Source organism: Carassius carassius, chromosome 37 (genome assembly GCF_963082965.1).
Source record: "Carassius carassius chromosome 37, fCarCar2.1, whole genome shotgun sequence".
Taxonomy (NCBI): Eukaryota; Metazoa; Chordata; class Actinopteri; order Cypriniformes; family Cyprinidae; genus Carassius; species Carassius carassius.
In genome coordinates this window covers 5,647,929-5,720,017 of record NC_081791.1, presented here as the reverse complement: position 1 = coordinate 5,720,017, position 72,089 = coordinate 5,647,929, and positions in this window count along the sequence as shown.

Here is a 72,089-nt window from a genome sequence, read left to right as displayed (position 1 = left end):
AACCAGACCAAAGGTCACCCCAGTCCCACCTGGTGAGCCACAGGCACTGGCGCTAATGCAAATTCTAGTATAATCACTTTATCTGGCTTGCCTATGTTTTCCTCCACATTGTAATTGGAGCAGAGTGTGTTTTGCTATCATGTGTCTCTTTCTGATTGGATGCCTGTGGTGAGGTCGCTGCCACTGATCCCTCTGTAAAAATGAACCTGGGAAGAGAGTGAGATGGAGAAACTGAGACTCATAGAGCTGTCTGTCACTGCTGTCTGAGTGCAGGAAATTAGACAAAAAAGAAGAAATGAAAAAAGGAGGAATTCATAACATGGGCTTCATCCCCTTGTAGGCTAATTGGCGGTGCTACATGAAGGAGATTTCAATCCAAATAAACACAGTGTCCCCAAGGCCTTTCAGAGAGAGCTTAACCTACAGATATTAACCTTAAAAAGTGCTCATCCTCTCACTTACCTCTCACTTCCTTTTCTGTAGCTGCCATTTGGTCGTGGAATATTGACAAAAAGTTTTGAGCCGTGTTTCCATTGAGAAAAACAAAGTAGAGTAGTTGTTTAATTAAAATCTTATGGTTTTATGTTACAGTCATAATTTTAAACGATCACATATGGAATATACTGTACCATGTCATAATGTTATGTATTAGTTTAGGAAGTGCTTTCATTGTTCCCTGGAATGTTTCAGGTTAGTTGTCAAACAAAAGCAGAAGGTGCTTTATAGTGACTCAAGAATCAAGAATTTGCTACCTCAAAATATGAAGTAGTTTGATCTTATGAGTCATGCAAATTAATTTTTAGTTTGTGGCCATGATATTCTGTGATATCCTTCGGTGGCTGGAAGCTATCTGGATGCCTGAAACTAATGAAAAATATTGCACTAGAAGTGCAACAAATATTCTTATAGTTGTTGACTGAAATGCTTCAGGACTAGACATGCACAGTGGCATTGCAGTTCTATTGTTAAGATTTTAGCATCCTTCAGATGGTCATCTCGTCTGATACTTTCATACTGTTTAGCAAGCCAGTGTTTTAATGCACTGTGTCCAAAAGGCCTAGATCCACAGAGAACCTGAACTCCAGACACAATCTTTTAATCTCTCTCTCACTGTATGACAGGATTAGGATTAGGAGCCACAATCATGTCACCCACCGTTCACTGTTTAGAAGTCGCGATCATTTCACAATGGAAATCTTTCATTGACTTTGAAAATCGTGCTGTGTGTTCCCAGCAATACTAGTTGTTGAATGACTAATAGACCAATCAGCCATTGAGACCTACAGTAATTGAAACACATGATTCATTTATTTAGACTACTGTTGTCTTTTTTTGTTACAAAATGGTGGAAAAAAAATAACAGATCTGTCTGTTTGGTCACTATTTACTGATTTAGCAGTGAAACTCAGTGTTTCCCAACCCTGTTCCTAGAGGGGCACCAACAGTACACATTTAGGATGTTTCACTTATCTGTCCCATTTATTTCAAACCTTAGTCTGAATATGCATACCTCGCTTATACACAGTGCATATCTTGGAGTCTCTGCTAATGACCTGATGAGTTGAATCAGGTGTGTTTGACTAGAAAGAGTTTGGATATGTGTACTGTTCATGTGCCTTCAGGAACAGGTTTTTAAAACATTGCTGTAACATACAAGAAGGAGTCATTAAGCAAATATTTTGTTTATTTTTTAAAAGATTCAAAAGAATCACTGGTATGACTCAAGTCTATTACTTTTCTCCATGTAAAAAAAACATGAACCCACCCCTTTCTGTCTTTGATGCTGTTTTCCATCTCAACATATCTCTATAATTATGTCTTTTCATTTTAATCCCCCCCTCACATCTGTTTCAGAATTTCTCTCTTCACTAAGCCTGTCTTTGACACTCATTCTCACCCCTTTGCTCAATCTAAATGGGCAGCTATGAGGGGTAATTGGCAGCATTTGGTCACCTTGAAGCACATTGGGCTTAATTCATGAGTACCCCTCAACACACCCTCTGTTACTTTCTATTATGCCTTTTTCTTCAAAGATACCCCCCATCAACCAGCCCTGCTGGTCTGTGACTCTTCATGTCCCGCAGTTCAGTGGAGTCCTAACCAAAACTGTGCTGGACAAATTAAATAGGATTTCTCTGTTTCTCTGGTTTACATCACAGAACTATATACATGAAATGCTTTGGTCATTTAAGAACCAAATACCAGCAAACCAACTGCTGATTATCTCTGCTTTTTAAACTCATACATCAGACTTAGATTCACTCTCCAAGGGCAAACAAGAACTTTAAAATGTCACTTTTAACTTTAAAATGTGTGTGTCAGAGTCTAGGGGAGAAAATGCAGTTGATCCTAAATATCCATTTTGGATAAAGAGCACTCACTCAGAAGATCTCTTCAAACCTTTCCCAAGGATTTATGGTGGGGTTTCTCTCTCTGCTATGTATGTTGGTATACTTGTCTTTACAATTTGATATCTAAGATAAAATCATACTTTTAAAAGTCTTGGACATAACATTAGGCATCATAGAAATCAGAGTAATAGAGACAGATAAATATTAGATTACAATGGTTAGTTTTCTTGTAATTCGATTACATTACATTTTAAAATATTCATTATCAGATTATAGTTACTTTTTTGGATTACATGATTATATATAATTTACACAGTGGCAGTAAATGATTCATAATTTATATATTCACCCCAATCCTTTTTTTTTCTGTCAGTTGTTCCTTTCTAAATTAACCTACCATTTATATACAGTACAGTTTGGGAAACCCTGCTGTAATGTAATGTTTAATGCATTTCATAATGTTGATAAGAAAGAATGCAATATATATTCTATGTTTCTCTCTCTCTCTTAATTCAACATAGTATACAATAATCCAGTTTAAGTCTTGTAAGAAATTTGTTTGCTCAAAAATAATCTACTATTAATCAAAAAGTAGTCAGACTACATTACCTAATATGTGTAATCCAGATTATCTAAAACGTTCACAAGTATAAATGTTATTGCAAAATAAACCTGACAGGTTGAAGTAAGCATGAAAAATTGATTTGGGTTCAAATTGAATTATGTGAAACAAAAGAAACCTGAAGCCACTAAACATTTTTGCCTTAAATTTCCACGTGTCAGTGTCCTGATAACCATCTAAGTAATTTTAAAAAACAAAGCTACTCACTTTTGGAAATCTGACAAAGCATTCCCATTGCCAGTCATCTTAAAAACATTAGAAGGAGAAATATTAAGATGACTTCAGGCCAGCAAAGCTTTTGCTTGGATGGATTTCCATATCAACATGAGGTTTGGGTCATAATTTGTCCAAAGATCAAATGTACCTTAGCCCCTTTCAATAATAATAATAAAAATGTTAATTTAATCTCCTTTTAGTTCTATACAAAATTTGTCAGTTACATCCATCAGGCTTGGGTCACCCCATTGCTCAACATGAAGCGTGAACTCCAGGCTACATTTTTAACTTGTCTTGATGTTTTGTCATGGTTATTTGGTCACCTTAATCACATGGCAGTTATGATGTTAATCAAGTGCTTGGACATCATATGTGTCAATCATATATGTTTAAAAAAATTGGATGGTTGTTTTGTTTGAAACCATACCAAGGTTTAAACTTGTTTTAGCAAAATGCTAGCACATTGGTTGAGTGGGTGAATTTTTGTTGCTTTGTAAACAGCCATTCAAGGTCATGATAAGTACAGGCACAGAGTTTAAACTCTGAGTAGAGTTCGGTGTGATGCTGGACTGTTTTGAATTTAAAGTGGGCCTGAATGCAGCTGCTCAGGACACCTGGCTCATGTAAAGTTAAATTGAAACAAACAGGCTTATCATATGGTGGCTCTGACTTCAAAAGCACAACCTGGTAATAAGACTAAATGCTAACTCGCTAATGGCTAATTACCAACCAATCAACTGTCAGGGTTAAACTCAGGGTTAAGATCTGAGGTTTTGAAACAAAACCTACCGAATGAACAGACAGGGATTTCATCTGACTTGAGGAGAATGGAGTTTTTTTTTTTTATGGAGTAGGTAAAAAATATCTCCTGGAAAGAAAGTAGCTGTAGGGATATATAGATTAAAAATGAGGAAAATGCACAAGGGCAAAAGTTTTTACTTTTTACAAAAAAAAAGAAAAAAGAAAAAAAAGATTCATCACCACATTTTTTGGGTGGCTGCTTGGAAGGTACTAAATGTTTGCTAGTGTCCTTTTGATGTTTTTTTTTTTTTTTTTAGCAGTGCTGGGTAGTAACTGATAAAATATAACCTGGATTATATGTAAAAATTAGTTAAGTACTTGTAGTTGGATTATATATTACATTTTTAAAGTGTTCATAAACAGACTATGGTTAATTTTTTCTAGATTACTTGTTTACACAATAGCAGTAAAATATTCATTTTTTCAAATATTCAACTTTTTAAGCCTAATTCTTTTCTCTCTCAGATTTTCCTTTATAAAAAAAATCCTACCGCTTATATTCAGTGGGAATAGCTTCCAGTTTTATGGAGCTGTTCACACAAGCCACTGATCAGGTGACCATAATTTTAAAGAAAATTGAAAGTTTGTATTTTAGCATGTTGCTAGAATGTTTGTAAGGCCAAATCTAATGGTGTATGCACAACAAAAGTGAATCAAATTATTTGTGCTAGTATATTACATATAAAGTCAATGCAAAGATGCGAATAGATGGGAATTTGTGCCGGGCATTGCAAATGATGCGAATTAGGTCACGCATTTGCTGCGAACATGTAATATTTACCTTAATCATATTCACATCTACCTTGGGTTTTGACACTGGGTGAGTCTGATTATTTAAAATATGACAGCACAAACTACAATTCTCAGGTTTAGTTAATGAAAAATGTCAGGCTCTTTTGCATACCTAAAAAATGCAATTGCAGTTATTTCATGACTACATTGCCACTCACTTTAGATTATCCTGACTTCCTTGCATGCTGAAAATTATCAGCTTAAGTGGAAAATTTGCATTACACCTTGTTGCGCAAGTCAGTCAGATGCAAGCTTATTGACACTTCCAGTCTGTATCAGAAAACTGTTTTTATTGTTTTTATGTTAATCGCAAGAGTGATGCGAAAAAAATCCCTCTAGCTATCTAGAGCGAACATGATGCAAGTATTCACTTTTGATGTGCACACATAAAAGTCGACTCCAAGCTTCTTTGATTCTTGCCTTTAGATATGACTCCTTTAAGATTTATTTACCTTTTTTTGTCCACCAGGTCCTCTTGATCCTACTGCATATAAAAATAATAGCATTATTATGTCAGTGCCACATAAGAGTCATACAATAAAATTTACTACTTAGTTTTTGAGGAATTTTCAGACCTCCAATTGTTAAATACAGTATAAGTAATAATAGCAATGCTTGCCTTAAACGTGACTTATGTTTTTTATATTTAAGATAAATATTATTATTGAGAAATATGGCTTGGATAAAAGTGAGACCGATTCTTCTATACTGGCAGTAGATAGCTGCCCATGATGCTGAGACAGAAACTGACTCTTTTTGGGATAAACCATGTCTAAACCATGGTTATGTTTTTAAATGGATCACATTCTGAATGCCACAGTCGCCTTCAGCATTATAGGACACTTGATGTAGACATGATGTACTAGCTTTGCTCACCAAGGCCATTGCCTCTGTCTACGCATCTATCCTTCCCCCAATCCATCTTGATCTGTTGCTTCCATCCATTTGTCTTTTCAAACGAGAGCACAGTCTCAGGGTTCCTGTTGGTGGATCCTTAAATTTGATTTATAACTGCGCAGCTTCTGAGATGTTCTCAGAAAGATGTATTCTATCTTGTCCTTGTCTTTCCTCATCTTTCTTCCCATGTGATAGGTGTTTAAATGGATCTGATTGGATATTACCGGGAGTCACCAGCCAACTTATACAAATCTACTTTCTTACTAGTTTAACAGTTAAAAATCCACGTAAAAAAGTGCACAGAAAAAGGATAATGTTTTTTTTTCTGATTTCCTCGTGTTGAATTATATTCATTCTTCTTTATTATGCGCTCATTCATCATTTTATTGAATACATTGAGTGAACCCTTGAATTTAGTAACTTGTAGATCCCTTTAAATGTTTTCCTGTAGTTGCTTATACGACTTCTGACCAATTTTGGATCATCCTGCTCCAAAAATCAGTTTATCAGTATTTCTGGATTTTCTTGATGGATTTTCTTGTTGCTTCACCCAACCATGCTAAATCTCTTAAGTCATGAAATGTTGTAATGACATTTCCTTTCAAATGTTTTGATACATGTTTGCATTCATAGTTCCTTCAGAAGAAGTTTTGTCTCAACTGTACACAGAATAGTTCCCCAGAAGTGTTGTGGGACATCCAGACATAGGCAAACATGAGACGTGTCTCAAAATGTTTGGCAGCAGTGGTTTCCTACAGTATGTGTTGAGTTTTCCAGATTTGTAGTACTTTACTGTAGTCTGATGAGCACCCAAATCTTTAGCAGTGCTTAGGTAGCTTTTATCAACTTTTACGCTTTTTGTCTCTCATCATTCCAGGAGAATGACAGCATATTGGTTAGATTACAGTAGACATTTCATCTGCTTTAAATGCAGAATTGAAGCACTCTACAGGGCAAGAATGTTAATCACAGAAGGAATTAGAATGTGAACTAGACAGATCTAGAACTCCCATAATTATCAAGCTGTCTACACTCCAATCACTCTCCAACATAGTGAGAGATATCTAGTTTTCACCACTTGCTTGCAGTGCAGACAGTGTGTTAAACTTGTTGAAATTACATATTTTAATTCACAAAGATTTTGCAATTCATGAAGTAATTTACAGCCATGTTTTGTATGGAGGCAAGGTAATTGTGACTTTTTTTCTCTCACAATCTTATTTTCTCATAATTGCAATATAAACTCGCAATTGCAAGTTATAAAGTCCAAATCTGTGGAAAAAAGACTGACTTTTTTCACAATTATGACTTATAACTTGAGATATTATCTCACGACTCAGAGAAAAACAACAAACAAATCAATAATCAATCAATAATTATGAGATACAAATTTCATACAAATGTATTTCTCATAATTGTTTATATCTAACAATTCTTATTTTTTTCACTCTGAATTATGACTTTAAATCTTGCAATTGTGACTTTATTTCTCAGAATTGTGAGTTTATATTTTGCAATTCATGACTTTATTCCTCTTAATTAGTTTAAATCTCACAATTAATTTTTTTTTCTCCCTTGCAAACTGTGAGTTTATAAGTCAGAATTGTGAGATAAAAAGTCACAACTTTTTGTTTTTTATTCAGTGGTAGAAGTGTTGTCAAAAGTATAGACCGTAATACCATATGGAACATACATTTTTAAAAAAGCTAATTTCATGGCATTTAATTTCAAACTATCCAGTGCATTATGGTTTGTGCTCTGGGGGATCAGTTTATATTTATTTTGCAGTCACAGACATTATTTCTTGAACGCAACAGCAGATCAGTTAGAATTGAAGTTAGAAGTTGGAATCCCCACACATTGTGCAGTGTAGAGAATTTAATTATGTAACTTCGTGAGATGACACTTTTTACTGATGATATATATGAAGCGTTATAGCAATATATATATATATATATATATATATATATATATATATATATATATATATATATATATATATATATATATATATATATATATACATATGTACACACACACACACACACAACCACACACTAGGTACACCTGTTCAATTGTTTAGTAACACAAACTGTTAATCAGCCAATCACATGGCAGCAACTCAGTGTATTTAGGCATCTAGATGTGGTGAAGATACTTGCTGAAGTTCAAACCAAGCATCAGAAAGGGGAAGAAAGTGGATTTAAGTGACTTTGAATGTGGCATGGTTGGTGCCAGACGGACTGTTCAGAGTATTTCAAAAACTGCTGGTCTACTGGGATTTTCACACACAACCATCTCTAGGGTTTACAGAGAATGGTCCGAAAAAGAGAAAATATCCAGTGAGCGGCAGTTGTGTGGACGAAAATGCCTTGTTGATGTCAGAGGTCAGAGGAGAATGGGCTGACTTGATAGAGATGATAGAAAGGCAACAGTAACTCAAATAATATGGAATTACATTTAGTTCAATAATAATGAATGTAACTTTATAAAACTGAACGTAACTTTTTCAGAAACTATCAAATATATGCCATTACAAAAGAAAAAAAAAAACACAATGAAAATGAAAAAAATTAACTCAGTCGCACAAATGTAACAGGCTCTTCAAATATGCTTCATTTTTGTTAATGTTTTTCAAAGATTCGTTTTCGCTGATCATGGATTCTGAATGCATTGCAACAGACTTCGCTTTTGCTTCGCAGTTTTTCGTTTGGTGTTTTGACACAAACCTCTCGTGGGGGCAGGGTTAACGGTGATCTACTCTGATTGGATAGTGAGCTTTTGATGGACATGTGCTCTCTGACCGGGAAGTACAGACGCCACTCAGTGGCGTGCGCCGTGCATATTGAAAGCTCTCGTGGTGATTAAATCTGGTCTCAACCGCAACAATTATTTTTTACAGACAAAGTGAAAGAAATTTCTTTTAAGCTCATACACAGGTTCTACCCTGTAAAGAAGTTTATACAAAGATTTAAATCTGACATTAATCTTACATGCTCTTTTTGTTCGAGTTCTGAAGAAACTGTACACTATTTTGGTCATGCCACTACACTCAGAAACTTTGGGATGGGATATTTGGGTATTATGACCCCACAAACGAAAATATCAGTTTTGTTATTATTTTACATTTTTTCCTAAACAAATTTCACATTCACAAATGCAAATTCTCCAACTGTAAACCTGTCTTTTTCTGTTTTTCTAAAAGAAATGGAAAACTGTTTGAATGTAATCTCAGTATCTACTAATAAGAAAGCTATAAGGACTGTTAGAATTTGCTCTGCCTTTGATCATGTGTAATTTTGTTTAGATTTTGGCCGTCTTTTCTTTAGTTCTATTTTATTTTTTTATAGTTTTTTTTGTGGTTGATATTATGTGATGTATGTTTATACTTTTGTATGTTTTTGTTCTCTGCATTAATAAAAAAAGAAAAAGAAAAAAAAGCTCTCACGGTGATTTGTATGCAATAGGTCGTGCCTTGTATTACTAAATATATAAATAATATTTGACCTTCGATCATCTCAGTCTGTAAAGATGAGCTTTCAGGAGACAGAGACATGGAGCGGCGTCATCTTCCTCCTCCGCTTGTCCTTCAAGGCAAGGCAAGTTTGTCATGTTAAAGTGTGCTACAGTTTGTTGCGGGTAATTATTGTCATTCAGTAACACAAGCTTACTTCAAGCTGCCTTGAAGGACAAGAGCTCATCTTTACAGACTGAGACGATCGAAGGTCAAATATTATTTACATATTTAGTAATACAAATCACCGCGAGAGCTTTCCAATATGCGCGCCACTCTCTGGCGCCACTGAGTGGCGTCTGTACTTCCCGGTCAGAGAGCACCTTTCCATCAAAAGCTCATTATCCAATCAGAGTAGATCACTGTTAACCCCGCCCCCATGAGAAGTTTGTGTCAAAACTCCAAACGAAAAACTGCGAAGCAAAAGCGAAGTCTGTTGCAATGCATTCAGAATCCACGATCAGCGAAAACAAATCTTTGAAAAACATTAACAAAGATAAAGCATATTTGAAGAGCCTGTTACATTTGTGCAACTGTGTTAATTTTTTTCATTTTCATTGTGTTTTTTTTTCTTTTGTAATGGCATATTTTTGATAGTTTCTGAAAAAGTTACGTTCAGTTTAATAACGTTTCTTTCATTTTTATTGAAGCAAATGTAATTCCATAAAATAACCAGTCGTTACAACCAAGATATGCAGAATACCATCTCTGAACACACAACACATCGAACCCTGAAGCAGATGGGTTACAGCAGCAGAAGACCACACCGGGTGCTGCTCCTGTCAGCTAAGAACAGGGAATGGAGGCTAAAATACCCACAAGCTCACCAAAATTGGACAATAGAAGATTGGAAAAACGGATTGGAACGGGAGCTTCGCATCATGAATGAGCAGCCGACAAATCTGCAGAAACTGTGTGATGCTATCATGTAAATATGGACCAATCTCTGAGGAATATATATATATATATATATATATATATATATACAGGTCCTTCTCAAACAATTTGCATATTGTGATAAAGTTCATTATTTTCCATAATGTAATGATAAAAATTAAACTTTCATATATTTTAGATTCATTGCACACCAACTGAAATATTTCAGGTCTTTTATTGTTTTAATACTGATGATTTTGGCATACAGCTCATGAAAACCGGGGGGTAGGTCTCTCACTGTCGTTTGTGTCTACGGGCCGAACGGCAGTGCAGAGTACCCGGCCTTCTTGGAGTCTCTGGGAGGGGTGCTGGAAGTGCTCCGACTGGGGACTCCGTCGTTTTACTGGGGGACTTCAATGCCCACGTGGGCAACGACAGTGACACCTGGAGGGGCGTGATTGGGAGGAACGGCCCCCCTGATCTGAACCCGAGGTGTTCAGTTATTGGACTTCTGTGCTAGTTACAGCTTGTCCATAACGAACACCATGTTCAAGCATAAGGGTGTCCATCAGTACACGTGGCACCAGGACACCCTAGGCCGTAGGTCGATGATCGACTTTGTGGTCGTTTCATCCGACCTCCGGCCGTATGTCTTGGATACTCGGGTGAAGAGAGGGGCGGAGCTGTCAACTGATCACCACCTGGTGGTGAGTTGGATCCGATGGCGGGGGAGGAAGCTGGACAGACTCGGCAGGCCCAAACGTACTGTGAGGGTCTGCTGGGAACGTTTGGCCGAGTCTCCTGTCAGAGAGATCTTCAACTCCCACCTCCGGCAGAGCTTCGACCGGATCCCGAGGGAGGCTGGAGATATTGAGTCCGAGTGGACCATGTTCTCCACCTCCATTGTTGAAGCGGCCGCGCGGAGCTGTGGTTGTAAGGTCTCCGGTGCCTGTCGAGGCGGACACCGAAAGTAAGGGATGCCGTCAAGCTGAAGAAGGAGTCCTATCGGGCCTGGTTGGCTTGTGGGACTCCTGAGGCAGCTGACAGGTACCGGCAGGCCAAGCGGACTGCAGCCCGGGTGGTTGTAGAGGCAAAAACTCGGGCCTGGGAGGAGTTCGGTGAGGCCATGGAGAAGGACTATCGGTCGGCCTCGAAGAGATTCTGGCAAACCATCCGGCGCCTCAGGAGAGGGAAGCAGTGCCCTACCAACGCTGTTTACAGTAGAGGTGGGGAGCTGTTGACCTCAACTGGGGATGTCGTTGGACGGTGGAAGGAATACTTCGAGGATCTCCTCAATCCCACTGTCACGTCTTCCATTGAGGAAGCAGAGGCTGAGGGCTCAGATGTGGACTCGTCCATCACCCAAGCTAAAGTCACCGAGGTAGTCAAGAAACTCCTCGGTGGCAATGCAGCGGGGGTGGATGAGATCCGCCCTGAGTACCTCAAGTCTCTGGATGTTGTGGGGCTGTCTTGGCTGACACGCCTCTGCAGCATCGCGTGGCAGTCAGGGACGGTGCCTCTGGGATGGCAGACCGGGGTGGTGGTCCCTCTTTTTAAGAAGGGGGACCGGAGGGTGTGTTCCAACTACAGGGGGATCACACTTCTCAGCCTCCCTGGGAAAGTCTATGCCAGGGTACTGGAGAGAAGAATCCGGCCGATAGTAGAACCTCAGATTCAGGAGGAACAGTGTGGTTTTCGTCCAGGCCGTGGAACACTGGACCAGCTCTATACCCTCTACAGGGTGCTGGAGGGTTCATGGGAGTTTGCCCAACCAGTCCACATGTGCTTTGTGGATTTGGAGAAGGCATTCGACTGTGTCCCTCGCGGCGGCCTGTGGAGGGTGCTCCGGGAGTATGGGGTCCGGGGCCCTTTGCTAAGGGCTATCCGGTCCCTGTACGACCGGAGCAGGAGCTTGGTTCGTATTGCCAGCAGTAAGTCAGACTTGTTCCCAGTGCGTGTTGGACTCCAGCAGGGCTGCCCTTTGTCGCCGGTTCTGTTCATGATTTTTATGGACAGAATTTCTAGGCGCAGCCAGGGGCCGGAGGGGGTCAGGTTTGGTGACAACACGATTTCGTCTCTGCTCTTTTGCGGATGATGTTGTCGTGTTGGCCTCATCAAGCCAGGACCTTCAGCATGCACTGGGACGGTTTGCAGCCGAGTGTGAAGCGGCTGGGATGAGAATCAGCACCTCCAAATCCGAGGCCATGGTCCTCAGTCGGAAAAGGGTGGCTTGCCCACTTCAGGTTGGTGGAGAGTTCCTGCCTCAAGTGGAGGAGTTTAAGTATCTTGGGGTCTTGTTCACGAGTGAGGGAAGGATGGAACGGGAGATTGACGGACGGATCGGTGCAGCTTCTGCAGTAATGCGGTCGATGTACCGGTCTGTCATGGTGAAGAAAGAGCTGAGCCACAAGGCGAAGCTCTCGATTTACCGGTCAATCTACGTTCCTACTCTCACCTATGGTCATGAGCTTTCGGTCATGACCGAAAGGACAAGATCCCGGATACAGGCGGCCGAAATGAGCTTTCTCCGCAGGGTGGCTGGGCGATCCCTTAGAGATAGGGTGAGAAGCTCAGTCACCCGGGAGGAGCTCAGAGTAGAGCCGCTGCTCCTCCACATCGAGAGGGGTCAGCTGAGGTGGCTCGGGCATCTGTTCCGGATGCCTCCTGGACACCTTCCCGGGAATGTGTTCCGGGCGCGTCCCACTGGAAGGAGACCCCGGGGAAGACCTAGGACACGCTGGAGAGACTATGTCTCCCGGCTGGCCTGGGAACGCCGCGGTGTCCCCCCAGAAGAGCTGGAGGAAGTGTCTAGGGAGAGGGAAGTCTGGGGTTCTCTGCTTAGACTGCTGCCCCCGCGACCCGGCCCCGGATAAGCGGAAGAAGATGGATGGATGGATGGTAACTGCACATATTAAAAACTAAAATTCGTTAAAATATTACCAGATGATTTTATTCCCATTGCTCTTGCATTTTCTAAAGATGCCTGCAATGCTGTAATATGCCTTTCAAAGCATGTGACTAATGCTGTAGATGTAGATGTATTGTCATTGATATTGTATAGCATTTTTAATTAAAACTCAAGGTATGTCACTTTAGCTACCTGCTCAGACAGAGGTCATAAACACAATGCGCCTCATTCATAAAACAAGCTGAACAAATATCTGTGTAAATCGTTTCTTATGTCATTTGTTGCACACAGTTAAATGAAGTGGTTTACCCAAGAACAGTATTATGAACGATTTGCACGCAGATTTGTTCTGCTCGTGTTTCATGACCGACGCCCAGTATATACTTTGTTGTTGAGTAGCTTTGGTAAGACAGTGCCAAGATCAAAATGCAAATGCAGATGTGTGTGAGTTTTATTACCATCACTACAGTCTCTGACACCCAAACCCAGCCAACAAAAACTCACTCTAAATATTTGGAAAGCAAAATGCAGTTTTTATTAATGATTGTGTGGAGAATACTAAAGCATCACCATGTATACAGTAAATCAGCACCTGACTAAACATGGCCTCGGCCAGCTATGTGTGGGATTGTGGGTAATAATGTCAGTTTGTGCGGGTAACGCTGTATTTGGTTCTGTGTGTGAGTGAAAAGTAAAAGTGTGTGAAAACGTTTACATTTTAATACATCTGTCAAGCTCCGAGCACATGGTCCTAATTATTACCACATTTCTGCATTGTTACTGTGAATGTGAGTGTGAGTGAGACAGTTTGTTTATAACTTTCATTAGTTGATTTTAGATGGCCGTCTGAGTGTTAAATGCTATACTATACGTGTGTGTGTATGTGCACGTCTGCTCAGGATGTTTGTTTCTTCGGCTGCATGTGTTCTTCTCATAATGGGACCATTGAGCCCCTCCATCTCACCTCACACTTTCCTCTGACACCTGCAGCACCCTGCAAATTGGCAGGCAGGACAGATTTAATAAACTGCAGCAGAAGGACAGTGTAAATCACTTCCGCACAGCACTAATACCACCACATTACGCCCCCAGAGCGCAGAGGGCAGCCCGCTTCCCCTCACGTCCATGACTCATATAATCACTTCACCAGAGACACAAACGCTTGCTACCAATGCTTCAGCACTGGGGAACTCTGAAAGTACTGTACATAATGATTGCTGAACTGTACATTTTGCTAGTTTCCTTGAAAACCTATTTATGTAAAGCATTGCATAATATATTTATGTGTTTACAGAATTATATTGTGTCATAATGACTCAATAAATCATAATTATATTCTTTTTTAAATTCTACTGTCTATCATCTTCATTATTACTCTAATATTTCATTTTATTTCCTTCATTTATATGTACTGTACTGTCTGAATTTTTCCTGCACTGGACATTCTTGTCACCAAGACAAATTTGTTGGCAAATAAAGCTCTTTCGGATTCTGATTCAATGGGTTTGACGTTGTCCTTGGAAATGCCACTGAACTGAGATTTTGTTTGTGTCAATGATATTTGTGTGGCTTGAGTGTTCAAATATTTTTAGTAGTCATTTTACATGCCATAGATAGTTTTGAGAGAGTTTATAGGGATCATAGGTCAGTGAAAATAACATATAAATCATAGTTCTGGTGTGTGCATCTGATGTTAAATCTGTCAAACGTGCAGCTAAATACACTTGTATATTTGTAGTTGAAGGTCAGCCTACATAAACATAGTAACTTATTCAAAAATACACATTTGTGCTGAACCAGCAGCTGCTGGGCTTCAGATTCACCAGGCAGAATCCTCACAATGAATTCACTGCGATTTTACAGACACGACCTGCTCTGCACTTCATATGAGCTTATACTCGCAAAAGGTTTGTGGTCAATAAGATAAAAAAAAAAAAACAGACAGTTTTGGAGTTTCACTTGGCATCACAGTTAGGCCTACAATATATTTATGCAAAATAGAATTTAATGTTAATATGTCCGTAAATACGCATGTTTAATTATCATTTACTATACAAATCATGGTAATGCTGTTGACATATTTAAAAATCTCCCAGAGCTGACAAAACATATTAAAGCATTTTACTTTGATGAGAGCATTTTAATTTAAGATGAGACTTAAATTTGTCTTTGAAACCCCGAACACTGATGGGAAAAAATGTGATCATAACAAAGCTGATGCATAACCTGGGGATAATATAATATAATATAATATAATATAATATAATATAATATAATATAATATAATATAATATAATATAATATAATATAATATAATATAATATAATATTTTTTATTATTTGCTAATACAGCAAGGAGGGATTAAAAACTGGGTGGAGACTGTAAAAATAAAAGGCATCATTATAATCAAAGATTTTTACATTTATTTTTTAAGACTTTTAAAAAAATGTGTATATGTATTAACCCCATAGTAAAAGTTGGCATCAGCAAGTCATGGTTAAGGTTTTTTTTTTTTTTTACACATGTATATGAAGGACGTGAATGGAACATCCATTTCTTAGAATGATTTCTTTTTTGTACCTTTGAGAACAAAGTCCATCTCAGGTTTCAGTTTATTTATATACTCTATCTTTGAGTGGCCCAGTGTCAGCAGGGTCATGAGTGTGTGGTGCTCTTGATTTCTGAAATACTGTAGGCCCTGTGTGTGTGTGTGTGTGTGTGTGTGTTTCTTTGAACCATGTGCTAGTGATTTCAGTGTGTATTCAACACTCGAAGAGGATCAAATGTTTTGGTTGTCTGGTTCCCGGGACCACTCGTGTCAAACAGAGCCTCGTGAGGTGATTGGTTGTGATATAAATCTATGTTGAGGAAAAGGAGAAATGCCAGGCTCTGGTTGGCTGATCAGCATCCTGTGCTCTCACCAAAACGCCTGCTTCATTGTCATCAGAGTCGGACGAGGTTATCCAGCGAACAGTCCCTCAGGGGCGGATACTCAGCCCCTTCTCATTTCATAATTGGATCTGGACCATCTGCAAATCTTATTTCGAAACTTTTCTTGGGTGTGAAGTTTATACAGGACATTTGCCTGCTGAGAGAGATGCGGGGCTGTCCAATTTACGATTGCCCGGAGCAGGTGCAAAATTCAGTGTTGTCTGTGTAATTGCGCAGTGTTTGTGCAGAGCCTGTCTTTTCCAGGGAAATTTCACTGCATGCCTCTGTGTTTGTACGGATGCATGGTGACGGTTCTCCCAGAGGCCTCTGATAGAAGCTATGAGGAACGACATGCCATGGACAAGGCCTTCAGTTTGTGGGAATGACAATTTTTAGATTGACATCAAATTTTCTATTTTCTTTTTTTCAAGTTTAGATTAGTATGAATCAATTCTTGTCCATCTGAGGATAAGTGTTCCAAAGCTAGTGAGATGCTTCACAGACAGCTGCCTTATAATATATTATTATTGTATACCTTGTTATTGGTTCATTTGGAATCCTATACATACAGTACATATAAATAGCAGCTTCAAGTAGTGTTTTCAGTATTGACAATGAGATAAAATCTGTCAAAAATCTGGGGGTTATATGATGCCTTCAGTGCTGCTATCAAAGATGATCATAACCGTTGTCCATTTCATATGCAGACTGATATCTAAACTTTTTATTTTTCTCCTTCTCACTAATTTCTGTATATTAAAATCAAATAAAACGGCAATAACAAAAACTTTGTAGTTTAGCTTATTGCCTTAATAATATGTAGAAATCGATGTTAGTTCATACTGTTCATACTGCTTCATACTGTTAGTTCTCTAAGCTGATGCAATAACACAAATTTTGTGGTTTGGTCATGTGACATTCAATATACACCCCAATGAATATAAAAATACATGGCTAATATGAACTTTGGGTAAAACATACAGAATTTTATATATTTTATCTTCTGAATTTCAGGTGTATGCTACCTTCCACAATTTGAGATAATAAAAAAAACAAGTCAAAGAAAATGTTTAGATTAGATTTCATTCAGGACATAGGAGTATAAACCAATATTTGCATGTACTATGTATTTTATTCTTATTTGAGAATTGTATCATTAGCTTAGCAAGGTGCTGCTAATTGATTTATAAATTGAGCCTCCAATGCAATTACGATGCTGTCTTAGCAGGCAGCTGCCTATGTTAATACCAGATAGCAGGGCAGCTCACTAGCTTTTGGAGCAGAGCTATAGGTGCACAGCAAGTTTCCAAATGTAGTCCAGTGCGTCTGGTAGTTGTTTGGCTGGTCTTCCCTTGCTCCATGTCCTTTATGACCAGCTGCTGCAGAAAGGACCCACGAGCCCATGAACTCACTTTGAAAATAATACCTGCCGACTTTTAACTGGCCAGTGAATGCGCTGGGCCTCGCTCAGTGTGATTGGCCGATGACAGGCTCGACACGTCAGCGATGAATCACCCAGCCGTGTTTTACAAGGGCGGAACCAAAACAGAAGTTTTTATATTCCAATTTATAGCCCATGGAATCTGAGAAAGATGCATCGGTAACGTTCGCATGGCAGCGCCAGACACTGCGGTCAAAATAAACCCTGTTTATTTTGCCTGTTTATCGAGGGTGTCTAAATCTTCCATTCATGCACCAACTTTGCAGTGACTGTGACAAACTCTTGTCTGATGCCTCGCTGAAGGCTGCTGTTGGATTTGGCCATCTGGGTCGGGTTGTATTGTTTACAGAGCAAATGACAGACTGCTGCTCTACTGCTTGGATGGTGTTTTTATGGTGATGCATGAGCAGTTTGGTTGTGAGCTGTTTCCAGTGTGTCTTACAGAGCTCTAAGAATTCACTGAAACAATCAGTCATACATAGAACGTTCCCTGTCACGTTTATTATCAGTTAAAGTAGCAATTAACCCTCTTAATCAATGAGGAGCATTCTGCAGTTATTTTGTAATCCATTAGATGGCAGTAGCAGGTCATTATGGAGCACATGTGCTAAATGCAGATGCAAATTTCAGAAAAGCATGCTAATATAACTAACGTTTCTGCAATGTATCAGATCTACTATACTGTGCGTGATATGCTAGATTCCTGTGTTCATAAAATATCACATTTTGCCGAAATAGCACACTGATCACAAGTTGTATCCCATCATGCAATCTTCAATCTTTACAAATGAATTGGAATTGATATCAGACATGATTTTTAGTCTCTTTTTTGACTGATTATTTACACAGCTATTTTTTCACACAGAATATTAATAATTAAATAAATAAGTAATGAAAAATGACGTTTAAAGGTTACGTTTTTTTTTAAGTATTTTTGCATGGTTTCTTGCACAGTACCACCTCAAGACATTTGTACAGTGTAAGATTTGTATTCCATAATCCTCTCCATATGTATGACGTAGTAAACTTGCTCGGTGGCGCACCCGGTGTGGTGTTGTACTTGTGATATGCAGCACTTGAGTATGAGTCTCGTGAGACGCTTGACACAACACTTGATTAAAAAAATAAAAATAAAAAGGTCTTATTTTTAGAATCAAGCTAAATACACGGTTGGTTCAGTAAATGTGTTTTCCTCTAACATTTTCTGTTCTTTACACTGTCGGTTAGTTTTAGCATGGTGGTAGATTTTTACAAGACATTTCATTTCCAACTTTGAACTTCATCAATATGTATAAAAACCAATGCAACAAAGCATTGCCACATTCACGTTCATCTCTGTCACTGCTTTAAATGCGTGAAATCCTGCGCAACATGATGGAATAAGACCCGGTTTGTTTGTGATTAAGGGTTCATTTGTGAAAAGTCTGGAAGAAGGAAATAAGTTTCTTCAGGCTAGGTCCCTCTCTTCACAGTGGCTTACCTCATACAGGCCGCAGACGTCACACAGTTTCATTAGTCTTCAAAAACACTCTCCAGTCTCATCGATGTGTTGGCTAAGTAAGTCCAGAAGGCTGACGGTCTGATGTCATCTCCCGCACTAATGAATTTGTCTTGGACAGAATCTGGTCCATGTTTGACACAGATAAACAAAGCCCTTAAACCGGGGACACACAGACGTAACTGATGCAGACACATGGACTTCAAAAGTTGGATCAGTCAAATAATATCATCAAGATCTTTATGTCTTTAGGTCACATATTAAGTCACACTGGATTTAGTGTTGTCCAGAGCAGCAAGATTTCATTAGAAATTGGTTGTTTTTTCCCAGAAATAGAAAACAAACTGACCTTGTCAAATTGCTTGAGTCGTGGGATCTTGAAGAGTTTAGACAGTTGGATCAGAATTATGAAACATCTTTGATGCAAATAATTCATGAATATGCCTTACACACATGCAAATAATTGATGAATATGCCTAGAATATGGATATTGGATATAGTATTTTTGAATCAGGATCAATGTTGTATTACCACTTGTCATCTCTTGTTTTTTTCTTGGATTTTTAAAGGAGCAGTGGTACCTCATCTAACCAGCAGAGGGAACATTATTATCACTGAATGAATCACAGCCTGAACTTGACTTTATAAGTACTGTAACTTATTTTGATAGAAAAACTTGCAAATGCCACAGTCTAAATAGAGCTATAGGTAAAATAAAGTTGCATAAGAGTTTTTCTCCTGAGTAGAATGGCCAAAATGTGGTCCCTCTGTGAGTTAACTGTGACAGGTCTATTTATTCCTATAGAACACCTCAGTTAAACATACGATCTTGAAGTGTATTGACACAGATGCAGTTTAATAGTTGTCACTGTCTGAGTAAATAGGAGAAAACATAAATTAATAAAACAGTAAATCATAGACTGTAACCCCTTAAACACTCCTGACTTTTCTGAGTCAGTAAGTCTCATGGAAAATTATACAATTTGACCTTTTTTCAACAAGGCATTGTAAGTTCAGGTAGTAAAATGTCATGGTGTGTCTCAAAAAAAAAAAAAAATATATATATATATATATATATTTTATGTTTATTTTATAAATAAATCAAATAAATAAATAATATCTTTATAATTATAAAACCTTCTTTTTACCTTAAAAATATATATTTAGATATGTTTTTGACAGTGAAATCTATGATTAAGGTATATATATATATATATATATATATATAAGGCAGCAGATCACATGAGCTCCACTGTCTCATTGGTAGTCGCCACATGGCATTGCTGCTTCTATACATTAAGTTAATTCAAATTGTCAACGCTCATTGTAAATGTTTTCCAGTTGTTTTGTCACTGCATATTGCTGTCAGTGTGAACTCAAGCTGAATTATTACAGTGTGGCATGCCCTGGACGCTTTGGAGAGTGTTAAAACGTTGTCTTCTCTCACCGTTCTCACATTTGTAACTGAATGTGACCTGAAGGTCTTTTCTTGTTTATGTCTTAGCTGTTCTGTCAGGTTTTTAACCCTAGTTCATGATCTAAAGTTGTCATTGGTCTGTGACCTCTTACCCACAATGGCCTACGAAGCAGCATATAAATGTAATTGGCTTGACTTGATGACCTCATGTCCGCTCCTCAATGTGTGGTGAAGATCAATATGGAGTTTATTGGGTACCAGAACCCAAAACCACATACTGCTCTTTCTCCCACACAGCTTTGAGAAATTACTGCGTATCCGACACAATTGTGTTTGCACAATTGGAAATCTGACCTTCGGATTTCACAGACAAGAGGTCCAAGATGGAAAAACAAGCCCAAACTCTCAGTTTTCACCATCATCTTGGATTGTTTTCCCTTCTGTTGAGGTTTAAGGAGCTTGGTTCTTTGACACGATAGATGTTCTCACCACTTACAGAGGACCGTGATGAGACATGGCCTCTCCAATGCTAGGCCTGGTTTTCATGTTCTTGTAAGCTACACCTAAATTACCCTGGATTGCTTCCAGAGGCAGATCTTTGGAGAGCGAGAGAGAGCGTTACTACACACCACTGTGGATTGAATCCAGAAACAAGTCGTTGTTGTTTTCAGTGAAATATCGTCATAAATTTGCAGGCAATTATCTTTTTGTATCTATCTGCATTCGTTTGCCGGCGTATGCGCGCACATCTGAGTAAGCCATCCCTAAATTGCCATGCAGATCTCTTCCAAAGCCTTCGTAATGAAACGCAGACTATTTCATCACTCTGTAAACTAATAAACGGGGACAACACAGCAGCCCGCGCTCCTAATCAAACCTGACGACAAGTGACAGGAGGCCATTAGCCTCCCATCCACCAAATGAACATCCTGCTCTGAGCAAGGCCATCAGGCACGCCGGCGGTGCCTCCCAGATCCTTCATGGAAGCCATTATATGCCCTGTCCGACACCCAGCCATGCTCTGACAAGAGGAGCGGGGTCAGAGGTCACCTCCAGCATTAGCAGGCAGTTACAGAGCTTCACTTCATATATCAGACTCTGCTTGAGCTGAGCTGAGGAAAGATAGCAAGTTATTCATCAAAAGTATCTAAGAATTTGTTTTGCATCGAACAAATGAAACGTGATTTTGTGTGAGTTTGTTTAACTGTTTATTTATTTATTTATTTTTTCATTTAATATTCATTCTTGATGATTCTCAATACTGCATTCTTTTACACTGTATTCAAATTTTTTTTAATGAGTATAAATTAAATGTAGTACAACAATTACTTACTTGATGTAGAATACTATAAAAAGAAATTATGTGATCACTTCTATCAATTTAACCCTCTAGTCACATTTGCTTGGTCAAAAGTGACCGGACACCTTGAATGTATTTTTTTTTCAGTAATACACACACACACACACACATACACACACACACACACACACACACACATACACATACACATACATATATATATATATATATATATATATATATATATATATACATTTGCATTTGAGAGAATTTTATGGTACTAATTAATGTGTGCAATAATTATGATAAATGTTTTCCCATTGAAAATAAAACAAAAATAATTTTTTTCTAATATTTTTTTCTGTTACTTTTCAATTATTGCAGTATTTCATGTTTAAATAGAGACAATGCCTCTAAAATCCAATTTTTGAGGTCAAATTAGTGTCAAAAGTAAAAATAAAAATAAAAAAAATAAAAATAAAAATAAAAAAGGAACAAGAATGAAAAGGAATGCTTTATCAGAGATTAATGACTCTTATTTCAACCTCTTACTTGAGTCTTCTGGCTCAAATTTGCCATATTGTTACAGCCACACCGGTTCATTTGTGTGTGTATAATATTGTGGTTTGTGTGCCTGTCTATGAGTGTGTGTGAGTGAGTGTGTGTCTTTTTTTGTACTCTTGATGTTTTAAAGTGTAACCCCTTCCTTGGTGTCTGTGTTTTTACTGCATTGTGGCTGAATTATTGATTTTATTTCATGCAATTGCAGAAACATGCTTTGTGTTACTATCACACTAGTTCATTTATGGTCTGTGGGGGGTGGTTGGAGTGAGTCTATTTTGCACTCTTGAAATTTTAGAGTTTCACACCTTCATTGCTTTGCACATTTTTTTCTGCATCATGAATGATTTTAAAATTGTACAGCCAAAAAAATTATTTGTATTTTTTCTTTCTTTCTGTATTTCCTATTAATTTCCAATGACAGTCATTTTTGACCACGAAGATCACAAGTGTGACTATTTATTTTATTTTTTATTTTTATTTATTTTAAGCTTTTTGCATAATCTATTGGCCACATAGTTTCACATTATTCCCATGAAGTAGTGATTTTAAAAATTTCTAAATTGTATTTCTAAAATGACCGATCAACACCAGAGGATTAATGGAGTAAAATATTTGTATTTATATTTTAATGTAATATTTTGCTGTACTGTACACAAACGTTTGGTTTCAATAGGATTTTCTTTTAAAGAAATTGATAATTTTATTCAACATAGACAATAAATTGCTTAGTGACAGTAAAGAGTATAAATGCATACTACAAATAAATAATGTTGTTCTATTCATCAAAGAATCCTGATAAAAAATAATAATAATAATAAAAAAAAAACACTGATGATGATGTTGAAATTTCAGCTTTGCATCACAGGAATAAGTAATTTTTTACAATAAATTTTAAAATATATTAATATTTAAAACAGTTATTTCTATACTGCATTTTTATATTGATAAACAGTATATTTTTGTAGCAAATCTTTCAAAAGTACACAAGTATTAAAAAAATAAAAATAAAAATCAGAAAAGTATAGTTTGGTTGTAAATGTATTTATCTGTATGTTTATATGTATGTGTATGTATGTATTTATTTATATATTGCCACAAAAATAATTAGCATCTCAATTACAATTAAAATGAATAAGCAATTTCAAATTTTCACAAAATTAACCAAATAAATATCAGTTAAAAATAACATCAATATAAATGCCTGTGAAGGGACTCTTTCATTTATTTTCTTTCGTTGATGCTTCCAAACAAACTGATTCACTTGCACTTTCCAACACTATCTGTATTAACACAACACCACGACTTGTTACAAAAAGTTTTTACTGGAAATCTGTTGCAAAAAGTATTTTACTTGGAAATATGATTATGGGAATATTTGTTTTCTGTGTAGCATTTCTACTTGTGGTTAGCTACTCCCTTGTTTAGGAGCAGTAAGAAAACAAAAAAATTCCAACAAAAATTTGAAACTTTTTAATGTAAGATGGAATATTTTACAACTAACATCTCTAGTCTAATTATATGTATAGTTAGCTGATTATTGCTCTGTGTTAGATATGTAAACAGACGTATCAAGCGTTGTGGAGTACATGTGGCTAGATTAAATAATAACACGTTATGTGAGCTGGTCTACTCTTCACCCCAGAACCCTTTCCCAAAACAATCTCACTGATCTCTGTAAGCATGACTTCTCATTTACAGGCTTAAAATCTCTTCAAAACTGATCTGAGATCAGCCCTAGCGGCCCTGGGAGGATTAGAGCAGCAAAAGGAAGATTTGAGAGGAATGAGAGGCTGAAATGAGCTCATAGGTGAAAAGTGATGCTCCGATCCCAGCTGTTGGGTTAAATATAGTCACATGCACTGGGCATCTCTGAGAGACTTGTGAAATACAGGCACAGTCATTGTTTGTGTAGGAAGGTGAGATCCTAACTCAATATTCATGGCTTAGGAGGGCGACTGGGAACCGGCCACACTGGACCGTGAATGCTGAGGGCAGGTCAGAGAGGTTGTTTCGGATCAGAAAGACTCATGGATGTGGGTAACTGAAATGGCAGACTTGTAAACACACTTTTATAGTGGCAGTTAATGATGCAAGTGTGATTTTACTGTGGGAATCTCATCTTCCTGACATCTTCATACACTCACAGACATATTTAAGACATTTACATTTTATAATGCAGACAACCATAAATCCTGTAGAGAAGCTCTGTTGATTCGCAGATCATTCATACCATTAATCTTTCCACGAACTGACTCAAGTTTGTGTGTGTGTATATGCACCTCCCCCATTGCTCCTTAATTATGGGGGTCATAATCTCCATGTCTAAAGTGTCACAGTGTGTAAAGGTTTATTATGGCCAACGTGGGGTTCGAGGATTGGAGGGGGAGGGTAAAAACCCTATCAATACACACACACACACACACACACACACACACACGCACGCATTCTTTTATAACTTTCTATTTTTCAACACTTTGTTGCCTCTCTTTGTGAGCCATCTCACACATGCACACCAGTGTTATTTTTGTATTATTTACATACAATTATATTTTTTGTGAGCATTTTCAGTGTCCCAAAATGCTGTTGTTGTGTATGAACAGCCAAAATGCACAAGTAGTTTTACATTTTTAGTTGAAAATGGTGTCATGTAAACACCCTTACTACCTAATTTTCGATTTGGAAAAACATTTACGTTTAATTTAAATTAACAAAATATCTATCTATCTATCTATCTATCTATCTATCTATCTATCTATCTATCTATCTATCTATCTATCTATCTATCTATCTATCTATCTATCTATCTATCTATCTATCTATCTATCTATCTATCTATCTATCTATCTATCTATCTATCTATCTATCTATTGATTTTTTTCCCCTCACACTTCTTAGATCCTATTGGATTATCTGTCCAATTTACTTTCTTTCTTAAAAGAGCAAAGGGGAACATCTTCAAAACATTTCCTTTGGTGTTCCATGAAAGACCAAATGTGAAATGGGTTCAGAACAACATGTGGGTGAGTTAATAATGACATAGTTTTTATTTTTGGATAACTTTATAAAGTCTGCTTTAAACTGTATTCAATAGAGCAACTCAACCTGAGCAGAAACGATTCCAGGTTTAATCCCACCGTGTCATAAACACCATTCTCCTCCATAAGAGCGCATTTGTCTTCTGGAGGATGTATGTGTGTGTGTTTATGGAGTGGGCCAATGACTTAATTTGCATCATGTTCTGCTACATGCACACTGACATGCCTCATCACACAACTTTGTTTCATAAAATCTGTTTCAGATTTCTCTCACCTAATAATAGACATAACATCATGCATCCCCTCGATTCCGCCCCCCCAAACACTACCCATCAAACAAGCCACAGAGAGCGTCTTGCCTTTATTTGCCTCTTTAGATCCTTGTTAGGTTCCTCTTTGTCTATGTTTGCCAGAAGTTACGTAATATTGTAATGTATAATCCCACCACTGGGTTTTCACAATTAATATATTCATATGAAAGCTGTTAAATCTAGGCGATAAATTTCTGATGAATGAGAGAGACTCCCTTCGACAAATCCCCTCGCCAGATGCACAATACGTCACGTGGTCCTGGAAAGAGCAGTTTGGCTTTGAGACAGCTCCCTAATGAACACATAATGCTGGTGTAGGCTTGGACAGAGAGGCCTGGCAGATGAGCCCTTCTCCATAAAGAAACCACATATGAGCCAGAACCATCCAAAGCTCTGTTCCTGGACCCGGCTGTACTCACAAATGCCAGGGATGTGTTTCACTCATCTTGAAGAATGCCTCTCGGCTCCTGCCGGCACTGGTGGAAGTGACTGTGTATTAAACGAGTGTTTGTCATGGCACGGTGCTTGCGGCGAGAGTTGCCGTTCAGAATGAGATGGTTTGCTGGAGTTCAAGAGTGTTTGGATTGGGAATGTTTCACGGAAAGGATTCTAGCAGGACTGAGGAAAAGGAAGACATCCTCTTAAACATGAGGCTCGCTAGAAGAACCAAGGAGGTCTGCTATGTTTCAGCATTCCCATTCATCTCAATGCAGTGGCTGAACTGCCAAGACCTCCCTGGAAATACATTGAAATCTTTTATCTTTGCTCAAGGAACAGCAAAACTTTTTGAGCCAATCATTTGAGCTGCAAGACTCGAACCCACAACCTTTGGGTTAGGAGTCAAACTCACTAACCATTAGGCCACGACTTCCCCAACATGCATTACATACCTTGCTGCATGTTTCATAGCAGTTTCAAAGTGATATATCCAGTGAGTAGTGCTAAAATGCATGTTCAGTACGAGACCGAGACACAATTATATTACGTTGATACGGACATGTATTGCTGCATTGCTTCAGAGACATATTATACAAACCACAATTAGACCCCAAAGAACTAGTTAATTACAGACCGATCTCGAGTTTTCCTTTTCTGTCCAAGATACTAGAAAAGGTAATATCCTCACAATTATATTCCTTCTTAGAGAAAAATGGTATCTGTGAGGATTTCCAGTCAGGATTTAGACCTCATAGTACTGAGGCTGCTCTCCTTAGAGTTACAAATGACCTGCTCTTATCATCTGATAGTGGTTGTATCTCTCTATTAGTGCTATTGGATCTTAGTGCTCCGTTCGACACTATTGACCACAACATTTTCTTGAATAGACTAGAAAACCTTGCTGGAATTAATGGAAGTGCATTAGCATGGTTCAAATTGTACTTATCTGACTGCCATCAATTCGTAGCAGTGAATGAAGAGGTATCATTTTGAATACAAGTGCAGTATGGAGTAACTCAAGGCTCACTTCTAGGGCCATTACTTTACACGCTTTACATGTTGCTCTTGGGAGATTTCATCAGGAAGCACGGTGTTAGCTTTCACTGTTATGCTGATGATACTCAGCTCTATACTTCTTTAAGGCCCGGAGAAAATTCACGAGTTCACCCTTACATCCAATATGAAAGCGAATAGTAAGCATATTTTGGCGTGCTGTCCTGGGGGAGGAGTCCGGGCCCGGAGCATAGCCCGAACCCAAAGAACCACCCCTATCCCTAATTTGGGATACAAATAGATTAGAAGTGAGGAATTGGGGTGGAGTAGGGATGCCGAAAAACTCGTAGGACAGGAGGTTGGAAGGCTGCATATATATACACTTGTTGTGCTAGTTAAGATGGTTAGCTAAACGAGATGCACCTGAGCCAAATTGGATGATTTTCTGATCGGGCTCCCCCCGAACCTTGTTAATAAAACCTCATATACCAATTAGAAAAATTAACAGAATGCATAGTTGATATAAAAATCCTGGATGAGGAGTAATTTCTTACTGCTAAATTCTGAAAAGAGGTGTAAATTATAGGACCTAAAAACTCATGTAAATAACCTAGAACGCTGTCTAAGACTGGATGGCTGCTCAGTTAGTTTTTCATCATCAGTTAGGAACCTTGGTGTGCTATTTGATAGCAATGTTTCATTTGAATTCATATTAAATGAATATTCATATTCACATATCTAGCATTTGTAAAACGTTTTTCCATCTCAAAAATCGATCTAAATTATGACCTATGCTTTCAATGTCAAATGCAGAAATGTTAATCCATGCGTTTATGACCTCAAGGTTAGATTATTGTAATGCTTTATTCGGTGGTTGTTCTGCATGCTTAATAAACAAACTCCAGCTAATCCAAAATGCAGCAGCTAGAGTTCTTACTAGAACCATGAAGTATGACCATATTAGCCCAGTCCTGTTAACACTGCACTGGCTCCCTATCAAACATTGTATAGATTTAAAAATCTTGCTTATTACTTATAAAGCCCTGAATGGTTTAGCACCTCAGTATTTGAACAAGCTATTATTGCACTATAGTCATCCACGTCCACTGCATTCTCAAAACTCTGGCAATTTGATAATACGCGGATATTAAAATCAACTGCAGGCAGCAGATCATTTTCCTACTTAGCTCCCAAACTCTGGAATTACCTACCTAACATTGTTCGGGAGGCAGACACTTCTTTAACGTGGCTTACACATAATACACTAACACATTTCTAATATTCAAATCCGTTAAAGTATTTTTAGGCTGCATTAATTAGGAAAACCGGAACCGGGAATACCTCCCATAACACACTATGTACTTGCAACATCGTTAGAAGAATGGCATCTACGCTAATATTAGTCTGTTAATATTAGTCTGTCGGTCACTGCAGTCACCTGGATCCAGTATGCATCCAGCCCAGTTGGTGTATCAGCACCCAGAGAGGACCTCCACAGCCCTGAATGTCAGTGGAGACCAGGACAACTAGATGAGCCCCAGAGACAGAGCTACACTCAAGACCTTGTCTCCTAGACGGCAATCGGGAAAAGACCACAGGAAACAAATGATTCTTCTGCACAATCTGACTTTGCTGCAGCCTGGAATTGAACTGCTGTTTGGTCAGAGGAGAACTGGCCCCCCGACTGAGCCTGGCTTCCCCCAAGGTTTTTTCTCCATTCTGTCACCGATGGAATTTTGGTTCCTTGCTGCTGTAGCATCTGGCTTGCTTAGTTTGGGACACTTAATTACAAGCGTTTTCGTTGACTTGATTGAACAGATACTATCTAAACTGAACTGAGCTGGATGATGACATCATTGAATTCAATGATGAACAGGCCTTTTGCTTTATTGACACACTAATTAATGTTTTTCAGTTGCTTTGTTACAATCTATATTGTTAAAAGCGCTATATTAATAAAGGTGATGACTTGACATATTGCAACTGTTCAGAATTCAAATGTGTGGTGAGTGACGCTAAAAGGTTAATTCTTGATCATGTTGGAAAATAACAAACCCCCACACCAAATCCAACCCTAAACCTACTCGATAGTGTTAATGAATACAAAATTATATATAAAAACACATTTGCTGATGCAGCCATTTTGCAGCCATTTTGTCAAACCATAGTTTGACAGGATTCATACTGGAGCACTTCAACTCACAAGTGGATTGCGTGAGCTACCCTGAAAAACCCATACATATGAAGCTGTTTATGTAACGCTAACATTTAAAAGTATCAATTTTCAGTCATCGCAGCATGTTTAAATTGTTTTGAAGTCTTAACATAATGTTGTTCAAGGAACTGTGCAAAAATTACGGCAAATTCTGGTCCTGTAAATCATATTTTGTGTGAAAAGGAATAAAAAGTTGTCAGCATTTTTCTGACCCTAGTGTTAATTTCAATGGCAAACTGCAGTGAATTGTATTTATAAGGTAAACAATTTTTTTAAATTAAAATTATTATTATTATTATTTTTTTTGCAGAAATGTAGGTAGAAACACGTATTTCCAATGAGCCTGGATAGTATTTTTTTTTTTTTTTTTTTTTTTTTTTTTTACTGATTCTAGCTAAAGGATGCTGTTGGGTGTTTCAGGGGTCATTTTAATGTGCCCCCTGGTGCAGCTAGACTATTATTTCACCAAGTCTCATGGAGATTCCAAATCTTCAACACAATGAGTCTCCCATTTGAAGCAAAGACTACAACACAATGTTGCAATAAAAGACTATATCAGTTATTGGCTTGCAAGTGGACTTGTTCTGTGGGCGGCTCAAAATGTCTCCTGGTCCAGGGTTCAATGATCACAATAGCACCACAGTTTTAGTTTGTCCCAGTGGAGCAGAAAAACAGCAGCAAACTCAGTCAATTACTGTACTGCTGGGTGTGAAAACTAGGAAATCAGGAGATCCATTCTGAGGACTGTGCTCTTTTCCACACTATTTCTTTCTCTAGATTGAGTCTTAATGCAGTGCTGACCACATAATTCATCTATCCATTCACAGGAGGCAGAGACAAAGTTCCCAGCACCTCGACTCAAGAGTCATATTTCATCATGAAAGCCTCTGGTGATGTTTTAAATGCTTTATATTAACTCTCTCTCTCTTTCACGCTCTCTGTATCTTCTTTTATGTCTTTTTCTTCCTCTTTCCGTTGTGTATGGTGGGTCACAGATAATTGGTCCAGATTTTTTCGATCACCCTAGAGACGGTCTGACTTGGGCCTTTAATAAGGCCCCTAAAGACACCACGAAGGGGTTCAAAGGCAAGTGTACAAGACTCAAATAGAATAGTGAAATTAGTCCTTGCTACGGGAAAGACTTCCAAGAGAACAATGGACCGCACTTATAGATGAAATAAGACACATACGTGAATAGTTAGAGACCCTAATCAGGGAGAATGGACATATTCCCAAAGGAATTGGTCAAGGTTCCTAACAAGGACCTGTAAGCAAAGAAGAAAGAGTAGGAGTTTTGAAATGGTGGGTCTCAGTGGACTTGCTCCACTCAAGCATGGTCCAACTTCCGTTAATTGACTTCACATTCAACAAACAGGGATAATAAACTAATAATTTGAAGCATTAATTGAGACTTATTCCTGCAAATGTTGCATTTTTATGTTTCTCTGACTGAAGTGGACTTTTGTTTTCTTTGGACGGTCAAGGTTATGATGACTGCATTGCCATGGTTTCAGAGTAAAGGAATGCAAAGAAGAAAGTGAATTCAACACTGGGTTCTTTTTCCCTGTTGGAGGGACAGAGTCACGCAGGGAGGAGGGCCAGGCTGGCGGTCTCTAAGGACTGTTTTATTGGGGGCTCGCTCACTAAAGCATGTAATTCTGCTGTTGATTTTAGTCCGAGCTGCAGTTGGAGTAGTCAATGGTCCTGTTCAGGCCTTTCTCCATCAGGTCTGTCTCTGGGGGGCAGTGAATGCCTCGTTAAAACACACGTAAACGACCTCAGACAGAGCCAGCTATGCCTCCTGATGCACAGAGTCACTTAAAGCCATTTACTGCCATGCATTAGTACTTACACCATCTATTACCATGCTCAGGCGGGCAGAGGCAGCAGTCAGGTGCCTTTACTGCACAGCATGTGTAATGGAACTGATTCTGATGTGAAAAAAGGGCTGTTTTCTAGTGATGAATTATTAATATGAAAAAAGAGCACATTTAAAAAGAATTACAGCACATTAGAATGACGTGGTTGCAACGTGCTATAAAAGTACATTATCCTTTTTTCCCCAAATGAGTTAATAAATAAAACACTGTGGTTCTTGCTGGCTGAACAATAAAGAATGCAGGACACATACTAAACTGAATATGGTGTGTGCATATGATGTATTACAGCATTATTTAAAAGATCTGCTGGGTTGTGTGTTTGGATGAGGCATTGGGATAAAGTTATGGCTGCATGTATGTGTATATATATTTATGTACATATCTATATGTATAATGTATGATTTATTATTTTTGGTTGACCAAGTTGGAAATAACTCTTTGGTTCAGCATAATCCTGAAATAATTGCCAAGCTTGAGCTGGCAGGCTTGAAAGAACTGTTAAAGAACATCTGATTGAACATTTGTCATGTTGAGATCTAGACATGTCAAGTGTCGTCAGGAGAGAATCCACTACCAACTTCTGTAGAAAAAATGGATTTAATTTTACAGTAAGTTTTGATTTACTGGGTGAGGAATGCTTAATATATACTCAGGGAGAGATAATCAAGTTTCTGAAAAGACCAGTTTGAAATTGTGCACATGTAAAGCTTGGCACAAGAATGTAAAATTGCTTCTTATTTCCACAGTTCAAAGTATTTCTTTAACATAGTTTAAATTTGGAAATGGCTTTCTTTTAATAAATAAAACTAGGATAATATATATATATATATATATAAAATAATATATTTTTTAAACACTTTTATCCAAATACTTTTGTTGAATACTCTAACTAAAACTAATTGCCCCTTCATTATGTAGACCTTTCTGCCAAATATTTGAGTAATATAACAGTTTGTAGTTCAACTACCCATCCAAAATAAAAAGAAAATTAGGTTAGTTAGGAGAGTCCAATAAGAGTTCACATTACCTTCAGTAAAACCAACATTCAGACAAAAGACAGTCAACAATATCTACAATATCTCATCATGAAATCCCAGAAATCTTACATTAGTAAATGTAACTTAAATAGCATGTATAAAATTAATCCTGTTCATTTGTATACCTAAAAAATCTACTGAAGATGCAATGCACTCATATCAATACCAATATCCTATAATGAGGCACCAAATATGCACCTGCATGAATTAAGAACAGTTTAATTGTTATGTGATGAACTCCAAAAAGATTTCGCCGCATTTGCTGACCTTCATCAAATGGGCAGTGACTCTGTTCAGCTTTTCTCTCTAATGAATTGTTACAATCTGAACAGGGGGTCTGATCGAAGCGGGTCTGACATCTATTAAACCCTGCACGCTATGGCTGGGATTCCCATTGGAATAGAGCCACCAGAACGAGCGGGCGTTGCATTCCCACCAGAGAAAGAGAGAAAAGAAAATGCTGACTGAAAACGAGGCGACTAAGGTTGACACCCTGACGTCCTTTTCTTACTCTTGGTCCCACCGGTCAATTAAAACAAGAAAAAACAACAGAGCAGGAAGAGAAAAGGCCCTAATCAAATGGGCTTGGTAGTCCTGGGTAGACAAAAGAGGTCAGAGGGTTTTGTGTGGAGCTCTGAATACTGGTGGAGTCTCACAGACAGAGCTGCATTTACCCCCCATACAAAGAGCCAACATGGCCGCTTCCTCATCCTTTAGGGCCATACTGAAACCCCTATCAAAGCACATGTTAATTTCTCCAACTGAATAGACGTGAGAATTCCCAAAACGTCTTCACAGCGTGTGAAAGAAAGAAACCACTAGATAAATCGACAGATTCTGCACATGGACTCACCACCAGGTGAAAATGATCGGTCGGCTCTTTGGTTCCTGAGATACGGCCTGCTATCTTCACTGACACTGGCATGCTAACAGCCTGACCACAATTAGTGGTTGTTGGTATTAAAACTTGCGCTGTTTCTTAACAATTTCAGTGTCAAGGCCTAAAATGAAATGTCAGTGTAAAAATGTAGCTGCAAGCAGCAATGACGGGCCCAAGCCCTGGTGGCACTACTACCCATGTGGAATCAGGAAAACAGTGCACAGCTGGCATATGCATTTACTGTAACCCTCAACATATTAAAAAAAAAGTAAATAAATCAAACTATTTTGGACTGCGGGTGCTTTTGAGCTGGTGTGAGGTTATATGAGATTGTGCTGTCTGTTATTTAGTTATATTAAATTATATAGGGTGTATTTACTGAAACATTTGACAAAATGTCATTCTAAAAGACATAAAATTGTGTCTTCATTTTCAATGGACAGCAACATATTTAAATATGTCTGGCAACTTGACCAATATGTTTTCAAGATTAATAAGTTATGACTATTAACTTAAAGACATCAAACTCAGTTCTTGGAAGGCCACAGCTCTGCAGAGTTTTATTCTAACCCTGCTCCAACACACTTAAGCCCCTTTCACACTGCACGTCAGACCCGGCAAATTGCCGGAACATTGCCGGGTCGCCTTCTGTGTGAAAGCAAACACGTCCCGGGATTGTATCCGGGATTGATCCCGGGTGGGGGACCTAGTAACATTGCCGGGTTCAGTCCCGGAACGATCGCTGTGTGAACAAAAGCCAGATGTAATGCCGTGTCATAGTGATGACGCGCGTTATCGAGCGACTCTTTTACCAGGTGTTTTGAAGGAAGATCAACGTTCGCGAGAAAAAAATATGTGCAAACTGTAATGAAGCAGAGATCAGTTAGTTCCTCACTTTCTGTGCTGGCGCAGAGATCGTTCGCTTGTTTCAGTGAAAGCATAACGTGCCTAATGTTTTTCGACTCGTACATTAAACGTCACGCCGTGATGTCACGTGTCGTTACGGGATCTTTACGGGTTGTGTTTGAAAGCACGCACATATCCCGGGTAATCACTGGCAGTGTGAAAGTGCAAAATCTAGCGACCCGGGAACAATTGCCGGGACACATTACCCGTGTATTTGCCGGAATCGCAGTGTTAAAGGGGCTATACTGTACCATGTAATTGTAAAATAATTCTGGAGGACGTGATCAACTGAATTAGGTGCATTTAATTTAACTTTGCAGGGCTGTGGCCCTTCGTAAATTCAGTTTGACACACCTGGGTTATATAAAGTTATTAGGGGTGGCACGGTTCAACTTTTTCACGGTTCGGTTTGTTTCACTGTTTTAGAGTCACGGTTTTCGGTACAGTTAGGTGCTATGTGTTATGTTTATGGAAAAACTATACTTTCTACTGAAATAAAAAAGAAGAAGAATATTCTATCCAACTACAAGCAACAGCACAAATAAATACAATAGAGTAAAGATACAAACAATAAACAGTGATTTTCAATTTCTTTTTTTTTTTAGGCAGGTTTTTAGGTACAGAAATTGAATAAAGTAATCAAATGTAAAACAGCATTGCATATTGGACTGTATAAATTAAAGATTATTCTTTATTAAAGTTATAAAAGCTTTTTAATCAAGAGCAGTGGGTGATTTCTTTGTTGTTGCTCTTCGATTAATATAAAGACACTTTAAGAGAATGCACTGATACAGTTGGCCTGCGTTCTGTTGGCCATGTCTGCAGTAGGATACTTACCAAGATGGTAATTTTGACATAATTTTTGTGTGAATTTGTCCATTTAAACGCAATACTTCAGAGAGAGCTTAATATTTACGCGCATTCTGAGGTGCTGGTTTGCGTGCTTCAGAAGAGTGCATGCACGATTTTTCTAACTGCGCGCACGACCTCGCGTCCTTTGGTTCTTAAATGTTTAAACTGGCAAAGCTTAAATTAGTTTGGTTTAAACACATTAACATGTGCTGTTCAGATCTCATCTGCGCGCGCTATCAGCACCTGGGTGATGACGGAATAAATGACTGCTCATATTCTAGCATACGGCATTCGAATTGATCAAGAGTGAATAGTTTGTCCAAGTTTTTTTTTTTCTCTCTCTCTCATCGCTGTTGTTTGTAATGTCTGGGAATCCAAAATGCACATCCATTAACAGAAACATATATTAGTTGAACCCAGTTTGTTTTACGTGCTATTTATAGCAAACAATATTACAGATGCTTTGTCAGATTTAATTTGAACCGCAGTCCTAGCACGTGCCGAACCATGTGGGGTGAACCGAAAGGTTCGGGTATATATACCAGAAACCAAACACCACTGAGTGTCACTTGGAGATGCACAACAGCTCTGGTGAGGTAATATTTGAATTCAAAAACAGTCAATATTATGTAACCAGAGTAGCGTTTGAACCAATAACACACACAACTGTGTGTTATATTTAACAAATAATATCACCTAACCAAAGAGCCAACTATAAGTGTCTATGGTCCCATCCCCTGAAATGCAACTAACACCTCAAAAGGGCAAAACAGGCCTCTGGTTCCATGGGATACAAAGACAAACCATCTGATAACACTAGTTTTATTGCCGATAAAAATGTACTCTTCTCTAATTAGTTCATAGGAAAACCTTTCTTTGAATTAACACACATATCCTTCAGGCAATTGTGTATATTATTGCTGTTCTTGTAAATTGTCTTTCGTATTGTATACTTAAATATGTTTTATGCATGCTTATGATACAACCATTCATTCATGTAACCTTACATATACCATGTTTGGTCTCTATGAATTCGTCTTTGGATGATCTAATTGAGAGTGTATAATATATGTTTATACCTATGCAACATATCATTGTTCTAAGAAACTTTAGTAATTTTCCATCAATACCCAATGAGTTCCATATAGAAATTACCATGCTCTCACACAAAGTGACATAAAACTCGCCAGTATTTCAAATTTCATCCTTTCTCATTGGACAAGCCCATCCTGAGAGGCGCAGATATTATCAAACCTTAAAAGGCTTACACACAGTTCTGCCCAGGTCTTCTTCTGCTAACATCTTCTGATTGCGGCCCATGTGGGCTCCAACCAGTGTTGGTAACTAACTAAAAAAAAAAGTAATCCACTACAAATTACTAATTACATCTATAAAATTGTAATTTGATTACATTACTGATTACTGCTTTTAAAAAGTAATCAGATTACTAATTACTTTACTTTCAAGTTACTTTCAAGTTTACTTTATCAAACCTAGAAAATACACTACAAAGAGAAACTTTTTTTTTTTTTTTTTAGTTTTGTAAAATAAAACAAATAGGGTGTGCTTTCTGCATTTAGTCTCTGTGAATATCTCCCTGAAACTATAAGATAATCATCTACGCAAAACCAGGCTTGATATACACGAACAGGTAAATGTCCACATCACCTCTGTATACAAAGAAAGATTCAAGTTCATCTCGGCTACTTTTCATTTTTTGGAAGAAGACGTGATGTAAGGAATAAGGCTTGAATTGTGATGCCGATGCATCTTAAGCAGATGATCTCATTCTAATGAGTCATTTAGTTTTAAATTTTTTATTTTTATTTTGCATACATACATACATACAGTTTCACATTCACTTGTTGAAATTTTCTATAACTATAATGCTAGACTAAAATATGTAGAGTGCAACATTTTGAAATATGATTCATACAAATTGAAATACGATAAAATTTAATGCATTACTGCGTTACCAGGAAAAGTAATTAAATAACAGTAATGCGTTACTGTGTAATGGGTTATACCCAACTCAGTCTGCGGTTCTGTTAGATCCTGAGAAGATCAGAATGTGAGCTAGAACGCTTCTACAACCTTTGAGTCTGCACCAGGCTTCGGCCTTGACTTTCCATTCACCAATGATCCAAAGATCTCAGCTGATCTCTCTTAGCTCTTTTTCATTTCCACTGGGAAGAAACTCCCAATCTAGTGATGGGAAGTTTGGATCATTTTACTGACTCAGACCTATGAGTCTCGTTTTACAAAATTAACAAATCTTTTTTTCAAGTCATTTTGTTAATTTTAGCAAAATATAATTAAAATGTTATGTATTACTTCCATACAACCTCTACAACTTACGCAAACGTTGATCACACTACAAAAAAAAATACAAAACTATAATGCTATAAGTAACAGAAAAGATTCATTTATTCTTTACCTGGGTCTTCAGTCTGTGATTAGTTCACCTCACCTCTTATCTGACAAGTCTTCGGGTGTGAGTTGTTTGTTCATCAGGTGACAGCCCCATAAACTAAACCTATGCTGTCTGAGCTTGAAAGAGAATTGATTAGTTCATCTTTTGAGTCATTCATTCTTTTGTCACGTGACGTGACAGCATGTGATTGAGAAATTAATTTCCTTAGAAACAGGTGCATAGAATTTTATTATTATTATCATTATTATAATTATTATTTATTTTTACAGTTACGTGATGCATTTCTGGTCTCAAATTGTAGCTTTTTATTTCTTACAGTTTATAAATGTGTGAATTTCTGTCATGATGGTTCTTTTCCATAACAGTGAATGTGGTAACAAAGGTAATAAAGAGTTTTTTTGTTATAAAGTCTCTTTCGTGCTCAGACTGGATAGGTGCTGTCACGTGACGAACGAATGACTCGAAAAGACCAAAGACTCGAAAGATGAACTAATCAATTCTCTTTCCGGCTGAGACTGCATTGGTTACGCTAATGGGGCTCTCACTCTTTTCATGTCACTCAGCTTCATTCTCCGGGTTTCCTGTTGGTTTCATCCATCAAATATCATTTGCTCTTTCCCATGTATGAGTGATTGTTTGTTTGTTAGACTAGTTTGTGTTAGTATTTAGTTAATTAAACTCTTGTGCACAAATTACATGAGTTTCTGATTCTGCCTGGCAAATTAATGGTCTCATTACGATTTAGATTCTTGCTAGATGCTCTAATGCATTATCAGGCTACTGTAAGAAGGTTGTTTTCTGTGGCCACGAAAATATCCTTGTTAGAATTGATATGAATTACGCGAAATGTTCGCTGGACGAACAGATTAGTATATGGGAATTTAATTTTGCAACAGTTAATACTGGCAGCTCATATAAATAATTGTAATTAATCATAATTAATTGTAATTATTTATATGCATTCCCCTTTGAGCTAATTTACTACACAAGTCAACTGCATTAAATGCAAGATGACCGTAGGTCTGGGGTGGGGCAGGTGTTTACAAAGTTTAACGCAATATTTTTTAATACCTAATTACTTAATTACAGGCCTGATTTTTATTTAAGAACTGCTGAATATTTCCTTTTGGTAAAATGGTACAGTATGTTTGTAATACCTAAATATATTTCTGTTGATAGTTATTTTAATATGAAAACAAGTTCAAATACCATCTAAAGTAAAGTGCTTTATGAGTTAAGCCACAAAAATGATATATTTTAGTAAAGATGGCTATGCAGATTATTGGTTAATGATTTATGTCTGATGGCACCTGAGTGAATTCGTATCAAGCCCCTAATGGTCTTTGACTTTGATGTGACTTTTTTGTATGAACATGCTGAAGGACTAGGAAAATACATAAAACCAGAACAAAAAAAAGGCATGGTCCGTGATGGCATTTACATAGCTTTCTTTGAATTCTCACTTTCAAACAAAAACATGTATGTTCCAATTTGAATAAGCTTTTCTTCCATGAGGCCAGTGCGTCGGAACGCAGTGCGGTGAGTTATCGGGTCTCTCTGGGCGTGTGTGCCGGTTCTGGCCCATCTCCATGCAACCTGAGCTCAGCAGCTCTCCTCTGCCTGGAAGACGCACATTGGATTTCTGCTGGCTTGGCCTGGGCCACCCGCACCCGTCTTTATGCGCTCTGGCCTCATCGCAGAGAGACCCTTAGCCACGACTAACCCGCTCAATTAGCAGACATGCAGTGCTGAGGAGAAATCTGGCACACAAACCCGGGTTTCCACTCCTGTAGATCCAGAGATGTGATGAGACTGGAGCAGGGAGACGCTCTGGGCTGCTCTAAATGCAGGGGCTAATGGAGATGTTGGCTTGGGAATTCTTCATATACTAGCCACTCAACTATATCAATATAGACACGTTTGACCAGCTGTCATTGTAAGTTTAATGCTAGAATGAAATAAAATCCATCAGCCATTTTGAATTGTGCAACAAAAAATGCTATATTTTAGGGATGATTGCTATGCAACTTATTGGTTAACGCAACTGTGATTTATGTCTGATGGCTCCTGAGTGAATTTGTATCAAGCCCCTAATAGTCCAAATATGTAGCAAAATTGTTAAAACTCTTTGTAATTTTGGCTTGATTTGGTCTAATGTCATGAAACTTTTATTCTTTGGTTCATGCAACCAATTTTTACTCTTCACTTACTAATTAAGGATGCTGTTTAATGCATTCAGTCTTGATGCTAATTTGTACAAAGCTGACCTTGAGAAAAATAAGTGTTCTAACAGTAATTGTATTGAATGTGGACTTGTATATACTTAGAAGCTAAAAAAAAAAAAAAAAAAAAAAAACTGTCCTTGCAGATAATATAATATTAATGAAATAAAAGGTTACTTAAGTGTGCTTAATGAGAGTACACTTTCATGACCGTTTCTTACGCTTAAGTACACTTTTAAAATGTGCACTTTGTTACTTTTTAAGTAATGTTTTAATAGCTTTTTTGTAATGCTTTAAAGAAGATTTAATATGTTGACTAACAAATTAAAGTACTTGATTTTAGCTAGTATGTGACTATAATTTTATATATTAACACACAATTAGTTGTCCTAAAACATTAAATTGGGTTTGCAAGTTTATTATGCTTATTATTATTATGCATCATAATTTCCTGTCCCTTCTCTCTAAAGTTGCAAATAATAAAATTTATTTAAAAGTAAAAACAGTGTTTAACAGCTGAGAAATGAGAGAGGACAGTGTATTTTAATCTCTTGTTACTATTTCGATTGTTTTAAGATCTTATGCTCCCTTATTTTCGCTTTCTTTCCTTCTTTATCTTGCTCTGTCGCTTTCATTTGCTTTTCTCTGGCAAACACTCCCATCAGTGGATGTGACCTCTCACTTCCCCCATATAAATGATTAAGGATGTCATTAATGTTAGCTGATACCACTGCAGCGTTGTCACTGCAATACCTCATCCTGCAGAGAGAGAGAGAGAGAGAGAGAGAGAGAGAGAGAGAGAGAGAGAGAGAGAGAGAGAGAGAGAGAGAGAGAGAGAGAGATTGTTGTTTATACTGCTGATGTCATCACTCCTGCACTCGGCTCCTGTTTTCCCTTGAAACATTAGATTTGTGCTAAGAGGCACTTTTAAAAATTAAAACAACTCACCATAAAGGCAGAAGTGACCCTCCTGTGTGTACAGGCAGCCATTACAGAAACACACAATGACATTTTCTGTGGTGTTCAAAAAACATAGTATCACTGGAAATGTGCTTTCTATGAAGCCTGTTTTCTAGTTGTTCAGTTGTATGTTCTTGTAAAAATTGCAACCACAGCTGTAATACAATATTACCCTATTGGTAGATCTTTAGAATATAATTCCTTAAAACACATGGCAAACATCAAAATTCTTGTATTTTAACGTATTATAAAATCTCCATAGCTGAAACTTTCTGCACGCCTACTGCAGAAATGGAAATTACCAAATGGAATTTCAAAAACAATTTATGGAAAAACAAAACAAAAAAACTAATTACCGAACAGATTTGCAAATCAAACACTGCCTTCCATTGGTCAGTCAAACAGATAGTCCCACCCCAAACTCAGAGTCAGTGTTGCTGGGTCAGGTTTAGACGCTCAAACAAACAGCAGTTTAATGAGGAAAGTCCATACACCACAATTATTCACATCCATAGAACTTTTTGATTGGTTGCACAAAGAGATCTTTAGATTATTAAAATGAAAATAGGTACCAATAACTTTTTACTGAAAGGATATTTGAGGAACCCAAAATGATTCTGTGGCATCTCTGCAAAAAACATTTATTTTTGTATGCTGTACTGTGACAAAATGGTGTAGTATGTGTTATAGTATATAAAGAGTTGTTTGTCCACAGTTGTAAAGTGGAACATTTTAAAATCACTAAATTATAGAAAATAAAAAAGAAGCAAAGGTGAACCAGTATTAACAGGTTAGAGGTATAATGTTCTCTTATAACACACACAAATGCAGTCCTCTCAATAACATGTTATTGTCATTTATTTTTTACATGTAGGCTCTACAAGAGCCTACATGTAAGGACTTTTTATTAAGTTAATGTAAAAGTTGATTGAATTAAAATTTTTATATCATACACAAATTGTAAGATACATTAAAATACATATTTTAGTCTTAAGTATTGTGCTTATTTCTCTGCTAAGCTCCATCTGTTTGATGGACATGCACACAAATTTTGAAGTTATAGTTTGGTCAAATAGATCATTCTAAAGACACTTCATGTACTCTATGTGTCTTCGTGCTGATCGTCCAGCTGTTGCTTTAAAGCAGTCACATTAACAATATATGTGTTAGACCAAACCAGTTAGATCAGAAAATATAAGAACAGATTTAGTTATTTATACGGTGTGAGATTTAGACCACAAAACTAGTCATAAGTAGCATGGGTATGTTTGTAGCAATAGCCAACAATACGTGTTTGTGTGTGTGTGTGTGTGTGTGCGCGCACTGACAATACATCCAGGTGAGAACCTTTCACCCAATAGCATCTTTAATAATTAACTCTGAACCATTGAGCTTAGAATCAACGACCATGAACCATTACACACAAAGACATTCCTGAGCACTGATTGGTTTGAACAGCTGTGTTTGCACTCCTGAATACCGTTATGTTGCACACACACACCTACAGTATGTTCAACAGTGTCTTCACTGGCAAATATTAAAAAGTACAAGCATTGTTCCTCGCCCCTCACAGAGGTCCTGTTAGTAGAAAAGAAAAGTAATAGTGAATGTAAACTGTGAATGTCAAGGGATTTTCGGTAACACTTTACAATAAGGTTCCATTAGTTAATGCATTAGTTAACATGAACTAACCATGAACGACACCTCTGTTCAGCATTAGTTAATATTTGCTAACGTTAACTCACACATATACTAATGCATCAATTCACATTAACAGCACGGTTAGTTAACATTAGTTAATGCATTAGTTAACATGAACTAACCATGAACGACACCTCTGTTCAGCATTAGTTAATATTTGCTAACGTTAACTCACACATGTACTAATGCATCAATTCACATTAACAGCACGGTTAGTTAACATTAGTTAATGCATTAGTTAACATGAACTAACCATGAACGACACCTCTGTTCAGCATTAGTTAATATTTGCTAACGTTAACTCACACATATACTAATGCATCAATTCACATTAACAGCACGGTTAGTTAACATTAGTTAATGCATTAGTTAACATGAACTAACCATGAACGACACCTCTGTTCCGCATTAGTTAATATTTGTTAACGTTAACTCACACATGTACTAATGCATCAATTCACATTAACAGTACGTTTGGTTAACATTAGTTAATGCATTAGTTAACATGAACTAACCATGAACAATGCCTGTAAATAGCTGTACGGTTTTGTAGGGGTTAAACTGTACATATTTACATTAGTTTACGCAGCAGTTGACACACACTATATATGAACATTTCTAACTCACTATGTTACCCTAAATGTAAAAATACTGTTGTGTACCTTATCAACACTCTTTTATATAAGGCATTGATTTGTTGGTAAACATAATTCTACAGCGGAAAAATGTTGTTCATGTTTATACGCACTTTACTATCATTACTTGCATTCAAATAAGCATTTATTAATGGATTGAGTGAACCTTATTGTAAAGTGTACACTATTTCAACATTAACTGATGTGTTACTAACATTTGTAGACTCTTTATTGACATGACTTACCATAAATAAAGCATTTATTGATGGAATTTATGAACCTTATTGTAAAGTGTTCACTATTTCAACATTAACTTATGGATTACTAATATTTGTAGACTCTTTATTAACATGACTTACCATTATTAAAGCATGTATTAATGGAATTTATGAACCTTATTGTAAATTGATGTACTTACATTTGTAGATTTGACACAAAGCAGTGATTATTGATTTTACTGGACCTTAAATGAGTGAAAGTCACACATCACTTGCATTTTCAAAACCTTTACTACATTACAAAACAATGGTATCAATTAACAATGTATACATATTACAAATTAATAAAAAGACAATTGGAAATTCATTTGTACAACTGTAGTGTTTGAAGCAAGAAAAATAATCTGCAGCAGAATTACAAAATGTACAAAATAAGAAATATATATACTGTTTGTATCAATGAATGGGACTATGGAAGAGGTGTTTCAAAAGAGTAAAAATAAGGATGATCTGGGAGTGAGCCAGCATGGTCAAGTTAGGCTGGAGAAATAATAGGCTTCGGGGAGTTATCAGCTTTGTGTTTTAAAAGTGATATTTTCGATGAATATCCTTCAACAGTCTTCCAAGAGGACCATTTTTGTGCCGATTTCCAAGCCAGTAAGTCCACTCTATCAGTTTTAGATGTTGTTTTAGTAGGTCCTCTGTCCTATTTCCTCTAAGACGCCATATTTTTCCTTTGTAAGTTAACCATGCTCTTTCCAGATTTTGTGTATGGCTGCCTGTTATTGGATCTACAAAACACTGATTATGCTTCACAGGAAAATGGTTATAGCCAAGATCGCTTAGTACCCCTCTGTAAGCACGCCATTCATCACTAAGTATGGAACTTCCAGGATGCACATGTCGTACAATATGTGGGATAAGATGGTTTCGGGACCTTCGATGAACGAGTTTCAGAATAGGCTTGTTATTTCTTGGTGCAACCCCCAGCATCCCAAAGACCCACTTTCTTCTACGCCAAGTCTTTGCGAACCTTCCACGTCCATACTGAAAAACAAGTATACAACTATACAATATTTAAAAATACAAAGCTTCCAAATGTATAGAATGCCTCATTTCCACTGAGCCGTACGGCACAGTACAGTTCAGTACGGTACTCAATTTTTGTAGTTTAGATTGTCAGAAGATGTGAATGATACCCTAATTCTGAACCGAACCATACCGTACCACTTTTTTGAGACCCTTTCATTGGGGTACGTAGCACAGTAGTCCGGTACTAAAGGGTGGAGTTAGCAGAACGTTGATTTGTTGAAAGATAATCAACACTTGCGCCTGCTAAAAGAGGAATGATAACACAAGAGGAGCCATTTTTAATACAGTTGAAACACAATACCATTTCTTCTTGTGACAAGCAGAAGGACAGCCGAGAAGCAAGAACAAGATCTGCTATACTGTATGCACTCCATTGTTATTTTCTGTGTTGTTTTCTACTTTACAAGAATTATATTGTTCGTTTCTTTCAGGCATACACCGCGCCAATCAAGTAAGGGTTGGCCCACTGTTGGCAGTGGAAATGCAAGCCGGATCAGGGTTTACCATGACGAATCGTACTGTACTATACTGTACCGCTCGGTGGAAACAAGGCATACATCATTCAAAACAATGCAATCCTTCTATACATTCTAACACTCATCGGCCTAACAATCAATCTAACACTCTTTGAACTTAACACTTAAAACTCTTGGTAACACTTTACTTGAAGGGGTGTGCAAAAGACTGACATGACACCATCATAATCATGACATAACACATGTCATGAATATGAAGGTGTTATGCATGTTTATGACAAATGTCATTAAGTGTCATTCGCTCAATTATGACATTTTTAATGCAAACATTACATTGTTTGAGATGTCTTTGTTATGACAACTTGACTTTACTAAGACAACACAACCTGTCATAAATATGTCATAAACATGACACAGCAGATTAATTATCAAACACTTAGCTTTATGGGTTAACATTTCATTAAACTGTCATGTGGTTGGTTTTAACATTGGCTGTCATGAAGCCATTATAACATTTTAATGACAAATTAAATTTGTACCACTGTAGTTGAGGTCAAGAAAAACATTCATGACACAGTTATAATGGCCTCATGACAGCCAATGTCAAAACCAATCACATGACAGTTTAATGTAATGTTATCCCATAAAGCTAGTGGTTTCTTAAAGGGATAGTTCGCCCAAAAATGAAAATTCTGTTCTCATTTACTCACCCTCAAGTTGTTTCAAACCTGTATGAGTTTATTTTTTCTGCTTTTTTTCTTACTTTTTCTTTTTCTTCACAAAAGAAGATATTTTGAAAAATGTCGGTAACCAAACAGTTGATGGACCCCATTGACTTCCATAGTATTTTTTTTTCCTACTATGGAAGTCAGTGGGGTCCATCAACTGTTTGGTTACCGACATTTTTCAAAATATATTCTTTTGTGCTCAGCAGAAAAAAAAAAATTCATACAGGTTTGAAACAACTTGAGGGTGAGTAAATGATGACAGAATTTTCATTTTTTGGCGAACTATCCCTTTAAGTTTGATAGTTAATCTGCTATGTCATGTTTATGACATATTTATGACAATTTATGTTGTCTTGGTAATGTCAAGTTGTAATGACAAAGACACTGACAGATTATGATGTATTTGTTTATGTCAAGTTGTCATAACAAAGACATCTCAAACAATGTCATATTTGCATTAAAAAATGTCATAATTGAGCGAATGACACTTAATGACAGTTGTCATAAACATGCATAAGACCTCCTTCACATTTATGACATCTGTCATGTCATGATTATGATGGTGTCATGTCAGTCAATGTCAATGTCAATGTCACCTTTATTTATATAGCGCTTTAAACAAAATACATTGTGTCAAAGCAACTGAACAACATTCATTAGGAAAACAGTGTCAATAATGCAAAAATGATAGTTAAAGGCAGTTCATCATTGGATTCAGTTATGTCATCTCTGTTCAGTTAAATAGTGTCTGTGCATTTATTTGCAATCAAGTCAACGATATCGCTGTAGATGAAGTGTCCCCAACTAAGCAATCCAGAGGCGACAGCGGCAAGGAACCGAAACTCCATCGGTGACAGAATGGAGAAAAAAACCTTGGGAGAAACCAGGCTCAGTTGGGGGGCCAGTTCTCCTCTGACCAGACGAAACCAGTAGTTCAATTCCAGATTGCAAATTTTGCCAAATGTACAAAGTAATGATAGTAAAGTGCGTATTAACATGAACAACATTTTTCCGCTGTAGAGTTATGTTTACCAACAAATCAATGCCTTATTTATGTGAATTGATGCATTAGTACATGTGTGAGTTAACGTTAACAAATATTAACTAATGCGGAACAGAGGTGTCGTTCATGGTTAGTTCATGTTAACTAATGCATTAACTAATGTTAACTAACCGTTCTGTTAATGTGAATTGATGCATTAGTACATGTGTGAGTTAACATTAACAAATATTAACTAATGCGGAACAGAGGTGTCGTTCATGGTTAGTTCATGTTAACTAATGCATTAACTAATGTTAACTAACCGTGCTGTTAATTTGAATTGATGCATTAGTACATGTGTGAGTTAACGTTAACAAATATTAACTAATGCGGAACAGAGGTGTCGTTCATGGTTAGTTCATGTTAACTAATGCATTAACTAATGTTAACTAACCGTGCTGTTAATGTGAATTGATGCATTAGTATATGTGTGAGTTAACGTTAGCAAATATGAATTAATGCGGAACAGAGGTGTCGTTCATGTTTAGTTCATGGTTAGTTCATGTTAACTAATGCATTAACTAATGTTAACTAACCGTGCTGTTAATGTGAATTGATGCATTAGTACATGTGTGAGTTAACGTTAACAAATATTAACTAATGCTGAACAGAGGTGTCATTCATGGTTAGTTCATGTTAACTAATGCATTAACTAATGTTAACTAATGGAACCTTATTGTAAAGTGTTACCGGATTTTCAATGTTCACTGCGCCTCTTCTTTCCTCTCAATTTTCCTCACCTTTCATCTTCTCTTCTCCTCATCTCATCTTCTCTCCTCTTTACGCATCTCATTCTCTCCTTTTATCATATATACTCTCCTCTTATGTTGTTATGTCTCCTCTGCACTCATCTTCTTTCTTCTCTCCTTGCATTTTATCTCCTCTCCTCTCCTCTCCTCTCCTCTTCTCTCATTCTCTGTCCTTGCATTTTCTCTTCTCCTCATCTTTCTTTCCTCTTGTCTTGTTTCTTCTAATCTCTTCCGATTTCATCTCATTCTTATCTCTGTTCTTCTCTTCTCACCTTGTTATGACTTTTCTTTTTTCTTGTCTCCTTTCAACTTGTCTGGTCTCCATGTTTCTTGTCTAGTGCCCTCTCCTTGCATTTGTTACTCTATCACATTCCATATCACATCTCATCTCATCTTATCTCATCCGATCTCATCTCATCTCATCTCACCCCTCTCATCATATCTCATCCAATCTCATCTCATCTCAACTCATCTCATCTCATATCATCTCATCTCATCTCATCCCCTTATCATATCCCATCTTATCTCATCCAATCTAATCTCATCTCATCTCAACTCATCTCACCCCTCTCATCATATCTCAACTCATCTCATCTCATCTCATCTCATCATCTCATCATCTCATCTCATCTCATCTCATCTCATCTCATCTCATCTCATCTCATCTCATCTCACCCCATCTCATCTCATCTCATCTCTTCTCTTCTCTTCTCTTCTCTTCTCTTCTCTTCTTTTCTCTTCTCTTCTCTTCTCATCTCACCCCATCTCATCTCATCATATTTCATCTCATCTCATCCCATCCCATCCCATCCCAACTCATCTCATCTCATCTCATCTCTTCTCTTCTCTTCTCTTCTCTTCTCTTCTCTTCTCTTCTCTTCTCACCCCATCTCATCTCATCTCATCTCATCATATCCCATCTCATCTCATCCCATCTCATCCCATCTCAACTCATCTCATCTCATCTCATCTCATCTCGTCTCGTCTCGTCTCGTCCCATCTCTTCTCTTCTCTTCTCTTCTCTTCTCTTCTCTTCTCTTCTCTTCTCTTCTCGCGAGATGTAGGAGAGTGGTTGAGGGTGTGGTGGGGAGGAACGTTTCAGTTTCAACTGTCCGCTTAAAAAAATTCTTTACTTGTTTTCTTTATTTTTCTCACTTTTCAAAAAATATTCTTATTTTGTTAAGTTAGTTTTTGGTTTGTGTCATTTTTTCAAATTAATTGGAAGGCAAGTCGTTTATGATTTATGCTTCTACAGCTGGTTTAAAGTGCTTTGAGTGCGGTGACGTAGGCCACAAACGAACTGCTTGTCCTCATAGAGTTCAAGTGAACATGAATGAGGAGGATAATGTTGATAATGTAGTATCTGATGTAAATGAGCCGACTGGAGACAATAGTCAAATAGAACGAACGGAAACAGTTACCGAACAGGCTGTAGCTGAAGTACGTGAGAGTGATAATGAAGGAATTGTGATTCAGGAAAATGCAGTACAAGATGAAAGTCAGTCTATAGTTGTACAAAATGATATGGATGAGAATTTTTTGAGTCTTGAGACTGCAAGCACTAGCGAAGTTGGAATGTACTGTAGAAGGTCTACTAGAGGATGAAAATAAGGCAGATATAAGGGATGAGGATACATTCTCACAAATGTCAGGTTTTTCTGAAGCATGTTCTCAAATGGAAGAGGGTAATTTTTATTCTCTACAAGAGATTATTTATTTATTTTTTTTTTTAATTATTTTTTGGATGAGACATTTGGAAGAGCAGTAGAAATTAGTGACTTTTTTCAGATACTGAGAAATTTGTGAAATCTGTGGTTAAATTACAGCGTACTGTTGGGTTGGATGAATTGAATGAAAAAAAAGAGATTTAGATTGAGGAAACTGCTTAAAAAAAAAAGAAAGCGTAAAGGTCCGTCTTAAAAAAATTAGTCAAATGACTTTGGATGCACTGGGTGTTTTTCCTGTCCTGTATTTTTTTGCTTTTTGCTGTCTCTTCCTCTTTTATGAACATGGGGCATATGAGAATAGGCTCTTTTAATATAAATGGAGTGAGAGATCAAAATAAAAAGCTATACTATCAGAATTTATGAAAATTAGGAAAATAGATATTGTTATGTTACAGGAGACTCATTCTGATAGGTCTAATGAGATAGATTGGGGTTTATGGTGGGAGGGAAAATATGCACTCAGTCATGGGTCTAGTACAAGTGCTGGAGTTGCTATTCTGTTTTCAAAGTTTTTAGCTGTTGACATTTTCAAAATTGAAGAAGTAGTAGCTGGAAGGGTGGTTATTTGTCCATGCAGAGGTTGAAAGAATAACAATTTTATTTATCAATGTCTATGCACCTAATGTTGGGTCAGAGCGGATTGAGTTATTCTTAAAGATCTCAAAATATTAGAGCCAAGTTATTGTAGAGCTTTTTTGACCAAGTGCTCAATGTTTTTTGCTTTCCAACCCCAGACATTTTGCACTGAAGATTCGAAGGTGGCCTTTGTGCTTACACTGCTGTCCGGGCGTGCAGCGCTATGGGGGACGGCGGTGTGGGAGAACAATCGATCCTGTTGTGACTCGTTCGCGGCACTCTCGGAGGAGATGATAAGGGTGTTTGACCGGGCAGTTGCAGGCAGAGAGGCGGCTCGCCAGCTCGCAGACATCTGCCAGGGAGAAAGATCCGTCGCCGACTATTCCATCGAGTTTCGCACCCTCTCCGCAGAGTGCCGCTGGAATGAGGAGGCGCAATGGGACATCTTCCTGCATGGGCTGGCTGACCGCATCCAACACGAGATTTATACCCTGAACACACTCGTACGACACCTACACTTTGGGATCTCCCCACTCAACGCTCGTGATGCGGTCAGCTCCGTCGACGATCACGAGTCCATGCTGGTGGGTCGAGCCCGGCTCTCCCGGGAGGAGAGAGAGAGAAGGAGATCCCGAGGATTGTGCCTCTACTGTGGCGGACCTAGACATTTTTTCAATAATTGCCCAGTAAAAGAGCGTGCCCGGCAGTGAAGAAGGGGATCCTGTCGGGCGGGGTCTCCATCCAGAAAACCTCTTCCACCCTCCTCCCGGTGAGATTGCAGTGGGCAACTCGGTCACATCACTGTCAAGCTCTTCTCGACTCCAGGGTAGAAGGTAACCCAGATACCCACCATACCACTTCAGAACAAGATCTCAGTCAACGCACTCAATGGTCAACAGTTACCCACAGTATCTCACACCACCAGTCAGATAACACTCATCACATCCGGCAATCATTCTAAAGAACTGTCATTTCTCCTCATGGACTCCCCTCAGGTTCCCATTGTCCTCGGTCACCCCTGGTTGGTGCAGCATAACCCCAGGGTGGACTGGGGACATAACTTTGTTTCTGCGTGGAGCACTGAGTGTTATGCGTCTTGTTTAGTGTCTGCTTGTTCGTCTTGTTCTGTCTTGCAGGAAGAGCCGGTGAATTTGTCAAACGTGCCCGCTGAGTACCTCGACCTGAAAGAGGTGTTCAGTAAGTCCAGAGCTGCTTCTCTTCCTCCGCATCGTCCCTATGACTGTGCTATAGATCTACTGCCAGGTACGTCTCCGCCTAAGGGCAAGCTATACTCTCTGTCTGTTCCCGAGAGGGAGGCCATGGAGAAATATATTTCTGATTCTCTGGCATCCAAATTCATCCGACCTTCCTCTTCTCCAGCGGGGCAGGGGTTATTTTTTGTGGGGAAGAAGGACGGTTCTCTGCGACCTTGCATTGACTACCGAGGGCTGAATAACATCACGGTAAAGAATACTTATCCTTTGCCGTTGATGTCTTCAGCCTTCGAGACGTTGCAGGGAGCGTCGGTCTTCACAAAACTGGACTTACATAATGCTTATCATTTGGTCCGCATCAGGAAGGGGGATGAATGGAAGACCGCTTTTAACACCCCTAGGGGGCACTTTGAATACTTTGTTATGCCTTTCGGGCTCTCCGATAGCCCAGCGATCTTCCAGGCACTCGTCAATGATGTGCTGAGAGACATGGTCGATCAGTTCATTTATGTCTACCTGGATGACATATTGATTTTTTCTTCGTCTCTCCAGGAACACGTTTAGCACGTCAGACGAGTGCTTCAGAGGTTGCTAGAGAATGGGCTTTTTGTCAAGGCGGAGGTCAGTCCCTTTCCTAGGTTATGTCATTTTGTCTGAGGGAGTGCGTATGGATCCTGACAAAGTTAAGGCTGTGGTGGATTGGCCAAGTCCAGATTCTCGTAAGGCCCTACAGAGGTTTCTGGGGTTCGCCAATTTTTACCGACATTTTATTCGTAATTACAGCCAACTAGCCGCACCTCTGACTGCCTTGACCTCCCCCAGAATGACGTTCAGGTGGTCCAAAACAGCCGAAGCTGTATTCACCAACCTGAAGAGCCCCTTCGTTTCGGCTCCCATTCTTACGACCCCTGATCTGTCACGTCAGTTCGTGGTGGAGGTCGATGTGTCAGAGGTGGGGGTAGGCGCAGTGCTTTCTCAGTGCTCTTCTTCAGACGACAAGATGCATCCTTGCGTGTTCTTTTCTCATCGTTTGTCGCCTACCGAACGTAACTATGACATTGGTAACAGGGAGTTGTTGGCAGTCAAGTTAGCATTGGAAGAATGGCGACATTGGTTAGAAGGGTCGGGGGTACCTTTTATCGTCTGGACTGATCACAAGAACTTATAATACATTCAATCTGCCAAAAGACTCAACTCCAGGCAGACTCGGTGGGCTCTTTTTTTTCAGTCGTTTTGACTTTACTCTTTTGTACCGTCCGGGTTCTAAAAACATCAAACCCGATTTTTTAGCTCATATTTTTGATCCACCCGAACGCCCGGCTACTCCCAAATGCATTTTACCGGAGACTCTATTCATCTTCACACTCCGATGGGAGGTCGAATCAAAGGTCAAGACGGCCTTAGAAGGGGTAACGCCTCCGTCCCGGGTGCCCACCGAACCGATTGTTTGTGCCGGAGGGATTGCGGTCTGACGTTATTCAGTGGGGTCATTGTTCCAATGTAGCCTGTCATCCAGGAGTAAATCGTACTAGATTTATAGTTAAGCAACGATTCTGGTGGCCATCTATGGCTTGCGACATTCGAGATTTTGTTTTGGCCTGCTCGATCTGTGCAATTGGTAAGACTTCCAATCGACCCCCAGATGGGCTTCTTCAACCGCTGTCTGTACCTTCTCTGTGTTGTGTTTAACCCTCTGATGGTCTTCGTTTCGGTCCACACTCGTGTTTTTTGGGGTCTCCAGAGACCCCAGGCAATAACATTTAATTTTGTAACAAGATAATAGTTTTTTTTTTACAAATGTAATTTTACTCTGTTTGGTCCCACATAGCGCAAGATTTTGTTACCGCCCTCCCGCCATCCCAAGGCAATACGGTTGTTTTAACCGTAGTGGACCGGTTCTCGAAGGCGACTCATTTTATTCCCTTGCCCAAATTACCTTCAGCCAAGGAAACAGCGGTGACTGTCATCGATCACGTCTTTCGGTTACATGGCCTCCCGATGGACGTGGTCTCTGACAGGGGATCCCAATTTGTCTCAAAATTTTGGCAAGAATTTTGTAAATTACTGGGGGCCACTGTCAGTCTATCTTCGGGTTAACACCCCCAGAGCAACGGGCAGACCGAGAGAGCCAACCAAGATTTGGAGAGAATGTTGCGATGTGTTGCCGCCAAGAATCCTTCCTCTTGGTGTAAACAACTCTCAATGGTGGAGTACGCTCACAACTCGCTACCTGTGTCATTCACGGGCCTAGGTTAAGGCCGATTGCCACCGGTCAAAACCTTACGTGTATGTCGTCAGTTCCAAAGTGTGGCTTTCTACTAAGAACATTCCACTCCGTTCCGTTTCTAATAAGCTAGCTCCAAAATTCATTGGCCCATTTCCTGTCACCAAAATCATTAGTCCGGTGACAGTTCACCTCGAACTCCATCCTGCGTACAGAATAATTCTTCCCGTGTTCTATGTTTGCAAATTGAAACCCTTATTTTATTCACCCATTAATCCGCCAGCCCCGGTTCCCCCACCGCCGCAACTCGTAGATGGGGAACCCACTTATTCGGTAAATCGAATTCTGGACTCGAGACGGAGGGGGCGGATTTCAGTATCTGGTGGACTGGGAGGGTTACGGTCCGGAGGAGAGAAGTTGGGTTCCTACTAGGGACATTCTGGATCAGTCCCTTATTGATGATTACTATCAACAGGTAGGTTCCTCTGGGAGCTCCAGGAGGCGCTCCTAGGGGGAGGGGTACTGTCACGGTTGAGGAATTCATTGACACTCCCTTGCACTGTGTGTGTATTTTATGAATGAATGTGTGTGTGTGTGTGTGTGTGTGTGTGTGTGTGTGTGGGCGTGGTCGCTGATTATCCTCCGGGGAAATCAGCGACAGGTATTGTGCATTACCACTGTCTATTTATACTCACCTCATGCATCTTGTGTTTGTCAGATCGTTGTTTTATGGATGTTGCCTGTTGTGTTCCTGTTTCTTCGGCTCCTCGTGTCTCCTGTTTTGTCTCTGGCTGGAAGTTCGCCATTGCAGTTTATGTCTTCACTCTTCACCAACACTGGGTTCATCACTTCACGTCTTACCATCGGATCGAGTTGTCCATGCAAGCCTGCACTGCCTAGTCATCATCATCATCGGAGATTACCATCACACTCAGAAGGATCTGTGTACTGCATCTGCGATCTTCCAGCACTACTGAGAACTGTGTCTGCTTCCCTATTCACTCTGAGACTGGTGCTATTCATTCTAATAAAGATCTGTTTTACTTGCTATTGTCCCCTCTATCCATTCGTTACAACTATCAGTCAGTGGTGGGCGGTTGGGAAGGTGCATATTAAAATTTTCTGTCAAAGTTATGAGTCTCAAGTATCACTTAAAATTAGAGATACTGTGCAAAAATTGCAATCTGAAATGGAAGAAATGGAAAAGATGATGGATAATGAAGAAGGGATTAGTAAAAGTAATGAATTAAGTAAGAAGAAGTTAGAATTGAAACATCTTTTACAAGAGCAAGTTAAAAATGCTTTAATAAGGTCACGCTTTTGTTCTGTTAAAGATATGGATGCTCCCAGTGCCTATTTTTTTAAACTGGAGAGAAATGTGGTGCAGCATAATCCTATGCTTTATCTAAAATATCCAGATGGGACAATTACGGACAATCCAGATGAAATGAGAAAACTTGCTGTTGGTTTTTATTCTGGCCTTTTTAAGGCTGAACAATGTGATGAGGAGAGTGCTGTGGACATCTGCCAAGATCTTCCTAAGTTGCAATCAAAACAGAGAGAAAATCTGGACAGTGATATTACTTTACAAGAGCTCACAGATGCAGTTGAACAACTTTCAGTGGGACGTTCGCCGGTGTCACGTTCATGGACTTTCTGTTTCTTTATTTGGTCTTTTTCCTGTTCTTGTTTAGTTAATTGATTGATCCCCACCTGTCTCCAGTTCCCGCATTACCTCCTGTGTGCTCAAATACCCTGTCTGTTCAGTTCTTCCTGGTCCGTGATTATTGTATGGTAACCTAGTGTGAATGTCTATGTCAATGCTGTTATTTGTTATATTGTGAAGTTAATGTGGTGGTGTGTATAGTCTGTATTCTCCGTCGTCATTCTTTAGTAAACTCCTCATTTTGATCACCATCCTCCTCCAGCTCTTTAGTCTTTCGTTTAGCACACACCCTAATTGTAACAGAATCACGGACCGTAAACAGTTTAGTTAGCAGCGTTTTTCTTTCTTTTTGGTTTGTTTTCTTCCCTCTCCCGGAATGGCCTGTCCAGCAGTCCGTCTCGTATGCCTGGAGCAACTGGACCGTTCGCTGGAGGACCATACCAGGGACTTTCTCGATCTGGCATGCCTTACCCTCTTCCCCGACCGCTCGCTCTCTAACTTCTACTACAATGGCCTGAGCCGGCAACACTGTGCATCGTGGGAGCCTTAGTGGAGATCGAGGGCGTGGAGGAACGCCCTGCCCACACTTCCGCGACTGAGGGTGAGCTGTATGCGGTCTCGGGAAATTATATGGAGCAACTATTGGATCTTATGGACTGGTCTACAGAGGTATGCGCTGAATTTTCTGCTTTTCTCCGCTGGTTCCATCCAGCCCTGATCCCCTTGTATACCCTCTCAGTCTCCCACTCCTACCTCCTCCAGTCAGTTCCTCTGCTCCATCTCCGCTGGTTTTGCCCAGCCCTGAATTTTCAGTTTCTCCACTGGTTCCGCCCAGCCCTGAATTTTCTGTTCCTCCGCTGGCTCCGCCCAGCCTTGAATTTTCTGTGTCTCCGCTGGTTCCGCCCAGCTCTGAATTTTCTGTTTCTCCACTGGTTCTGCCCAGCCCTGAGTTTTCTGTTTCTCCGCTCGTTCCGCCCAGCTATGAATTTTCTGTTTCTCCGCTGGTTCCGCCCAGTTCTGAATTTTCTGTGTCCCCGCTGGTTCCGCCCAGCTCCGAATTTCCTGTGTCTCCGCTGGTTCCGCCCAGCTCTGAATTTCCTGTGTCTCTGCTGGTTCCGCCCAGCTCTGAATTTCCTGTTTCTCCGCTGGTTCCGCCCAGCTCTGAATTTCCTGTTTCTCCGCTGGTTCCGCCCAGCTCTGAATTTCCTGTGTCTCCTGTGTGCCCTCCCAGCCTCCCTCTCCCACCTCCTCCTAGACCTGCCAGTCCCTCTGCTCCACTTCCGCTGGTTCCGTCCAGCCCTGATCTTCCTGTGTTTCCTCCCATCCTTCCTCTCTCTCCTCCTCCTAGACCAGCCAGTTCCTCGATGTCATCTGTGCTGGTGCCAGTCAGTCCCACAGCTCACCCTCAGTCCGCGCCATCTGGGCGCGATGGCTCGCCACTGGACTGCCAGTCTCCAGCTCCGCCTTGGCGTGTTAAGGCCCTGTCTCCGCCTCCAGCCTCCGAGCCCTGGACTCCTCCTTGGTCCTTCGACCCAGCGGCTTCGCCTTGGCTCTTAGCCCCCTCGTCTCCACCGTGGCCTGGCATCCCACCTGCTCCACCGGGCTCCCTCGTCCCTCCGGCTCCATCTTGGTTAGTCGTCGACCATCCGCCGCCCACCTTGTTCTCCACCATGGCTCCTCCCACCGTCGACTCCACCATGGATCTCCGTCCTGGCTGGTCTCTGGAGGACCATCTGGCTCCTCCTGCTCCGGACTCCTCCCTGGCTCCTCCCTCCATCCACTCCGCCCTGGTCCCTACCTGCATGCTCCCTCTTCACCTGCTCCTTGCCTGCTCCTCGCCCGCCTCCAGTACCCCCACCCTCCCTCCGCTGGTATTCCTCTTGCGGTGCGAGGACGCACCGTTCCGGGAGGGGGCGAACTGTCACGTTCATGGACTGTCTGTTTCCTTACTTGGTCTTTTTCCTGTTCTTGTTTAGTTAATTGATTGATCCCCACCTGTCTCCAGTTCCCTCATTACCTCCTGTGTGCTCAAATACCCTGTCTGTTCAGTTCTTCCTGATCCGTGATTATTGTATGGTAACCTAGTGTGAATGTCTATGTCAATGCTGTTATTTGTTATATTGTGAAGTTAATGTGGTGGTGTGTATAGTCTGTATTCTCCGTCGTCATTCTTTAGTAAACTCCTCATTTTGATCACCATCCTCCTCCAGCTCTTTAGTCTTTCTTTTAGCACACACCCTAATTGTAACAGCCGGGTATTGACGGGATAACTACAGACTTTCATCACCATTTCTGGAAAGTTTTGGGTCAAGATTTTTATGAAGTAACAGAAGAGTGTTTTCAAAATGGCTGTCTTCCAAGGAGCTGCCGAAGAGCAGTATTGTCATTGTTACCTAAAAAAGGGGATTTAGGATTTTTGAAGAACTGGAGACCTGTTTCACTTTTATGTACAGATTTTAAAATTCTGGCAAAATGTTTAGCGAATAGGCTCAAAAGAAACTTGGACACAATTATTCATAGTGATCAGACGTATTGTGTACCTGAACGGTCTATTATGGATAATCTTTTTCTTTTAAGAGATGTTGTTGATCGGAGTTTTAAAGGGAATATTATTATGGGGTTTTTGTCTATAGACCAAGAAAAAGCCTTTGATGGGGTCGACCATGGATATATTTTTAGTGCTTTGAGTTCTTTTGGCTTTGGTGAAAAGTTTATTTCTTGGGTAAAACTGTTGTATCGAGAAGTTTCTGTTCTAGTGAAAGTGGGAGGTGGGTTGAGTGCGTCAGTCCCTGTAAAAAGGGGAATTAGGAAAGGATGTCCACTCTCTGACCAATTATATAGCATTGCAATCGAACTACTATTAAGAAGAATTAGAAGAGATCTTATAGGTTTTTTAATACTGAATGATTTTAATTGTAATAAAATTGCATTATTTGCTTATGCAGACGATGTTACTGTTTTTATAAATGGACAAGATGATGTCACCAATCTTACAAAGAGTCTAGAGGTATATGAAAAGGCATCTACTGCAAAAGTTAATTGGAGTAAGTGGGAAGGATATGCAATAGGTCAATGGCTAAATCAAAGGCTTCCAGATTTACCGGGAGGGTTAAAATGGGGGAGAGAAGGTTTTAAAGCTTTGGGTGTTTTTTTAGGTTCTTCTAAGTTCCAAGAAAAAAATTGGGAGGGAATGCTGGAGAAGGTGGTGGCCCGATTATCTAGGTGGCGATGGCTATTACCACTAGAGCTGAAACAACGAATCGATTTAATCGATAAAAATCGATTATTAAAATAGTTGTCAACTAATTTAGTCATCGATTCGTTGCTAAATAACTTTTATTTGCCGTAAGCGGCTCATTTCGTGCATATTTCAAATCTGCGGTGACCAAAGTGTGGCAGTAATGAGCCACCGGAGGTTTTACTCAGCCAGTACAGCAGGAGAAGTAGCGAATAGCCAATAGCTGGCCTCGTTTTATGTCACGTGCTTCCCGAACAGCGTCTCTGCAGCATTTAGCGGGATGTGGGAGACTGGGAGTACTTTACTTTGAGCCTTCAAAAAAGAAGAGTAACCTGTAAACTCTGCACTACTGAACTGTTTAAGGGGACGTTCACATATCGCGTCTTTTGCGCGCTCAAGTTCATTATTTCCAACACCGCGCCGCATCGAGTTAAAAACATCTCAACTTTTCAGAATGCTGCAAGCGCATCGCGGGTCATGTGACAAGAACTAACCAATCAGCTTCATCCTTTCCCGTAACAACGTTAAAAGCTCAGTCAAGATGAAAGGAACAGCTGATCATAGTTGTATATGGATTTCCATTTTGAAATAAATTTAGTAGCAGAGCTACTGCAAGCGATTTTTTGAGCTGCAAATCCATTTATCCTTTGCTGAAATTTCCGCGTCTTCAAGGAGAGAGCACGTCATGGTTGCTTAGCAAAGGCAGACGCCTCAGGGGCGCTTCTGCACGAGCGCTTTGGAAAGGAGAAAGGGCGCGCCTAGCGTTTTCCACGCGTTTTTAGGCACGATATGTGAACGGCCCCTAAGACTTTTATTTGTGCAGATTCTCCAGTACAATGTTGTTTGCAAATGTTTAGTCGTAAAAGCTGATAACATTGCTTTTACAGTTAACATTTAAAGCTTTACAAACATGTTCTGTGATCAGTTTGTCGTTTACCAGTTCAAAATTCAGTCGTGCAGCCTAATTATGACTGAATGAGAGGGGTAAATGTTTAAAGATATTTGAAATGCACTTTTTTTCTAAGTATTCACTGCTCTTTTTCACACAGCAGGTTTTTTGTGTGCGTCCAATTTTTTTTTCTGGACAACCTTCTGATGGATTTTACTTTAAATTGTGAGTTCCATTCAGGTTTCATGCCATTAGCACTTTATTCGAAGGATTGTTTACAATTTCACAGCAAAAGCTATAAAGCTGTTTCCCAGTAAATAATAAAATACAATGCACTGCAATTTTATTCTGTTTTATCCTTATTCTTCGTGAAAATATGTTCTGAAAGATTCCTTAATAAGCTTCGTTCGGGATGTTAAACTACTTTAGGAGCTCTAAGGACTGCCATGGTGAAAACATTATTTGAAATCTCCTTGTGAAATTTGCTAGAGTATGGGTCAGTGTTCTGATTGCAGAAGAGTTCGACAAAGGATTACTAACACAATAAAACAACTCCAGGTATATTTTTGATTAGGATATGACAGTGCAAAATGGTTAAAATCTCTTAAAAATCTATGCTGAAGGATAAAGACCATTTATTAATAATTTACTTGGGGAAAAAATGGGAAAAACTAAAATATAAGTACATAAACCGATTAATCGATTAATCGTAAAAATAATCGACAGATTAATCGATTATCAAAATAATCGTTAGTTGCAGCCCTAATTACCACACATGTCTTATAAAGGGAGAGTGTTGGTCATAAATAATTTGGCTGCGTCCACACTATGGCGCAAGTTAATGGTGGTTGAACCACCAGAAGAATTGGTGACTTCCATTCAAAAGAGATTAGTGGATTTTTTCTGGGACGGCAAACACTGGATTCGTGCTGCACAACTCTATTTGCCTCCTTGTGAAGGAGAACAGGGATTGATAGAAATGTGCAGAATTCAAGCATTCAGATTGCTTTCAGCTCAAAAACTTTTGTGTAGAAAAGACTTGGTCTGGACTCGTACTGCTGGTGCAATCTTGCGAAGAATAGAAGGGTTGAATTATGATCTGCATCTTTTTTGGATAAAAATTCAAGAGATGGATCAGAGATCACATCATTTTATAAATCTGTTGGAAGCATGGGAAAAAACTTTCAAGATTAAAAGAGTCTTTGAAATCCCGAAATACTGGGTGTTGGAGGAGCCACTGTTCCATAATCCAGTAGTTCATGGAATACTGATGTCTTCAAAGAGTGTACAATAGAACATGCTGAGACGATACTGTACAAAATTAAAAGATTTGGTCGGTTCGGAGGGATGGAAGACTGCAGAGGAGATAATGCTTTTAACAGGTCTGCGATCACGACGCCTGGCTATCCGGTTTTTGGAGGAAATACGTTCTTTTTTGCCAGGACATTATAGAGAACTTATACAAAGAGAGGATCTGAATGAACAGACTGATGTTCCACCTCAGAAACTTATTTCGTCAACTTGTGACACCAGTGTGTTGGAAGACCATCCATCCATAGAGGGCTCTGGAATTTTTGAGACATGGACAATTGATGTTCAATGTTCATAAAGAGGCACTGAAAGAGCGGCAGCCGTTGAAATGGATAATGAGTTTTGGGCCTAACTTTCCCTTGAGAGATCAGTGGAGGTCCCTGTATAAGTCTCCAATAGATAGGTGGACTGGGGATTTGCAGTGGAGGCACATTAACGGGGCAATAGCTACGAACAGATATGTGTCTCACCTTAATCCAGCAGTTAGAGGGGAGTGTGAGTTTTGTGGTGATGAAGAGACTGTGGAACATCTGTTTTTAAATTATAAATGATTGGATGAGCTTTTTAGGTGAAACGTTTTCAGAATGTGTTTTTGTAGGGGGTGCAAAATATAGAATGTCAAAAAAGATCATCTTTGGTCTCTTAAACTATGTTTTAGGCACAGCAAAACTGTCCATTTGGAAGACTAGGAAAAATAAACGACTTGGTATTGTTGGTTTGGACCCAGTAAAAATGTTGAAGGGTTTAATTGCAAATAGATTGAAAATTGAATTTTTTTACTATGTTTTGGTGGGAGATTTAATAACTTTCAGAGAAAATTGGTGTGTAAAGGAAATTTTATGTTGTATTTATGAAGAACAGCTTGTTTTAATTTTTTTTAAAAAAAGAAACTGTTGTACGCATGGTTTGGTTTTTACATTTGACTAAAAATGAAGGCAAGATGTCATGAATGAGGATTTATTGTAATAGTAATGATATATTGAAGGAAAATTGTAATCAATAAAGTTGTGTTAAACCTCTCTTCTCTTCTCTTCATCTCATCTCATCTCATCTCATCTCATCTCAACTCATCTCAACTCATCTCACCCCTCTCATCATATCTCATCTCAACTCATCTCATCTCAACTCATCTCATCTCATCTCATCTCATCTCATCTCATCTCAACTCATCTCATCTCATCTCATCTCACCCCTCTAAACATATCCCATCTCATCTCATCCGATCTCATCTCATCTCATCTCATCTCATCTCATCCCTCTCATCATATCCCATCTCATCTCATCTCATCCGATCTCATCTTATCTCATCTCATCTCATCTCATCTCATCTCATCTCACCCCTCTAAACATATCCCATCTCATCTCATCTCATCTCATCCCTCTCATCATATCCCATCTCATCTCATCTCATCCGATCTCATCTTATCTCATCTCATCTCATCTCATCTCATCTCATCTCATCTCACTCCTCTCATCATATCCCATCTAATCTCATCCGATCTCATCTTATCTCATCTCATCTCATCTCATCTCATCTCATCTCATCTCATCTCACCCCTCTAAACATACCCCATCTCATCTCATCCGATCTCATCTCATCTCATCTCATCTCACCCCTCTAAACATATCCCATCTCATCTCATCTCATCCGATCTCATCTTATCTCATCTCATCTCATCTCATCCGATCTCATCTTATCTCATCTCATCTCATCTCATCTCATCTCATCTCATCTCATCTCATCTCACCCCTCTTAACATATCCCATCTCATCTCATCCGATCTCATCTCATCTCATCTCATCTCATCTCATCCCTCTCATCATATCCCATCTCATCTCATCTCATCCGATCTCATCTTATCTCATCTCATCTCATCTCATCTCATCTCACTCCTCTCATCATATCCCATCTAATCTCATCCGATCTCATCTCATCTCATCTCATTTTATCCCATCCAATATTATCTCATCTTATCTCATCCCATCCCATCTCATCTCTGTAATTTTACTTTCTCTTGTACACTTCTCATTTTGTCACACCTCTCCTCCTTTCTTGTCATTTTGACCTTTCTTTTCTCATCTATTCTTTTTTCCCTTCTCTTCGTCTCTCCTTTCCTCTTGCCCTCTCTTCTCAATTCTCAATGCTTCTTGTGTCATCGCATCTCCTCTGTCCCCTGGTGTCTTTATCAGTAAAAGTTTCTGTCCTTGTCAGGTTTCTAGTTGTAGTATGTGGTGTTTATGGCTTCAGGAGGGACATTCGTCAGCGGGGCTTTAATCAGCGCCCTTTAATTCAGCCTCTGGCTCAATTTCTCGTCCTCTGTCTGAGCCCAGTCACAGATGATTTTGAAATAAATCTGTTGATTGTAATTAGTGATGGCAAGTCCTGTGTTTCCGTGGAGTGATTGATAAGATGTGACACTAATGAGCTGACAGCCTCAGTACAGTCCAGAGACTGGACATGCTCCGGGTTTGGACCTGCCCACTGATCTGACAGCTCTCTGAAACCCTGAAACTCTGCATAACAGCAGAGAAGATGTTTTTGTACCATCACAGGCTTTGTGATGATTTGTTTAACAGTGTTCTTCAGACTTTGGCAAATGCTTTTCCTAGGGCTTGTGTTCGTGACAGGTCTGGATTATTTATAGGCACTGGGTGGTTTAACGTATTATTAACGGATGCTGGCAGTTTACCGTTTCTCTGCCTGAGGGACCCCTGCATTCCAGATAGCAGAGGAACTAAAGAATGCTCTGGAAAGATTGCATGCATCGGTATATGTGTAGAAAACTATGGGTAATGAAGTGTGTGTATTCTGTAGGAATTTGAAAATGACAGGGCAGATCTTCAGGAAAAGAATTCAGAGTGGGCACATCGATTCTTTTTTATTTTTTGACAAAGAAAACTAATTAACCATGAAAGGGAAGGATGGAATCTCCCATTTCACATTCCCAAGAATAAATCTCTTCATTTTAATATATTCTTTTATTCCTTGAATGTCTGGAAATTATTGGACTATTATGTTATTCATGGTCCATCCTATTTGCTTCTTACAATGAGGACAAAAAAGACAATTTCTGGACCAGAAACTTCATAATGGTCCAATTTCTTCCAGCAGAAAAGCACATGTGCTGTTCTTTGAGATGTTTATTTGATGTCCACCAGTTCTGATGTGGAAATGTGGGTTTCTGACTGTCTGGTTTGAGATGGCCATGCTGGCCATGAGGAATTCATTCAGAATTATTGAAAATACTTTCTCCTAATCTAGAGCATTCAAATGTTCCCACATTGCCATATTACATTAAATTAAAATGTGAAAGGCCTGTCAGTATAAGTAGGCCTATAAAAAATAATGTTAGTTGAATCTATTAACGTACCTAATCTAACTTGACTAGAGCCTATAAAGAGGGACCAATAAACTATATTACTTTGGCTGAAGTAAGTCCCATAGACTTACAATGAAGAGAGACCAGAATATCAAATATTTTAATGTAATTATTTATTGAATAATGCTGCTGCCCTCATTTTATAAAAGCTATTAACCACACTTTTGCTGCATGCCCTAACCCTGGTAAATCTCTGTAATGCATGGCCTCTTGTGGCTCATCCGTTTATTCTACATACTTAATGTGATTTGGGTGACGCCCAGTAAAGCAGTCATTATAGACTGTGCTTCACTGACCGTTGACACACACAGGATGGCATTTTAAACTTGAGATATTTTTATCACTCTCTGGAGATGAGAGATGTAAAACCCTTAGCACCAGGTAGAAATCATTGACAAGCACTCAACATTAATCAGAGTAATTTAATATCTGTGAGGCATCTGAGCTGAAGGTCCACTGTCACACCAATCTAGTTTGACAGTGGCGGTGTGGATTCAGGGCATGGATACCGTAACACTGCAAAGGGTAACACGTACACACTGTGGACAAGGAGAAAAGAAAAATGTTTAATGAGAGTATGACAACATGCAAGTTTTTGGGTAAACTGCACTTTTAGTGGTTGAAGATCTGTTTGTTAGTACATTCTCAGGATGACCTAGAAACTTGAAGCCAGATAATAACTTGAACATGTTTATCTATTAATTTTGGGAGAAGAAAGCTTGTCTCACAAAAGTATGTTTGTGATGGTTGCGTAACAGATAAACGAGATATTCAGGAACAAAGAGTTCAGTCACTCCAGACATAATGAGTAATATGCCAGACATATACGCTTAGAATGTTGAAGTATTTACGAGTGTGTTTGCATGGGCGTCTTTCAGAAATGTATGTTTTTTTCTTCTCTGAACCACTCACACATTGCCCTAGAAACACAATTTATATGTGTTTTTATTGGTGGGTTTCGCAGCTATTCAATAATACAGTGGTAACTAGGCAGCAGTAATTGAAAGGTCTGTGTTAAGATCATAGTTTATGTTAAGGATTGGTGGATGTGATATAGTTTTCCAAAAGCTCTTTGTATAAAAATGTCTAACATATGTAGAGTGTAATATATTTTTGTTTTATTTTACATTTTTAACATAAGTAACATTTACGACAATCTTAAAAATCAGTCAATAAATGGAGTAGGGGTGTCCCCAACTAAGGATTTTCATAGTCGAATCGTAATTTTCGAATCTTGCTGATATTCGACTGATAGTCGAATCATATGTTTGGGGGCGGGGCAAGTCAAGTCAGACATTGAACAGCCATAATTACTGATGTTAACACACAGGGAAAATGTGTAATAAATGCCTCGCAGATACAAACGGGGTAAATAATGGTGTTATGTTTTGCTTAAAAGATAGTTAACACTAAACGTCAGCGAAACTCTAACAATTCACAGTACTTACAATAGTGCTCTCATTATAAAGTTAGCCTATATGACAGTAGTTATTAATGTTCTGCATTTCTGTTTTGAGCTGCACGTGCTGAAGATGACCAGTAGAGTGAGCATTTGATAGCACGTTTTTAATCAATGGGATTGAACTCATAATTTCATGTAGAATACACTTCGTTATTTATACAACATAACGTTAATATTAGGACTTATAGGCTATCTGTAAAAAGAGCCGAATGCACATGAACATATCTGCGGGGCTCTGAATGTGAACTCCTTTTGTGGACGCGTTCTTCACGAAACAATGTGCAGAAACACGGCAGCTAAATTCAAAAAATTCACAGCGTTTTATTATAAAGTGTGTTCTCATTATAATGGTATGGGTGTGACAGTCTAGTCATAGTTATTAATATTCTGCATTGTAATTTGACCTGCTTGTGCTGTGCGCTGAAGAGATATCACCGTAGTACTATAGGCAACAATGAAGCGCGTGACTCAAAACCAAATGCATCTTATATCAGGTAATAAATAATATATCCACGATATATGTAAACCAGCTGAAATGTTTTGAAATCACTTGAACCCTACCTGATCTAAAAAAATCCAGTCTCTGTCTGTGTCAGTTTGAGTCTTTGTAAAGTTTTAAATCAATATATAAATAAAAATAAATAAAGCCACCAAGATGCTCCTCTGTCGGTCACGGATTATGGAAAGTGAAACATAAATCTATAGGGGTGGTTGGATTTATTCACGCACTTTAAAATATTTATTTGAAGCTTCTTTCTTTTCAGATTGTTATTCACGGCTTTATCATAATAGGCCGCATATTAACTTATTGTGAGAATGTGCAAGTTCCATGTGGAATCAGACATTTGAGCGCTCACATATAGACAGAATGGCACCCCTAAAATGGGGAGATTCAAACCAGGTTTAGGGTGTAAAGCAGCTTAAAGGTGTCATATCTAATATTGACAGCTAGTAGTTGAAATGGGTACTGCAGTCTAAATTCAAAATATTGGAGACAGTCTCCTCAGATTCAGCGAACACACAGGTTGCCAGATAAAGCAACACGCAACCAAAATGAGTGTAATTGACAATAGAAGGCAACACAATTTACACTCTAAGTTGATGATTTGATTTATCTGTGTTATATTCTTCTTCTTGTCATAAAGCTTTTAACTGCGTTTTTTTAGGTTGGGTAAATTCTGCAATCTCTGACACAGATCATTTGCTGGCTTCTATGGCTGCAGTACGCTGTGTTTTACATCAACTGGCAACCCGAGCTGTTGAAATACTATTGGGTAAATTGGCAGTAGGCGGAGTCACTCAGTCCATACCAAAAATAGATGTTCTGACACAGAACCCACGTTTCAAAGCAAAATAACTGGCTGTAGCATTGTTTTGTAGTGAAACAAGTATGATAGTTTTTCCTAAATATCTGCAAACATATTATAGTATTGTTATGTTTTAGTACAGTCAAAAAATTACACACTGCACCTTTAATGGTTAAAAATCTATTTTGTTGCTACTACAGCAAATACAACATATTCAACAGAAGTGCAGACACGCTTTCTTGAAATGCAGGAAGTGCAAGAAGGGTTTATTCTGAAAGGACTTTTGGTGTTTGTGCATTGATCAGTGTTTAAATACTGCATAAACAAAAAGTCCTCTCTTCGGAAGACTTAGATTAAACCGCTTGAGTGAAATGGATTAGTTTTACTATGTCTTCATGAACTTTATGAAGCATTGAAGTTGTGGTGGGGTTTCAATGGAAGGACACTCTCTCATTTTCATTAAAATATCTTAATTTGTTCTTCAAAAAAGAACAAACTTGTTTTGGTTTTTGGAACAACGCGAGGGTTTATTGCAATTATGCTGGCGGCAATAATAATAATAATATTAATAAAAATGACTGGTGAAGCATTACCATTGGTATACATAGTAATGCTCTTGACCTTTAGACTCCAAACTCACATTCAGGTCTGGTTGGAATCCGGTATGGAACAGCCGCTTTTCACCATCCAGTCAATGAGATCCATTTCTGACTCAGAAGGAAGTTTCCAGGACACGGTGCTCTGAACTGCTGCACTATAAAATAAATATTTTTTTTCCTTTTATATCAACATATAAATGAGCTCAATCAGTCTGAGGTAAACTGATGTTTAAATCACTGAGAGAGGGTTTTAAAAACCCAGCGTTCTCTGCTGGAAACTCTATTTAAACACCGATGAAAACACAAAACTTCAAAACACACTCGGATGAAAACAGAACACAGACGTAGACGTATGAGAGAGATGTTGTTTTTGATGTCTCTCATAGGTTCCTCAGAGTGGATTTCTTTGGACTGTAACCTCTCTGTGGGCTCCTGCTGCTATTTCAGTGTTTGGAGTGGATGTGAAAGGACTCCGGCTCTCTTTTCCAAAGCGCTCTCCAAATCTCCACTCATTCATCACTGCACAGAGGAGCAGCACGCCGCCCGCACCCCACTGAGGCACAGCACCACCAGAACCAGACACCGGCAAACCAGATGTGTGTGTGCCTGTGTGTTAGAAATGTAGGCCACAAATTATTGCATTCTGAAGCATTTCCATTATGTTTTTAATCAAAGTATAATTGATGTATCCCTGTGTGTCTTTGTCATATTACCTCATACAGTACAGTATGTCTTGCTTTCTCTACCAGCAAGTTGGTAGGTTAAATTCCCTCACATAATATTTTAACGCACTTTAAAAATCTTGGGACACGAGTGAAAATTCTGCCATTGTTACACCTTGTTGTTTCAAACCTGTGTAATAATATATTTTGAGAATTTTGTCAGTGTTTTTTTCACCCAAACAATGGTATCATCAATGGTAACCAAAAAAAAAAATATTCCAACCTTATTGTTACCAAGATTATTCAAAATATTCTTTTGTGTTCTGCAGAAGAAAGTAAGTCATACAGATTAGGAATGACATGAGGGTGAGTAATGAGAACATGAATTTCAGCAGAGGGGAGATTTTGAGAAAAAAAAAAATTGGTTAGTCAGAAAAAGCTATTGGAAGAATACAGTAGTCCTGCTGAGCATGTATATGATACATCATGGTGATTTTTTTCTCTCTTTTTGGGTCCCTGTAACATTTCACTAATGAAAGAAAGTCATACAGGTTTGGAACAATGTGAAGGTGAGTAAATGATGGGTAAACAAATTCTCATATGCTTACAAAAAATAAGTTTATTCAAGCGTGCTATTAGTATACAAACCCGATTCCAAAAAAGTTGAGACACTTGGAATAATTTACAAATCTCATACACTTATATTTTATATTCACAATAGAATAAAGATAACATATCAAATGTTGAAAGTGAGACATTTTAAAATGTCATGCCAAATATTGGCTCATTTTGGATTTCATGAGAGCTACACATTCCAAAAAAGTCGGAACAGGTAGCAATAAGAGGCCGGAAAAGTTAAATGTACATATAAGGAACAGCTGGAGGACCAATTTGCAACTTATTAGGTCAATTGGCAACATGATTGGGTATAAAAAGAGCCTCTCAGAGTGTCAGTGTCTCTCAGAAGTTAAGATGGGCAGAGATCACCAATTCCCCCAATGCTGCAGCGAAAAATAGTGGAGCAATATCAGAAAGGAGTTTCTCAGAGAAAAATTGCAAAGAGTTTGAAGTTATCATCATCTACAGTGCATAATATCATCCAAAGATTCAGAGAATCTGAAACAATCTCTGTGCGTAAGGGTCAAGGCCAGAAAACCATACTGGATGCCTGTGATCTTCGGGCTCTTAGACGGCACTGCATCACATACAGAAATGCTACTGTAATGGAAATCACAACATGGGCTCAGGAATACTTCCAGAAAACATTGTCGGTGAACACAATCCACCGTGCCATTCGCCGTTGCCGGCTAAAACTCTATAGGTCAAAAAAGAAGCCATATCTAAACATGATCCAGAAGCGCATGCTTTTTCTCTGGGCCAAGGCTCATTTAAAATGGACTGTGGCAAAGTGGAAAACTGTCCTGTGGTCAGATGAATCAAAATTTGAAGTTCTTTTTGGAAAACTGGGACGACAGGTCATCCGGACTAAAAATGACAAGGATGACCCAAGTTGTTATCAGCGCTCAGTTCAGAAGCCTGCATCTCTGATGGTATGGGGTTGCATGAGTGCGTGTGGCATGGGCAGCTTACACATCTGGAAATGCACCATCAATCCTGAAAGGTATATCCAAGTTCTAGAACAACACATGCTCCCATCCAGACGTCATCTCTTTCAGGGAAGACCTTGCATTTTCCAACATGACAATACCAGACCACATACTGCATCAATTACAACATCATGGCTGCGTAGAAGAAGGATCCAGGTGCTGAAATGGCCAGATTGCAGTCCAGATCTTTCACCCATAGAAAACATTTGGCGAATCACAAAGAGGAAGATGCGACAAAGAAGACCTAAGACAGTTGAGCAACTAGAAGCCTGTATTAGACAAGAATGGGTCAACATTCCTATTCCTAAACTTTAGCAACTTGTTTCCTCAGTCCCCAGACGTTTGCAGACTGTTATAAAAAGAGGGGATGCCACACAGTGGTAAACATGAAAATTAAAATTAACTTATTTTCCCCTTAAAATTATACATTTTCTCTGTTTAAACATTTGATATGTAATCTATGTTGTATTCTGAATAAAATATTGACATTTTGAAACTTCCAAATCATTGCATTCTGTTTTTATTAACAATTTGTACAGTGTCCCAACTTTTTTGGAATTAGGTTTTTACTTCATTTAAACTAAAAATAGGAAAGTACGCTTTTAGTTGACTTTTTATATATTTCTCAGAAATGGGCTTTATGTACTCCTCAGAAATATACTTAAAATTATAAAGTTTTGGAACTTATACTTCCAAAAAGTCTAAATATATTCGAGGTATACTTGTGCTCCTAGAATCCGCGTTTTCATTATTATATAGTAGAGGGCGCTAGTACACATCTTCAGAATCTCCCAAAAAAAACGCAAGTGAAGAACAAAAAATGAAACAACGGATACTAACACATGTAATCTATCACAATCATCTGACATGAAACAGCATCAAAACTGTAACGTTATGGAAAAAAATGTCGACTGATAAAGAGGTAATAATTACAGTCAAGCTTTGGGGTGTTGATCGACTCCATTTATGTTTTGTATGTTCAGATATTCATATAACAAAATATATACAAATTAAAACCTAAATAGGGACATAGTACTATACTTAAAGTATGATGTAAAGTTCATTTAAAGAAAACTTAGAGTATACTTGCAGTGTAAAACTACTAAAATAGTAGTTTACTGAGACTTTAATAATTAAACTATCAGTATACCTTTAAGCTCACTTTTAGTATAATTGCAGTACAAACTACAAACATAGAGGTAAACTAGTTGTGTACTCAAAGTTTGCTACTGTTATACTTAAAGTATACTTTTATATACTAGAATGTGGGCCAATTTAGTCCCAAGGAGTATTGAAACAGTACACTTACAAGTATACTACTAGAACACTGATATTTGTATACTTGCTACATAAAGTATACTTAAAATATACTTGAACTTTACTTAAGTATAATTAGTAAAATAAACTTGAAGTATAGTACTTTTTGGTAAGGATAAGCTGGCATTAAATGAAAATATGAATGATGCATGACTGAAGTATAATGCTGGAGAATGCCAAGTGGTTTATTTTAAGGCTATGCAGTTTGCTTGGGTGGTTGCCTACTGGTTGAAGTAAAAAAAAAAAAAGGTTAATCCACTGTAAGAAAAAAACATGTCCTGTTTTTTTGTTAAGTTTACACACCATTTCCTTAAACACTAAACCAAGTAGGCTTCTTTGAAAATACAGATAAAACACAGATAAGACCAATTCTTGCAAATACAAATTCAATTTTGTACTAATTCTGTGAGGGGTAGGTTTAAGGGGTGATAATTTGTACAAATTCCTATGAATATGCCCCCCTAAAATGCATATGATGACATTTTGGTACAGCATGAAATTTTGGTTTGCTTCTTTCAGTTTTTAATCATGACTTGTAGGACTTGATTTGTACCCAAGCATGCCACATTGCAAGTACAACGCTGTACCAGATGAGCTACCAAACAAGTTTGCTATCGGAATATACATACATATGGAGCTGGTTAGTGTACATGTACTGCACATGTCAAAATGTATTCATTTACAAAAACATGTTTAAGGAAATTCAAACAACTGGATTTTGTTTACCCATTTTATTGTCTACAACATGATAATCATGAGTCAGATGAGAAAAGCAATATCATACCTCTTCTCAACAAATTACAAAATTTGAAGTGTCATACTGGCCTTCATTTTAAGACAACCATCAGGTAATGCTGTATAGACAGGCAACATCTTTCTCTCTCTGGTTACGTTAGCTGATTTTATCCTTTAGACCTGATAAATAAACAAAAAAAAAGTGAAGACACCAGAAAAATAAATAAATAAAGAAAATGCTTACACTGATTTGTTTGAATGATCTGTATACGACCAAACTGAAATAAATGAAAAAAAATGAACGTCCTGAAAGATAACTCTGTGAATACGCTGATAAATGTAATCTGAGCTTGAAATCCTTCCATCATAACAGGGTTCTAAAATGATCCCAGAATGATATATTTAAATAGAGCAGTTTTATTGCATTACAGCATGAAATACTACATGCTATAACCTGCTCACACCTGAAACATTCATAAAGACTCATGAAGGTAAAATGCAGCTCTGATTATACACCACCATCAGAGACTCAGTAAACACACCTCTAATCTAAACCACTGAACCACATGAACAATACTGAAAGAGATGGAAAATCATGCGCACAGTATTTACGTATCCAATCGGTTGACGTTATCTTGACTGAGACACGGCGTAGATTGCTTTATCAGTTAGCTGGTGTGTATTTATAGACTGGGCATTGTTTGGACACCCTCACCCATGGGAAACCTGCTTAACATTTGCCTTGTGAGGTCATGTGACCTCATTGTCTTGTGTTAACAGTTCCTGTGGACGTCAGTGGATAAGCGACTCCTTTATTTTTCCCTTCCTCATGCAGGCCACACGGAACAGAGGGTGATTGATTTACAGCAGGTTACAGGAAGGTCAGAGCCAAAATCAATGAGGAAACAGCAATGCTATATCTGCAGGGAGAGAGATAGAGGGAAAGTGGAAGAGATAGAGAGAGTGGATGGGTCGGAAATTGCAGATAAATAATATAGAAATGACAGTAGGGAGACAGGGGTGAGTTGTCACAAATGTTATATGTCAGTAACCATGAGGTTGTGAGCAAGAGGTCAAGGTTTGGATGCTTAAACGTGGTCCAGTTAGCTCCTACTGGTTTATGCTGTAACCACAAAGTGTGTAAAAAAACATCTTTCTCCATTGACAGCTATTCAAAAGTAGATTTACTAGTATAAAAATGATTTTGACTAGCCCCTATTCCACAATTTCATGCTAAAGCAAT